This window comes from Triturus cristatus, chromosome 7, assembly GCF_964204655.1.
Source record: "Triturus cristatus chromosome 7, aTriCri1.1, whole genome shotgun sequence".
Taxonomy (NCBI): domain Eukaryota; kingdom Metazoa; phylum Chordata; class Amphibia; order Caudata; family Salamandridae; genus Triturus; species Triturus cristatus.
In genome coordinates, this window is record NC_140590.1 from 270498692 (window position 1) to 270570780 (window position 72089).

Below are 72089 nucleotides of genomic sequence, written 5' to 3' on the forward strand. Positions count from 1 at the left end.
GTCCGCATCACGTGTTGCGCGAACGGCATTGCGAGCCAATAGGATCTTATAACTAACATGGCGGCCATCTTGGAACAGTGTGCCACAAAACAAAACAGTCTCCACAGAAGCCTATTAAGTCGTTGACTAGGACAATCCACTCATGTTACTTTGGTGTGCCTCATCACATCCTCTAGTGTAATCATCAAGCACACCTACACGTCCCCAATAAGAGCTAGAGGCGAACCAGTTCGTAATTTCCTGAGAGGGCCAATTTCACAACTCCCAATGTGATGCGTTTGTTAGCTCATCACCAATAAAGCGTACTTAAGATCAAACTCTGATGCAATTGTGCAAGGCCACACCACTTCATCAACATCACGTGGTGCGCGGCCAGCATTAAAGGCTGACAGAGTACATGACACTTCTGGCGGCCATCTTAAAACATTTAAGCCACACTCCAGAAAGGCTCAAAAAACAAACCTTTATATGATTTGCTGGGTCAAAATGCCATTGTTATGAATGGTCTGACATTCTTAACAATCTCAACAAGGGTGCACGTGAAGCACGATTGAAATTTTGCTTATTCAAGATCTTACATGATTGGCACTGGTCACCAACAAAACTGCATAAAGCTGGCTTGCTTCCCCATTCAAACTGCTGGAGATGTGATAGTACGTCTTGTAACATTTCTCATATCATTTGCGGATGTCCAGTGATCCAACCCTTTTGGAATTATATAGGTAAAACCTTACATTCCACGATGCCTCTACAAACTCCACTTTCGCATGCTACCATTCTTCTGCATGATACACGTCAATCACAATCACTCTCTAAACCACAAGCCCGACTCTTACACACAGCCTTAGCTACAGCCAAAATTTGTATACTACGGCAATGGAAGTCACCTCAACCACCATCACAAGAAATATGGATGGTGGCCATGATTCAAACAGCTTCCTACGAACGTATTATATACAACATACAGGATCAATCTGATCTCTTTCTTCGAGTATGGTCACCTTTTCTAGCTTTAAATACCGATGCTAATATTAATGACCCATCTACACAGTAATTTAATTCTTATCCCTTTTCATTCTCATTCATCATTCATTATTGGTGGTTAATAAATCTTAATACATATTGTGTCTACCTATTTGTTGTTGTTTTTAATAGCTACTCACCAGAACACTTACATATAATTCTGTATCTTTTAATATATATATTTATACATCAAGTGAAATTATTATCCCTTATATTAATCTTTTCTCTATTCTTATTGGTTTTCTAGAGTGTCTTCTTTTCTCAGGAACATATTTATATAGCATTATATAGCATTATGTCTTATATTTGTGTACATTTTCATTTATCATTTTCTTTTGTGTTCCCTTCTTTGCCTTCCCTTTCTCTCTCCTCCCCCCCTTCCCGTAATTCCATCTTTTATGGCCTCAATATAAAGTCAAATATTTGTTTTTGCATGGATCTGTTTATGTGTTTATTAAATTATATAATATGATTAATTATTCAGAAAGTTTTATTATATGCTTATATATAACAATTTTCTTATATATTTATTGTATGATAATGCAAACAGTTATTATACTATGTGTATTCTTTTGTAAATTTCAATAAAAAATTGAACCACAAAATGCCATTGTTATTTTGATTGTGCCAAACACACAACCTGTGTATTCCTCAGTGAAACCTGAATGTACAAAATCAGAGTTAAAGCGGCCCACTTCAAGAATTTATGAAAAAAATCCGATCTTACAACTCTCAATGCAAAGCTCGTGGAGTCCATCACCAATAAAGCACGGGTATTCAATTACTAGTTATTCACTAATCGATCATATGTTCACAGATCACCACATCGTGAGTGGTTTATAGTTTGGAAAGCCTCATTTTTCAAGACATCAGTTAGTGATTTAGGACAAGTCCTAAATGAAGAGTGTGTTAATAGCTACTCACTTTATTCCACTCAATGTGGTCATTCAAGCCTGTTATGTCCACCTTCTCAGTATAAATCCAACGAGCTTCCCTGGTAGCCAGAATTTTATCTATGGTGTCATTGCTAGCTGTCACTCGCTCCAGGACAACCCATCTTAAAGCTTGCAAGTCATGTTTGGATTCAACGAAATGCTGTACCAAGCACGTTGTAAGTTTTCCAGCTTTAATGGTACTCAAGTGCTCCTGAATTCGTATCTTTATTTTGCGAGTGGTGAGGCCTATATACTGTAACCCGCATTCACAGGTCAGTCTATAGATCACGTTGGTCGTGTTGCAATTGGAAAACGAATTCAAATGCCATTTTCTACCACTGGAGAGGTTAACACAGTTTGTTTTTTCTGTTAATTTGCAAACTGAACAACCACCACAAGGGTAATGTCCAGCCGGCAATGAGGTGTGTCTTTGTTTGACTTGTGGTCGCGTGTGTACTAGCTTGTCCTTAAGATTTGTGGCACGCTTGAATGCAAATCTAGGTTGTGGCATTCTGAAATCTGCAGTTGATAGCAGTGACCAGTGTTTTCTCATTAATTGCCTAATTTTTGAGGCCAAAGGATCGTAAGTCATGACCACTGTGAGGCAATCACCAGTCTCCCTTCTGTTTCTTTCTAAGAGCGCCTCCCGAGGTGTATTGCGGGCTCTTTTACACGCCCTCTTAATGACAGTTTTAGGATATGCTCTTTGTGTTAATTTATTAGAGAGCTCATCAGCTTGTTGGACAAAGGTTTCAACAGTGGAACAATTACGCCGATACCTAAAAAACTGGCCAACTGGCAGGTTATCACGTAAGGCTCTCGGATGGTATGAGTTGTAGTGAAGTAGTGAGTTCCTGTCTGACCCCTTTTGATGTACCATAGTGTTAAGGGCCTTCCCATGCACCATGATATCGAGATCCAAATATACCGCACATTCCTTGCTGAACGTCCAGGTAAATTTTAAACACGGATCACGGCTATTAAGCCAGTTCAAGAATTCCAAAAGAGAATCCTGATTCCCTTTCCAAATGCACAGCACATCATCGATATACCTCTTCCAGAGGCAAATGTGCCCCTGGAAGGGGTTCGATGTGTGATACAGGAAATTCTCCTCAAACTGGCCTACATAAATGCAGGCCAGACTCGGCGCAAAGGTCGCGCCCATAGATGTACCTGACACCTGCAGGTAGAGGTCATCCTTGAAACAGAAGTAGTTCCGTGTCAGGGCAAGCTCGATGCATTGGAGCACAAATGATTGGGGCGTGTCATAAAACCAATCTTGGTCCCCCAGGGCCTTCGCTGCTGCCACCAGCGTGGCCTCCTGGGGGATACTGGTGTACAACGACTCGATGTCGATGGTGAGCAAGAACTGCTGTGATGAATCAAATTCCAAATCACCAAGGATATTCAAGATGTCAGTAGTATCCTGGACATATGATTTTTGTCTCAATACGGATTCTCGCAAAAAGAAATCCGCGAATTGCGACAGTGGCTCAAGAATAGAAGCTATTCCCGAGACTATCGGTCGCCCGGGGGGAGGCCGTGTAGCCTTATGCACCTTTGGGAGTATGTAGAAGGCTGGAGTTCTCGGCTTGGTGTTAACTAAAAACTCTGCCTCCTTGCTCGTGATCCAGTTCTTACTCCTAGCTTCTGCCACCATTTTCGTGATTACCTCTTGCAATTCAAGGATAGGATCCCTAGGGAGAGGGTGATAATTCTTCCGATCACCTAGTAATCTTAACACCTCCTGATTGTAGTCTGAGGTGTTCATAACCACAATGGCCCCACCTTTATCGGCACTCTTGATCGTAATTTCTGCATTATTCTGAAGAGTCTTAAGCGCCTCCCAATCTCCACGGCTCATGTTATTAAAGGGACGGGCCTTATGATCAGACTGTTCTAATTTAGAGATTTCCTCCAGCACCTTCTGTTCGAACACCATCACCTCTGGACCCACCGTAGAACCCGGAGGACAGAATTGTGACGGACGTCGGAGATTGGTGGAGAAAAGTGACTGGGGTTCCAGTTCTTTACCGGCAAAAAAATTTTTAAGTTTGATTTTTCTCATGGTTGCGTGAAATTCAGTCCTGCACTTGAAAGCATCATGTCTGGGGGTGGGGACGTATCCCAACCCTTTATTCAGAACACTCAATTCATCCGTGGTCAGTGTATAATCGGATAAATTCATAACTATATTATTCATGTGGGGGTCCTGCCCCTGCTGCGTGTTATCCGTGGGGAGAACATAGGCCATTGCTGTCCCTGGTTGTGGAAGGGTCTTGCCCTGCCTCTGCCCCTTTGTCCGCCCCCTCTGTTGCCCCTGTTGGTGTGTCCTAAAAAAGAACGGAACAAAGCCCCCAAATCCTCGTTGGATTTATACTGAGCGTCAGATCTACCTCCACCCTGATTGGATGTTTGAGCACTCTCTTCCTCCTCACTGGAGGTGTTATCAAAAGTCCAGTTCAAGGGGGTCCTACGCTGTTGTTGTTTGCCTCCCCTCCCTCGATAATTGGACTGTGGTGCCACTTCGTTTGCCTGCTGGTAGTGTTTGTCATCCACATAGGGGAACGCCCATTCATGGGTGAATCTCTCAAGATTTCTTTTTAAACCTTTGATTTTCTGGTTTACCATATAATGCTTATAGTCTGCTAAGTCCTCCTGAATCCGCTGTAATTGCTCCTTAGTATCAGTAATGGTTGTGTCTTTCTTCAAGGTTTCTTCTAACTCTAGAATCTCTACCAATAACTCATCACTAAGTCTTTTTGCAGTATTAATAATTAGAATCAGCCAGTCTCTTGTACATTTATTGGCGATGTAACTCCAGTCAAGCCTGAATTTCTTATCCTCTAGGAAAATCCGAGGTTCTATTCTGACGAGTAAGCTTGCAGGGGCAGCTCCAGCTCGGAGGTACTCTGTCATCAACGCCCCATGAAGGGCTACTCTCACCTGACGTTTTTTCGTGTTACTTAATTTTTCCCACTCCTCCCTTGCTGTGTTCACACCAGTCAATGATGAATCTGGGAAGAGGGAGGGACCTGCTAAAATAGCAGCTATCTGGTCGTCGGAAAACGCCAAACAATTTCTATCCATTACTCTCAATATGAATAACAATTAACACAAATCCACAGGTGAACACTCAAATTACCAAAAACTTTGGTGTGTTACCCGAATGGTCAGTCCAACTAATATCCTGAAAGCAGGGGAAAAGTTAAGAGTTAAAATTAGTTATATAGCTCTCACGGCTGATCCGCCGTTCAATAACTCATTTCAAATTGGAGCTTTAGAGGGAAGAATGCCAAGCTGCCCTCCACTCAAAGTCTAATAACAACAATAAATAGCTTGGCATCAAGAGGGTTCAAATATCAGTCCAAGGGCCAACCACTAATGGTGGGAGCAACTGTGTTCCAACCACTGGCAATATGTCAACAAAATTAGACTGGCCCTAAACCTCTTTAATTGTTAATTAAGAGCATCTGCAAAGCAACCCTTCAAGAACTCACAGAAAGTGTATCACCCCAGCTCACACAAAAAGTGATGTGATTCGTGAAAAGAGTGTGAGAAATGAGAAGGCACCTCACGTACGCAACACCAGGAAGGCTGCCAGCTGGTACTCGCTGGTATGCCCACGTTTTGTCATCATCGGTTGCCAACTCAAAAAAGAAAATAATGTCCAGTAAGAAAAAAGAGAACAGAGATAGTTTTAGCAGAAACACTTTGCTGTCCCCATAAACAAAGAGTGAGAATGAAGAGACCCGGTGAATTGCTAAGAACAGGTTGTTCAAAGCAACGATAAAATTGAGATATAAACTCACTATAAAGGACAAACTCTTTATTCAAAACCAGTGAGTTCACTCAAGGTAAAAGCACTAAATGTCGCTAACCTTTATAAAGAAGGCCAACATGTTTCATTGCCACTAGTATTTCGGCAATTTCATCAGGGCATGGGGTTTTTTTGCACTCGTTTAGCTGGACATCCACTTTACTGTTTTATGGAAGGGCTGTGTAAAAAGCAGAAAAGAAGACAAATAGAATGAATATTTTCTATTCATACTTCAATAAAAGTTGGACCAACCATTCATCAATCACACCAAACTGCTAGTTCCCATATACAAAGACAATCTACATTTTTGGATTCAGAATGATTTCCATGATTCCAAAGGTAGCACAATAAAGCATAAAACGCTTTGGGTTCGAGTGGCAGCACTTAAAGAACTGCTGCCTCTCGTGAATGTAATTCACACTCTTGGTCACCAACGAGTTGGTGTCCATGCTGTTGGTAACAGTTTGGCTGACGAGGCAGCAAAAACAGCAGTGGCAACATATCTAGTAGCAGCAGTTACAAGATCCAAAAGTAAGATCGATGATGACATCTTGGCAGCTATTGCTGCTTCCGAGAAAGGGACGACTTTTCCGAAAGGCTTCCCTTCTCGATACCATTATCGCTTAAGTCCTGATAACGTCCCGTTAGTGAGGATTAACGACGTTTGGTGACAGGGTGATTCCCAACGTGGACCGTAGATGGTCTTTGATATCAACAGCCCACGAGAGTGTTGCGTCTGCACATGCCGGAGTGTCGGCTACTATATCTCTGTTGCAACAACGTTACTGGTGGTACCGTTTGTACAAACAAGCGCGGGCATATGTTCTTACTTGTGAAATTTGCCAGCAGATTAAACCTTCTTCTGCAGCGCGTCCACCCCAAACACAGTTGCATATATCTAATCAACCACTTGCGTGTGTTTATTTAGATCACTGCGGTCCTATTACCTCTGATACTGCGTACAAATACATCTTGGTTGCAGTTGATTCGTGCACATGTTTCCTGTGAGTATGGCCACAAAGGAGTGCTGATGCCAGAACTGTCATCAAGGATTTGCATGTCTTTATAGGGAGTTTTGCATGTGGTATCCTTCATTCTGATCAGGGTCCTGGTTTCGCCTCAAAGGCGTACAAGGAGGCCATGAGAGAACTGGGGGTCCAAGTCAAATTTTCGTCTCCATATCGGCCTGAGGGCAATAGTGTTGTGGAGCGGATGAACCGTGACCTAAAGCAATCTTTGACAGCGAGGGTATTAGGTACAGGCCGGAACTGGCTCTCCCACTTCTATGACGTACAACGTGCACTTAATAATCTCCCTAGAAGGTCTCTGGGTGGGAGGACCCCGTACATGATGCTCTTTGGAGTAAGAATGTTTGTCCCGGACCTTGATGGTCTAGACATGGCGGCAGCAGCCGCCCCTTTTGACCTAGATGACCACTGTGCTGTATTGCAGAATCTACAAGAAGCCAGAGACACTCTAGCGAAAGGACACGTACCCTCTACATCTGAAGCTGAACTCCAGATTCCGGTAGTCGGCTGGCTACCTCGAGTTGGTGACCTGGTCCGTGAGAAGGTGGAGAACAAGAAGGAGTTCGGCCCCTCTTATCGTGCACCGGTCCCGGTGCTTGGCGTCCTGGGTACGCGTACAGTTGTTTTACCTCCACTTCCTGGTCGCAAGGATAACAGGTACATCTCGATTGACAATGTCAAGCTACAGCGGGTGGCCGATTCTCCATAGTAAGACACCTTCAGTTTCTTGCCCTTCAATGCTGAGAAACTCTGTTGTGGTGCCACCCTCTAACATCTTGCCTGAAGTTTCCATTGAGCTTGCAGTTACTGGTCCTTCTGTGCCATCTAATGCTGGTGGTTTACCTGATGATCCTGAGTATGCTTATCCAACAGAAGTACCTTTGTCTCTATTACATTCAACAACAATTGCCCAGTCACATTCTTCCTTTGAAACTGAATCATTGACTTCCACTGCCCCTTCCAAAATTTCTAAATTTTTTGCCTGGTTCAAGAGACATTTTTTGGTTGCATCTTGGACTTACATCTGGCTGGTGCTAATAAGTATTTTTTTGTTCATGTCCATTGGCTTTGTGGTAGTGTTTTTTAAATTGATCAATGGACACTACCTGAATGAACGATCTACAATTCGATTAATTGATGGAACTTTAGCCCCCCATTCTTCATCACACATCATGAAAAGGGACCAGACTTTTGTGAACATCACCGCCTGGCCTGTACGTGATGGAATTGCTTGGGATGCTGAGAACTTTCAAATTCATGGTCCCACCGAAATGTTTAATGTACCAACTGTTTTTCGTGTTTCTATGGGTGATGTAGTTAAACATAACATCCGATCGGATGATTGGGATGTGCACGCGATAGAAACACTGTTTTCTGATTTGAAATATTATGCTGCATTTGATGCTGAGGATTTATATTTGAATAATGCAAATTACGATGAACAATTTTGCTATCAACATTATGGCACACATTTTTAACACAGGGCAAATACCTTTCGGAATTTTGTTAATTTCACTCAGTGGGAACATTGTCCTGTCCCTATGCCTGGCAGTTCTGCCACTTTCACATATTTTTCTGATTTTAGTGTGTCTAAACCTGACTCTTTTTATTTTAAGGTGGTGGTAGAACCAGCTTCTAAAATTAGACTGACACACACCAAATTATTATATTCCAAATCCTTTATGGATAAATTGGCTATGGGAGGTTATGACCTCTGGAAAGCTACTATCGATCTTAAATCTGTTTGGGGAACTAAACCGTGGCAGGTACAGGGAACAGAAGCTTTGCATCGTGCCTGTCTTATCCCAAATCATATGTTATTTTTGAATTCAACTATTTTTCAGACCACCTGTTTTGGATTGGCTATATCTAAAAAATTGAATTCCCCCACAATCCCGGATCTGGGTGCTTATCCTAATTGGACGAATCACACAGATCTGTCCCTTACAATGTTGCAGGCCCTCGTCTCCAACACCACCTTCAATATTTCAGCAATAGATCCTGAAGGATGGTTGGTATGGCAGACGGGTTCCGATTCCTGTCAATGTCGGTTTCTGAATTTGACACCAGGATATACACAATTGAGAGTAGACCCTCGTTTTCAATCAACACACACGGTAACTACCTACTCGGTAGGTAAGTTATGCCAGTCATGGTTGCAACATTCCACACTAGCTTCAGTTAAGCTTCATTTATCACGATTAAATGACAAAATAGATTTGAATGATTTTGTTAAGGGTCCTGCGAGTGGCAGGTCCAAGAGATGGGTTTATGCTATTTACAATGAAGTTTGGAAGTTGTCACAAATTGAAGCGGCTTCCAGACTACGTGCTATTGACCAAGCCAATATGGAGAAAGTATTAGCTGTTATAGATAATAGTATTAACACCTTGTCTTCTAGAATGTATACATTAGATAATATTTTTTCATCTGTCGTAGACATTGTGCAGGATGATGTGTCTGTGTTGTACCATGGTCAAAATCAGTTGCGTTCAATTATGCAGTTTGCATGGACCTTGCAAACGCTAAAAGCTGGGAAAGTCCCTTGGGATTACATGAATACGTATTCGTTATTCCTTCCTTTTAATTTGACCGATAAACAGCAGTTCATGTCCATGAAAGACGCAACTTACGCATTACTGCACATTGAAAAACTAGAACCGTTACCTTTTTCTATTGCTGAGTTGAGTTCGGCTGTGTGGCTTGTACATGGATTGATCACGTTGCCTTTCAGTAGGTTTAAGTTCAGTTCGTGCATGAAGCATTATGCCATAGGCAGATATGAACAGCTTGGTAATGCCTTCCTGCATGAAGTTTGGTCACTTCCTTTCACATATAGATGCGTGAGAGATGGCAAGGAAGTGTACTTGAAAGGTGAAGAATGTACTTCAGCTCTTGATCATTCTGTGGTTTGTAGACATATACAATTACATGGCGCTTGCAATATATACGCTCCTAATTTAGCTTGTGCCCTGAAAGGTATTCCGGTGCCAGTTATAACGTCTTCTTTTAAGCTGCTTGCTTACGGTAGTTATTTGCTTTTAAGTAATGAAGCTTGCTGTGGGATGCTCGTCGGTATTCCTTACATAGTCACCGTTTCACAAAGGGTGGTTTGCTGTAATAACGTCCTTTTCCCACCCCCGCACGGCAGGCTCGATATATCCATCTGGCCGGCGATTCCAACCTTGAACGCAGAGTTCAACAGGATGAGTAGAATAAGAGCTCTTTTGTCTCAAAGAGAAGTTTCTTTGACTTCGTCCCGTGAAACATTTCTTCTTCACATAGCAAACACACGCACTGAAGTACAAGCTCTTTTAAATGCTGACCTCCCCCTACATTTTGGAACGTTGATACAGACTATCTTTAATGCTTCGTCTACGACTGGCCTTGTTCATTTTTTTAAAATTGTCGGCTCAGGCCTTGTGACTTCTTTCCAAACTATTTTTGGTGTGAACCCCGCGTTTTTACATTCTATTTTTTCAAGTGTCTTCGGAGGGTTTCCCTTGCTACTAGCTCTTGGGCCCGGGATCCTCTTGTTGATCTGCGCATTTCGTTATGGCTGCACGCCTGGGGTTACAAGACAGAATGCTCCGCCTGCTACATCTTCGTAGCCAGATGCTTGGTTACTACGGCACTTTACCTCTGGCGACCTTAAGCGTCAAGTATGGATTGTCATTCAGATTTGCTTATTTTACCTGTGTGCAGCCTGTCTTTCATTGCCTAGATTGTCCCTTCCAATGGGCTCTGGACTTGTGTCTGTCAAACTTGGTGTCACCTGACCCGGATTTTGATGAACTGATGTGTCCGTTACTGGATCATGAGTTTGTTTGTTCTGGAATTGGGTTTATGGCTTTGGGTGCTACACAAGGAGTCCTTGGTAACTGGGATATCGGAGAGGCCGCTATTGAATTCCTTGAACGGAGTTATCTCGAGGATACAGACAGTTGTCCTGTTTTGGTGCTGGATGCTCCGATAATTGAAGAACACGTGTGTTCCTTTCCCTTGCTAAATTGGATGGCAGATGCTTTTGCGGAACGCTCCAATGATTTCCTCTTGGAAGCTGTTGCAACGTATGGTGCATATACCTTGATGGATTGACTGTTTTACATAGTCAAGACAGAATGCAGCGATAGATGTGAAATTTTTTAAACATTTTTTTAAAGGTTTTTTCTCTGGGACATCGTTTTTATTTTTTACACGTTTTTTTCTTTATTTCTTCTCGAACTTTACACTTACCTTATATGGACTTATACTTCACGCCCTTGGTTCTGTTCTATATCACTTGAACTCTGCGTTCTTGATAAGTGCGCCCCTAGTGGTTAGTGATTCGATCAAAGGGGGGTGTAGTGTGGGTTAGCCACTCCCTATTTACAACACTAAGTTAGCATAACCGAGCCAACTGTTAGAAAGCCAGCTTGCCGTTTCTGCTGCTTTGCACGCGACACTGTTGTTATATGTTATTCATTTTAGAAATGCTTACTCGACTTTGCCTTACAGGATAACAGTTTATTGTTTAACATTCTTAACAGTGTGCTGCGACCTTCATCTGTACATCATGTAAAGAACAAGGCTAGGACACTAGACGGTGCAGAGTGTTGTGTTCAGATTGATCGTACCACTTTTTAGACATATCATACATGCAGCTGCCAATAACTAAAGGACAAGTGCCTTTAATATTACCTTACAGAATGCTTTAGAATTCATTCGAACAGAAGAGCTGATGCATGAGAGAGCCCAGCTGATCTTGTGATGTGATTCTACTAAGCTGATCTAGACGGTATGGGGTTCCCCATGTTAGCCTAAGAGACCTTCTATTAGTATAATAAAACTATTAGTTACTAGAGAAAGGAGTGTGGCTGTTTACCACTGTCATTATTATTATGATTGCTCCTTTCATTGTGTATGGTATTGTAACAATGCTGATGGTTCTGATCTTAACCATTTGTCTGCTAGTGTTAGCCAAAGTACTGCATCTTAGGACACGAGGTTTATAAAATAAACTCTTTAAACTTTACCGTGTCTGTATCATTCTGTTGTGGACTGCTAAATAAGTACAAACAGGTATTTCAGATTCCCACCACTCCTGAGAAATATCTAAGTCGCATGTTCTGGTTTGTCTATACATTGGGACCGCCTAGCTAGATCTAGGCTAACGAATGGGACACTAAGCTAGTCGGATATGGGGTTCTTGGTTCTGAGGGGAGTTTCTGGTACACCACAATTCTCTGAGGTCCTGGTTTCCTGTGCATAGTTCTGTGCATACGCAGAATCCCTGCAACATAAACAATAATAATAATAAAAAGTGATGGTTCAAAATGAAAGTCACAGGACCTTGCTTAACATAAGTATCACAGTGCATAGTACTACAAATAGTGTTGCTTCAAATAAACTTGTATTTCACAACGTGTCTTCCATTGTGTGTAAAGTGACTGATAGTTTGTCTCTAGGTCCCCATTACCACTGTTAGCTTATCATTCTCATTGTCATTCCTATATGTACACACTTATTGCAATAAAAATAGTATTATACTTCTGTCACTGACAATGTATTAGTCTAATCGCCCCTTAAAGTAATTATGCGCTAAACCAAATACAGGATATCCACATGTCTTTAGCGGGCAAAGTATACCAAAGACCAGCTGCCAAGCCGAGGAATTGCAGACAATGGCATGGTACATCTAAGTTCCTAATTAGTGGCAGCCATATCGCCCACCTTCAAAATGTCCCCTACGTGTAACCGGCTTAGTCAGTATTCTCAAAGGGACAAGTCCTTTCTATTATGTACCTGATTTACTGGAGTCTGTACTCTTCTCAGTGCGGACCGCAGGGTATCTCTCTCTTTGTGAGCCTTCCCGCTTTTGCTTTATAACGTGTGTTACAAGTGTTACACTTGCGTTCTTCAACTGGAAGTGAAACCTTCTGCTTCCCAGTGAAGAGAATCATGGGAACTGTAGTTTAAACAAAGAGACTCCGGGTTGTCATACACGAATTACGTGTGGAATCACGATTTCTACTGTGTCTCTCTGTAATCTGCACAATCATGTAAACTTTACTTCTGAACATCATGTGATTTAGCGGGCATCCCAAAATGCGTAATGCTGGAATTTAAACGTGCCATGCATCTCAAATGTTTATTAACCACTTGTGGTTCGAACTAATGTAATTCAAGACTAGACATCTCTATACTACATTAATTAAGCGAAAAACTACAATCCAATTGTAAGTTTAATACTGTGAATAAATAAATGGTATCCAGTCTTGTAGTCCTATCTGTTATCTTGAATTTGAAATATAAAGGTGAACAGATGAAAACGAGGGCCATTTCATTGTCTATGAATACCACCAATTGTCAAAGTATTTGTGTATCAGAGAAGAATATATGTTATTATAATTAATGGATATAAATTATGTCCTGTCCAGTCCATAATTTTTCACATAAATATGGAAATTACAGATGTGCAGATTAATAACAATCTTATATTATCCACACTCACAAAATGAAGATACAGTGATGATATCATGCACAAGATGTCCAAACAATATTTAACTTGTACATATCAGACCACCAGAGTTTTAAAGGGCGCACCAGGGAATATCCTCATTGAGCCCTATAATATGGATCTTTGTCCGGAAGACCCATCTCTGTTCACGACGGAGAAGGACTCTTTCAAGGAGGCCCATGTTAATATCATATTTCGGTTTGTCAATAATGACCCACATCAGGTCATTTTCTGAATGGGCCATTTCCAAGTAGAGTCTAGTCATACGTGTGTTTGATTTTTTACATCTAAACACACTACGGTGTTCGACTATCCTGTGCTTAACTTACCTATTAGTCATACCGATATAACGGAGTGAGCATGGGCATGTGATCATATATATTACTCCACTCGTGTTACAGTTGGTATGGTTGTTAAGTATCCAAGGTGTCTCCAATGTCATGTCCAACTGTGTCGTGTGTTGAGTAAAAGGACATACAGAGCAGGTACCACACGGGAATGACCAGTGACTGGCAAGCTGCCCCAAAGTGTAGATTGTCTATTAACGGCCTGACTTGTCCTTGGTCTTGTGTGAACCAATAAATCACGTAGATTGCTACTCTGTTTCACCGCAAACAATGGTTTTTCTAAACTTAAATTCCCTGTATTGAGAATGTGCCAATTCTTGTTGATTGCTTTTTTGGTCTTATCAGTCAGATTGCTGAATGTAGTCACACAGACCATTCTGTCACTTTTAGGTTTTTCCTATGATTCTACTAAGGCAGCCCTATTGTTATTACATGCTCTCTTTGCTGCCGCCTGTATCAATCACTGTGGATATTGTCTTTCAGTTAATTCTTTGCTTAGATTAGTTGCATGTTTCTTATATTTGGTCAATTCTGTACACTTCCTGCGTAACCTTAAAAATTGTCCTACTGGAGGATTAGTCAATAAGGAATGTAGGTGAAAGATGTGATAGCTTAACAAGGAGTTCCTTCCCATAGGTTTTTGATAAGTTCCGCTTAAATCTTTCCTTCCTTCGGATACAATAAAAGGTCTAAAATGGACACTTTCTGAGTACTAGCTTCTCAGGTAAATCTCAAATTGCTGTCACATGAATTCAACCAGTTTGAGAAATCATCCAGTGATTTCTGGTCACCTTCCCAGATGACCAGAATATCATCTATGTACCGTCTCCAAATTTTCAATCTATCCTGGAAAGGATTCGTAATATTGTTTATGTCTTTGGATTTAAAACCGTGCATATACAAATTAGCCATACTGGGGGCACAGGTGCTGCCCATTGATGTACCTGTTGTTTGCCAGTAGAGATTACCTTCAAAGCTAAAAAAGTTTTCTTTTAAAGCCAGTCTGGCACACTGCATAACAAAAGCATTCAGTGTTTTATCGCCTCGAGGATGACCATCCAAAAGTATTTGAATCGTCTCCAACGTGTCGTCTTGTGGAATGTTGGTATATAACGATTCTATATCATATGTAACCATGATGCTGCTCTGTGGTTTGAATGGTACATCTTCCAATACTGTGAGGACATGTTTAGTATCTTGCAGGTACGATGGCATTTCTGCCACTGTTGGATGCAAAAAGTAATCAACAAATTGTGACAGTGGCTCTAAAACAGAGCCAATGCCATATACTATTGGACTACCAGGAGGGGGCCTCTGTTCCTTATGTATTTTCGGTAGAATATAGAACGCAGGTGTCCTAGGATGTTTTTGAATCAAGAAGTCCGCTTCTCCTTTAGTAATCCAGCCACGATTACTTCCCTCTTCGACTAGATTTATAGGTGTTTAAGGATGGCTGATCTACATCTGAATCATTTGAATCACTCCACTCATCAGAGTTTGATGTCCACTCATCCGTATCCCTTCTCCAACTACGGGTACCTCTCTTATAAGTCTTTCTACTTCCAGAGGTTTGGTATCCTTCTGTTGTATAGGGATAAACCTTTTCCAAGTTTTTTAAGTTTGGTAATTTTGAACTTGACCAAATCATCCTTTATTTCATTCAGGTTCTTTGAAATTTCTTCTAATTTCTTTTTATAAACTGTTACATATATTCCTGATTTAAGTTGAGTTTCCAACTTCTGAATCTCTATTACCAGTTGTTCTACTGTCTCTTTAGCTGTTGTGATAATCAACACTAACCAGTCCCTGGTACAACGCCAAGCTATTTTCGACCAATTAGTGACTAACAGGCATCAAAGGAAAACCCGGTCGCAAACGGGCAGATTCTCAGAATCTGCCCCTTTGCGACCGGTATTTTTGCATTTGGGATGCATCATCCCAAATGCAAAAATCACAATTTAAGCTATCTCTAAATTGCGATTACTTAAATTGAAATTGCATTTAAGGAATCCCAAATTGAGATTCCTTAAATGCAATGCATTAAAGTAAAACAATTAGCGATTTCGCTAATAGGGGGAGCAAATTACCATGAAGTTGAACTTCATGGTAATTTGCAAAAACTTTGAAAAATGCACTTTTGTGCATTTTCCAAAGTTTCATGTTGCGCACACACATGCCCCTAGGGCATGTGTGTGTGCAACATATGTGCACAGATCAATTCCAGGGGTGCAATAGGGTGTCATTTTGACACCCTTGCACCCTTGAAATTGCATGAGCAATTTGCGAGTACCTACTGGTACTCGCAAATTGCTCATGCAATCTCCAATTCATTCCTATGGGCCTGGAGGCCTGTAGGAATGAATGGGACGGCTTTCCTTAATTGCGACTCGCAATTTGCGAGTCGCAATTAAGGAATGTGTAGGAATCGCTATTTTTATAGCGATTCCTACATGCATAGGCTTTTGCTATTCCTTAATTGCGATTCCTTAATAATCGCAATTAAGGAATCGCAAAAGCCTACGTTGATGCATGTGCCAGAAAGATTTTATTGTCAAGGAAAAGTCTCGGTGCATTTGATACTATCAACCCTGGAGGAGCGATGTTCCCTCTTAGATATTCAGTCAAGATTGCAGCATGTAGAATATTCCTTACATGTTGTTTTTTAATATTACTCAACTTTGTCCAGTCCTCTGTGTGTGTCAGGGTTTGTGAATTATGTGTGTCCAATATACGAGGTGTTAATAGTATAACTTGTACTGTGTCCTCATCAAAAGCTAGTCCTGTGTTCTCTGTCATAATAATCCTATATAGTGATCCTATATAATTTCACTGCTGGGTAAGATCAAGTTCTAAACTAAAATGTATCTCACACCTGGGGAAACCAATCTGAACCCACAACCTAAAGCTGTTCTAACTTCAATCTCACAAAAGGGTTCTATAGCGGAGTAATATACATCCACGATAACACTCCAAATACACTGAACTCACACAAAATATCGGGATGTGTTCTGTTGTTATGGTGTCGGTGCATGGAAGTGACGGGGCATGTGTCTTTTAAAAATGAGAACCCTCACTCACCCAAAGGTGACATGCTTCATCATTGGGTTCCCTCTTGCACACTGTAACCGCAACGTTTACAGTGTGGGCTACAACTCTCCTGTAGGAAGAGGAGTGTGAGGTGTTTTGATCTTAAATCATCCAATGGAAAATACGGAGTGAGGGGCAGAGTGCAAATAAAGTGAAGTGAAAAAGTGTGTTATAACTAGCTCATGGGAGACAAAATATACTTGTATTAGTGTCTCCGATGGTTATGATTAAAAAAGCTTAGTGAATAGGGGTATGGATGTTCCCTATTAGAGTAAGGTCAACATGTTTCTGCCTTACATGACCTGTCGGATCATGGCATTCATCAGGACCCCCTTCCGGTCACTCTGCTATCCAAGTGTAAAAATCATATTCAGCAAGGAAATACCATACTTATTAATGATGGCATCCGTCACTGTCTTACCAGCTGCAGTATGGTCCACAATCTACAAAAAATATATATATATCTGCATTAAACATTTTGCATATACGTGCGGTTATAAGCGTGCACGTACACAGCATTGTGTCCTCCACCTCACAACACGCGTGATGAAACATAATTGATAATGCTTCTAAGTAAACGATCTCCCCACTATGGTACTATTAATGTACCACCTCCTTCTTGAGGTCCTTTTTTTGACAGATCATCAATATCTAAAATGTATAAACAATAATAATAATAAAAAGAGATGGTTCAAAATGAAAGTCACGGGACCTTGCTTAACATAAGTATCACAGTGCATAGTACTACAAACAGTGTTGCTTCAAATAAACTTGTATCTCACAACGTGTTATCCATTGCATGTAAAGTGACTGCTAGTTTGTCTCTAGGTCACCATTACCAATGTTAGCTTATCATTCTCATTGTCATCGTCATTCCTGTATGTACACACTTATTGCAATAAAAATAGTATTATACGTCTGTCACTGACACTGTATTCGTCTAATCGCCCCTTAATGTAATTATGCGCTAGACCAAATACAGGATATCCACATGTCTGTGATACTTATGTTAAGCAAGGTCCTGTGACTTTCATTTTGAACCATCTCTTTTTATTATTATTATAGTTTATACATTTTAGATATTGGTGATCTGTCAGTAAAAGGACCTCAAGAAGGAGGTTGTACATTAATAGTACCATAGTGGTGAGATCGCTTAATTAGAAGCATTATCAATTATGTTTCATCACACGTGTTGTGAAATGGAGGACACAATGGTGTGTATGTGCATGCATATAACAGCATGTGTATATGCAAAATGTTTAATGCAGATGTATATATATTTTTTGCAAATTGTGGACCATACTGCAGCTGGTACCACATTGACGGATGCCATCATTAATTAACCTCTGCATCCGCCCTATATTAACAATGAATTCTAGTACTTAAAAGTAAATTAAAACTCACTTACCTGTACTGCGGCGTCCCCGGGTTGCCCTCATCCTCTTCGTCACCTTTCTTCTAATCCTTGCGAAAAGTGCACATGCGCGTGCATCCGCACATTTCTTGTGAGAAATGCGCATGCGTGGGCGCACGCGCAGTTTTTTCTTGGATTAGAAGAAACGGCGACGAAGAGGAGGGAGGCAGCGTGGGGGACGCCGCAGTACAGGTAAGTGGGTTTTAATTTACATTTTAAGTACTAAAATTCATTTTTAATATAGGGGGTGGATGCGGTTGGCATAGCGGGGCTACACGGAAGGCCACACAAACGACCATGGAGTTTGTTCGTACCTCCGTAGCCCTCCGCGTAGCCCCCCTACACCCACTACGCCCAGGGCTACCAGATAGGCGAAACCTAACACATTTACCAATGCTTGTTATTTAGGTTCCTTTGTGAGCACTATTTTTTTTATCGTTTGCCTCAGCTCGTGTATCAGCACAGCGTTCACTTCATAGATGCCACGCTTCATATTTCAGATATCATTTGCATTTTGTAACCATGAGCTTCCGTTAAGTTTGTAAGAGTCTTCCTCAGAAGCACACGTTTTCACTGGCTCCAAGTGCCATTTGAGGAAACGGGGCTGTTAATCAAGTTCTTATCAGCACACATTTGTTGAGCATTCAAAGACCAAGATCAGCTGTTTTCAGAGAGCGCCTCATTTACTTAAAGTTGCTTGCTTCGGATTAACACTGCGCAGCACCTTATCCTGCAGCAAAGGGGTGCAGATGCACATCGATGGATGCTACCATGCACAGATGAAATGCTCTGCTGTCGTTAGCTGTACTACATACACGCGGCAGGCTGGTAAGTTCACCGCAGCCTTGTTAGACGTATGCTGCAAGCTCACAAGCAGGGCCGTCTTTAGCGCTGACAGCGCCCGGTGCGACAATAATTTTTGGCGCCCCCCACCCCATGACCACCTCCTCGGATTCTCTCCCTACCACCGGGCAAAAGTGCCCCTCATCTCTCCAATCATATGTTATTGCTAGACACAGCTCCCCACCTGAGGTCGGCGCCCCCTCCACAGGTCAGCTCCCAGTGCGGCTGCACCTGACGCACTGCCCTAAAGCCGGCCCTGCTCACATAATGCCAATATCGGCAAACACTCACCATCCCCTCCCAACAGCAATCTCAGAAAAATAACCAGACAAGACATCTTCTTTGTGGAAAGAAATATTGCTACAGGTTTATTAGCATTACAACGATGCCAAGATTGGTGGGTTAGCTTACGGGTGATCCCAAGGCAGGCATCCCCTCGCCGCCTGCCACCTAATGAGCCAAATTACACCGGGGCCTTGCCCAACGGTGTTTGCCATATTTTGGGGGAGGGACGACACCTCCCACCAGTGGGCCAATAGCCCACCCCTTTTGCTCACGCCCCATAGCAGGGCGGAGCCTGCCAGGCAACCCTCGGCTGCTCAGGTCCACAACTGCCTGTGGGACTAACGGGGCGCCGTCGCTCCTCCAGGGTCTAACCGGAGGACCTCCATGTGGATATTTGGCCTTTGCACCCTTGTTGTGCTCCTGCAGAGGGTACCCATATGTACCTTACAGCCTCTGGATCACCCTGTAACTCCGCCACAGCTCTGGGTATGGCAACCGTCATTCCAGAGCCCCCCACCATATAGCCTTACTTACTTACACCCTGCTGCCCCTAAGGCCTCCTCCAAGTCAAGTAAGAACAGGTCCATGCCAACTCTGGACAAGTGTACCCCATCATCCTCCCAACACCCTGTGGCCTTAGTGTGCAGTAACCCATGACGGTGAATCTCCTCATGGCGCTGTTGACCTTCCTGCAAGAGACCTCCACGGCTTCCCTTGATCGTGCCTCCTGCCACACCAGCCGGGGTGTTATCTCAGACCACCATATTTCACAGGTCCCCAGCTGACTGCTCAACTTACACATGGTGACAGTCATTTCATGGATTAGTGCCCTCCCACCCACAGATGCCAGGTCGTTCCCTCCCAGGTGTATCACCAATACATTAGGAGGGGGAATCCCCCCCCCCAGTCTCTGCTGCAGCTTCTCCAGTAAGCAGGTCCAGCGCATGCCTGGGTATCCTAGCCAGATAATGTCTGTGGCCATGAGACCGTGTCTCCATTTTCTGTTCTCGGCCCACCGTGCCAATCGCAAAACGCCCGAATGGCCAATCACCCAGACCATAGTCCCTGGCAATTAAAGAGATGAAAGTTTGCAAGATTTTATTGACTCAATTCACATCTACAAATTAAAATGTACATATTGCACTTCACTGCAAGCCACCGGCATCTGGTGCCGCAAAATTGTTCTTTATGTCCATCAATTGTTCACCAAACATTATATTGCCTCACTGACTTTTTTAATAATTATGTGTACTTATTAAATCACACTGCACACCACCGGCATCAGTTGCCGCAAAATGTTCATGATGTCCCACGCTTGTCAGTATCATCCCCTTCCCTAGTCCACAGCCCCAACATAGTGCCTTCAGGAACGGATGTATTTTTTGTAACACTGGGACTCCCAATGCCCCACTTGCTTGATGCGTTCAGCTGACAGTCCTGCCCTAAACGCTGTGGTAGCTGCTCCTATGCGGAATGAATGGCTGCAGAAACGTTTACCCTGTACCTTTTTTCCTGACAACTCTAAACATGCCTGCATGATGCTCTGTATTTGGAACTTGGTGAGGGGGGTACTGTCTTCATGTATCAATAGGTAACCTTCAGTTGCTGGGTGCAGCGCTAGGTAGGCAGACACCAGGCGCACTGAGCAGTATCTGGCAGTTTCAAGCTGATGCAGCACAATTACCTTCCCCTCCCCTCCCCGGCTTGGTCCATTTTTGACCTCCTTAACCATATTGTGAGGGCGTCTCCCGCCAGGCTGGCATCTTGCCTGCTCAATGCAACACCAGATTTGTCCTGCTTGGACCTCGCTACCAACTCGCCTACTCTTAGGGCCCCAAAGAAGGCCAGGCTGAAAGTGGCCGAGAACAGTGCTGCTTCAAACGGTGAATTTGTAGCCCTGTGCACCCAGTCTAGCATCCCCTGCAGTGTTTCAAAATCAATAGGGGACCTAGTGTCTGGCAGTCTTGGTTCGCACCTGGCCCAGCCCTTAAGCGCTGCCCTGATTAAGAAAGATTTTGTTGGATCCTCCTGCCCCAGTAGTCTTGCATGGTGGCTTATTGCTGACAAATGGCTCGCTATCCAAGGGTGGCTCTTCCCCTCGTCCCTGGCCCAAATAACAAACTTCTGCACCCTGCACTGTAGTGAAGCTTTCCCTTCGTCCCAGGCTCCTGTCACTGTACAAAACTTTGCCACACAAGCTCTGTAACGCTTACTGGTCCTTGGCGCCAGGGACAGCTCGCCCAGCCCCCTCAGTCGCCTTTCCACTTCAGCAGGAACCAGAGGTGAGGCGGGAAAGGTGTCATGTCCTCTCTCGCTCTCGGCCATGCCTCCCGGAACCGGCACCACTGAAAACGAGAGAGAGCGTCAGCTGCTATGTTCTGCACCCCTTGGATGTGTCGCGCCCTGCATTCTGCATTGTTGACTAGGCAAGCTCGCACCAGTTCCCTCAACAAACACAAAACTAGGGGACAGGTCGCCGACTGTGAATTGATGGCCTGAACCACAGCCATGTTGTCCGACCAGAACACCACCCTTCTCGCTGATAGTACTGCCGGCCAAAGGTGCAGAGCTAACACTATCGGGAACAATTCCAGGACTGTAATGCGGGCAGTGATTTTCTTCTTGTGCCAAGCATTGGGCCATTTCTGCACGCACCACTCCCTGTCCAGGATCACCCCAAAACCTTCTCTACCTGACGAGTCAGTATAAAGTGCAAGTTCAGTACTCTCCGCCCAGGGTGCCCTCCATATAACTGACCCATTGAAACTCTCCAGAAAAGTAGCCCACATGGAAAGGTCCTCCTTCATACCTTTGTTTAGCTTCACCATGTGGTGTTTTCTTCTATATCTTTGCCGTTGCCCTGGCTAGCCTACGTGCAAACACCCTCTCGGCTGGTATTACCCTAGCTGCAAAGTTGAGTTTCCCCAGCAGGCTTTGAATGCAACCCAGGGATGCCTTGTCCTGACCTGATAATGACTGAATCTGGTTTGCTAAATCCTGCACAGGAAACTGCGCAACCCATGGGCATGCATCTGTCGTAAAAGTACCTGTCATCCAGCCTGAAACCCAGCAGGTGTTGGCTGCTCGGGTGGACTGGCAGCAAGCGAAACACCGATTCGATGTCCGCTTTTGCCAACCAAGCCCCCTTGCCCGCCCTCCTGACTAGGTCCACTGCTACATCCAGCGTACAATACGTGACAGAGCAAGATCCCTCCTCAAGCCAGTGGTTGACAGATTCTCCCTCAGAGTAGGACAAATGATGGATTAGTCTGAAAGACCCTGGCTCCTTCTTGGGCACCACCCCCAGAGGCGAGAGAACAACATTGTCCAACGGGGGCCGCTGAAAAGGTCCCGCCACCCTGCCCATAGCCCTCTCTTTTTCCACCTTAGCTCTGACTACTGCTGGTTGTTCCCTTGCTGACCTAAGATTGTCTGCCTCCCGACTCCCCAACGTGCCCACATAGGGAATCCTGAAACCTTCGCTGGAACCTTGCAGCAGTAGAAAGCCATCCTGCTTATTTGGGTACCGTCTAAGGAGAGCCATGAGGTTGGCCAGGCTGACTGGTGAGGGGACCTTGACTGCCTGCCTGGTAACTGGGGTGACATCCAGAGGGAGTGGGGGTACTGCTGGAGTTGACAGATGAGACAACAGGGTGCTGTTACAGGGAGGGGGGAGGATAGTGACATGGTGTTTGGTTGTGCATATGTCCTCAACTATCCTGCTTGTCTTTGCCGGCGGGCAGATTCTCCTGTTGAGCGTGACACTGGACCGCAGGGTGTGATCCATCACAAGAGTCACATGAATGCTGGAATTTGCACGGTTTGCCCAATGAGCATGACCCTTTGTTGAACAATCGGCATGTCCCTGGGGAAAACCTCTGAAAGCCTCCTCTCTGTCCACCCCTTCTGAACCCACGTTGAAATGTCTGTTTAAAACCATGCGATTCCCACCGAAAAGAGCCTTTGCCGGTCCCCCGCCCTGCCTTGCCTTGAGTCTCAGTGGTTTGCTGTGCTCGGGAACCCATGTGGCCAACCATAGCTGGACCTCCTTCTGGTCCCACGCCATCTCAGGACACATAGACATCTTTTTCCTGAACTCTCTGTCATAGTTCAACCATCCACTTCCACCCCACTTCATCGCCTCCTTTTGGATTAACCTGCCATATTGCAAGAGCCCCTGCGCTACCTCAGGTTGTTTTTCTATGATGACGGCAGACAAAATGGAGAAAGCTTCAAGCCAATTTTCTATGCTCTTCTCAGGCCAGGTCTGAAACTTTACCTTTTTGTCTTCTTCTTTTACACCCGCTTTCCAGGCATCTATGCCATCCTGGCCAAGTAATAGCAGGGAGAAAATGTCTATCAGTTTGTGCGTCTAAATGGCTTCCTTGGCCGCCTGGGGCACCTGCCATGCCAGTGAGCAACGGCCAGATAGCAGTGGCGCTGCTGTAACTAACTGTGCAGGCGCAGGAGGCTTGCACAACTGTTGGGGAGATACCATTGTGGGCACCGGACTAGGTAGTGGCCCTGCTGCGAGGTCTCTAGTTCCAGAAAGGGGAATGACACTAGCAGAGCTGGTGGACGGTAGCGGCCCCACCCCTGCGGCCGGAGTGTCCGTGCCTGTGCTTGCTGTCTTCGGGAGTGGCAGGCTGACTGTCGTGGGTGCACTTACTTCTCCCACCACTGCCCTAGCCGAATTAGAAGCAACTTGATTGGTCACCCCTGTTAAAACCAGAGATGCAATTGCAGGGACCGCTTGTTGTGCTTGATGACCGCAACCCTGATTCCCCAGGCCGCTGCAGCCACACGCGCCCCTCCTTCATCCAAGCCTGTCTTGCCCCCCACCTGCGATGAGCTGGGCCCAGGATGTCCTGCTCTGACCTCTGCCATAAAGTCCCTCATCGTGTCCAAGATCTTACCCAGGTCTTCCTGGGTGGCGAATTTCGCTGCAGCCGCCACGCTGTCCGGGGGGATAGCCGAACCCATGGGCGGGGAAACGATCGGCTGGGAACCAGTGTCTCTAGGTACAGGCAGTGCCTTGGTCTTGGGGGTGGCGGATCCGCCGGAAAGTCCTTAGTCGTAGGCTTGCGTACCCGCTTGGGCCTAGTTGAACCCGACTCCAAACTGTGCTCCTGCTCTGGGATAGGGGCGTCGACGACAATCCCCAAATCTTCCAGGTCCCCTGCATTCAAGAGAGCCGTGGCCCTTGCCATACCTTTGGTCTTGGCCCTCATGATAAATGCTGCCCACTGAGCCTCCTGGGACATTTCGGGCAGGGAGTATTCGACCTGAGACGTCTGCGAAAATAGGGGGGGAGCAACCTGGCCTTCCATGCCGCCTCGCTGGCCCGACCGCCAAAACAATCTGAGGAGACAAAAGTAGAAGCAGCACAAACCCCCACTGCATTCCCCTTGTTCTCCGTTGGAGTTACAAGGCCTAATCCACCAGCTGTTCCTGTCCCTTCCCCTCCTAATACTCACATGTTCTGAATTGTCCGGTAGACCTTATTCCGTGTGCCCCTATTTCGGATTCCGTGTGTGCTCTGCGTGCGGAGATGAAGAAAAACAAGTTAAAATTCGCCCCAGGGTTCGGACCGGAGTCATGCCCCCCCAGGTGACCTGTCCCCTTTCAGTAGTCAAACACAAACTTCAATCACAGGTCTGCCTGCCTGTCCCCCCCCTTCGGTGTGCGCCCTATCCATACCTGCTCCTGTTCCCTGTCAACGCTTCCTTGCATGGTGATTGTCTTTCGCTCCGGCGAGACCTGAAATTATAAATAAAACATTAAAAACACTCTATGCATTCTTGTATCCAGCTCCTTGCGACCCTGTCCGGTTTGCACTAAGACCCTATTGACACAGTTCCTAATCCTTGGCTGTCGTGGCCGTTTGGCGTCGTGCTTGTCGTTCTCGTGAAAGCGCTGAAATGAAAACCAACAGGAGTTAACATCTCCCCCCCTGCCTGTTAGTTAACCCGTTCCATGGCAGTGTCCCTTGAAGCCAACTAAAATGCTGTACACACTTGCCTAGTCTAGGCATACAAAAGTTTTTTTATTTTTATTTATTTCTATATATATCCCAAGGTGGCCCTCTACTCTGACCCCCTGCTGCCCCTTGCCGGATGTCCTCCGTGGCGCTGCGTGTGCCTCGCCTTGCTGCCCCAATCCTCTGCCCTGGTTGAGAGCCGCTACCGCTGCGCTGCCGATGCCGAAACCACCGTGCCTGAAAAAGTACATGCGCGCGCATGCCGCCACGTGCACACGGACCCGCAGGGCTGCGTAAGTCTGCGTAGTCAGGCCACAGGGGAGGCGCCGAAGCACAAGCAGTCTTGTATCCATGTCAACAATGATACACCCCGTCACAGGATCCCAAAAATTACTTTATTAATTTAACGCAAGTGCAAAGCCATGAAGCACGACTCCCGTCGCAACTGGGAGACGGACGGGGTGCTGTAAAACTGAGACCTCCCCGGTGATGGGAAAAGAGGGGGTAGCGCTCTCCTGCTCCTCGCGCTTGCAGGAGGGGGGGGGGGGTGAGCTGTAGCGGCCTCCCCGCGCCTGAGACCCACTCCCCAATCCTTACTCAAATAGAGGGCCTGTACGACTCGGCCCAAGGACGCGGCAGACCCGATCGGGCACATGCCTACGGCACCGGGGACCTACGATGCATGGCGCGGGCACAAGGACACAGCAGACCCGATCGGGCACATGCCTACGGCACAGGGAACCTACGATGCATGTCGCGGGTACAAGTACACAGCAGACCCGATCGGGCATATGCCTACGGCACCGGGGACCTACGATGCATGGTGCGGGCACAAGGACACAGCAGACCCGATCGGGCACAGCCTACGGCACAGGGGACCTACGATGCATGGCGCGGGCACAAGGACACAGCAGACCCGATCGGGCACAGCCTACGGCACAGGGGACCTACGATGCATGTCGCGGGCACAATGACACAGCAGACCCGATCGGGCACATGCCTACGTCACAGGGGACCTACGATGCATGTCGCGGGTACAAGTACACAGCAGACCCGATCGGGCATATGCCTATGGCACCGGGGACCTACGATGCATGGCGCGGGCACAATGACACAGCAGACCCGATCGGGCACATGCCTACGGCACAGGGGACCTACGATGCATGTTGCGTTCCCCTATGCCCTTCCCCCACATGTGCCCGGCATCGCGTGGTAGCTGGGGCAAAACCGACATCCCCGCAGGACCTCCCCTTGAGACGCTAGTCGCCACAGGCACCGTCAGGCCCCGAAGCAAGGCCCCGGTGGCCCAGCCTGAACCTGTGCCCCCGCGGCAGCAGGAAACCCCATCGGGGTAGAGGGGGGAGCACGCGGGCAGGGGCCTGTAGCCCTGCTCCTCATACAATACACTGGGTCCGGGCCTACCCCGCACTCCCCTACATATTGTTGCCCCATCGCGCTGGCCTCCCCCGGTCCGGCAGGCCCAGCAGAGTCCCGCGGACCGACCCTGTAGTACCTGTACGACGACCCTTCCACAACACACACAACCTTCCTTAAGGTTTCCCCCTACCCGGAACCATGCCAAGCGGTCATGGAGAAGGGTGGGGGGGGGCGGGGAATGCTGCGCAAGACAGCAGACTAACCTCGTGTCCAGCAGCGGTCCAGCAGCGGTCGTCTAAACGGCGTCAGGGGTAGTGGGCAAAGAGGGTGCCCAGTGGGCAGAGGAAGGTATAAATACCTCACCCCCGCCCCCTCTCCCCAGAAGTGACGTGACCTACCAGACCCCTGAGGGTCCCAAACACTGGGAGGCTGCCTCCTGTACCTTCTTGTGGCAATAAGGCGGCCACCCTCTTAGCGGGTCTCCTGTGTGGACCCCGGCAGCCGGCAAGAAGCCATTCTCTCTCTGACACAGCTTTTCCATTACTCACCATTCCTTTGAAGCACAAGTGAGCTGTAAACATTACTGAACTAACCCGGATTTCCATTCTATTCTGTTTTTGAGTCGCTACATTTGGTATGCAAAGCAAAGAACGCCAAGTCAAAGATCTGTTTGTTAAACTTATTAATATGTCTGTAAAGCCTCAGATCATGCGGTGGCCAAAGTTTAAGATATATGGCTCTTCACGCCCTCTGTCTCATCTAGCCTCTTTTACCCCTCCCTCCCACCCGCCCTATCCCAATCGAGCCAGATGGCTCTCACATCTGAACGCCCCGTTGCTCCAATTAAACTACTTTATGCTACTGCTAATACTGTTTATGTTCACAGTTCTGGCATGTCTCCTTCTGCAGTTGAAGTACAATTCTTCAATGTAGTTCTGAATCTGATATTGCCTTCCAAGCCAATTGTTTCACTAACGCCGCTGATGAGCTTCGAGGCTTCTAAAGTATAGCGTATGTTGACCCATCTCCTCCTCTTACCGAACACGCAGACCTGTACACCCCGGCATTAGCCCTGCCCACTCTCACAGTTACACTACGTACTTGTTCTACTCCCACCCACTCCACTGAGCGGTGTTCTATACCTCATTAACATGAAGCCCAGGCCCTATGAAGTGAGGCCGCCCACTCTTGTGTGATTGAGAGTTAGGCTGTGCAGTGTTCTTTGGATGTCTCCCTGGACGGAGGCCTGAGGTGTGCAACAATTCACTTCTGGTCGCAACCAACCTGAGCCAGTCTGAGGCTGTAGATATCAAGATACAGCAAAACATTCTATGCTGTGGTTTGTCAGGCATTTTATCTCTGTGTCATGCTTAAGTATGATTGAAATCACATGAAAAAGTGAGTTCTGCATAAAAGATACTGTTCAGAAGGTTTCATTATAATCGATTGTTCTTCTGCAGCCCCTCCAGTGCTTAATTTGAGCCTGTAGATTCCGGTGCTCAGCAACAGCACTTAATCATCAGCAACAGCACTTTTCATCAGCACCAGTTAAGGACACATTCATTTATGGGGAGATTAAGTGATTTGCCCAGAGTCACAGAATGTTGAGCCAACACCGAGACTCAAACCTGGTTCCCCAGCTCCGAAGCCGGCAGCTCTGACCATTACACTACATCCGCTCCCCTCTTTCGTAGTTAATATTTAGTTCATTTTAGATGGTGCTAAGAGGAGAAATGGGCTGGTGCAAGCTGCCTCCTGAAAAGAGCCCCGGCACTTATCTTTTTTACAAATTAACCACTTAGCACCACCAAGTCTGGGGGTGCGGAAGCAACTGCTACACCCCAACTTCCAGCACTACTGGGGCTACTGAGCTCATGTGTAATTAGTTTGGGTTTGGAAATGGTAACTCAGTAAGTTAAGGGCTCGCCTCTGACATCTTTGTGTTATAATATTTGCCCAATTGATCCATGTCAACAGGACACAATCTTTCCACTCCTGAGCCTTTCCATTAGAAATCATCACTATCTGGTGCTTTTGACCAGGTCCATAGTGGAAGTAGACGTGCTCGACACCCGGCAATGCACTGGTTTGTTAAATGATAGTCCAGGTTTGGAAACCTGAGAGCCATCCAACATGGTACAACCAAACAACTTAAAAGTCAGAAATCTTGGCAGAGGCAACTCACAGTTAATCTGTACTGAATGAATGCAATGTTAATGTTAAGCTAGTTTTAGCGACACTGTTTTTTGCAGCTCTACGAAACTGTATAATTTTGTGGTAAGGAAGCGCTGTGATGTTACTACCTCTAGTTTATTGTAGTAGTTTAATAACTTTAGGAGCTTAAAAGGGTTTAAACATGCAGCATATTGTCCTCCACAACACTAATACCATTTAACATAATTACACTCATTTACACACAATCCCGCTCCACATAATTCCAATACACTCAAAAACACATAATTACTATCCACATTATAAAACCGCACACTATGCCACATAATTCCACTACACAAAACCACTCCACAACACATAATTCCATGTCACACCATGCCACAACTAACAATCCCAATCCAACACACATAAATCCACTACACACCACATACATCCACTCCAATCCATAACATATATGTGAGAGACATTTACAACGCCAATAGCTCTAACTCTTGTACTTTTTTTTAAACAACCAAACACACAGATCTTGAGCATAGCTCCAACTTATTTGTTTTTTTTTCATCACCAAAAAGGCAAAGATATCCACACAGTTCAATACTACACAATTCAACTCAACACATTTCCAATTCCCAACACATAATTCAACACCAAACAACATAATACAAATCAACAACACAATTACACAACCCACCACATACATCAAATTCACGCCACAAAATTCAACTGCTCACCATATAATTAAACTCCACTACATACCACTACAAAACACAAAATACCATTCCACATAATTACACTCTATAACACACAATCCCACTCCACATAATTCCAGTGCACTCAATACCACAAAATTACTATCCACATATTTCCACAGCACACCATGCCACATAATTCCACTACACAAATCCACACCACTCCACACAATTCCACGCCACACAATTACACAACTAATCCAATCCAGCCCACATAATTCCACAACACACCACATAAATACACTCCTTAACACATAGGTAAAAGACATTGCTATCAGGGGAGAGGGTGTGGCTTAATTTGAAGCTGGGGATGGTTCCAGTCTGGCTAGAGGCTCAAACATCCTGTGATTCTGGGCAAATCACTTAATCTCCCCATGCCTGAAAATGAATGTGTCTGAAATGCAACTGGTGCTCATGTAAAGCGCTCTGATACCTTCAGGTCGCGTTTGTGCTATATAAAACAGCAAAAAATGCAAATAGCTCTAAACTCAAACAAATGCCAGACTGAATGCATTTCCTATGCTTGTTTTAGGACGTATGCCCTGTATGGAGAAACTGCGATATCCGAAATGATGAAAGACTTGCAGAAGACATATGATGGAGGTTAAAGCACACGTGCATGTGAGCTGGAGTCGGCTGTTCTCTGAGACAGGAAGCGTGCAGAGTTGCACGTGAGCTAGCGGCACTCTTCGGCTCTCGGCGCTACCTGTCAGCGTGCCCTGGGGGTTTTCCAGCCGGTAGGGTCTTCGGGTGTCCTGCAGCCGGGGTCAGGCGGTGTACACAAGCAGATGCCTGCTCCTTCGGGTGAGTCTGCCCTTTCTCTGTGTGTGAGTGTTAGCCACGAGATCCTCTGGCTGACGTCATCACACGCCCCTGCTCGCCCCTCCCCGCCGGAGACCCATAAAAGGAGCAGGGCAACAACAGATGCACCGGGCACCCACAGATCCCAGTGCACGGGGCAGACCGCATCACCTGAGAGTGGCACCGGACCGAGAGAGGGCAGAGGAGCTAAAAGTGGCAACGACCCCTGAGAGTCGCATAATACCCTGAGAGTGGCACAGGTCTCCTAACAGTAACAGAGAGACCCCAGCAGACCGGCGGAGGAGAGTTGTAAGAGGCGACGACCGGTGCTTGGCACACACAGGTGGGTGAGGCACTGTCTGCATGCCTGCCCACCGCTCTGTGCCAGCTCTGCCCTCACGGGCATACTTCAACCATGTTTTGGGGGATGGAGTGTCAATGCAGGGAAGGGCACAGACAGAGCCTTTGGGAGGGCATAGTACACTTGTTCGCGGAAAGGGAGAGTGCTGTAACGACACAACTCGAAATGGGCTTATAGAGACTTTAGAAAGGCACAGATGGAAAATTTGCATTCCAACGCTCACTTGCTGTGTGATCTTGGGCAGTTCATTGTCTCTACCATGGTCTCAGTTTGCTGCCGGGGGGCTTAAATACCTGTATGTGAAAGATCGTCGTGCAGCCACATCTTTGACTGTGCTCCCCTTCACACACCACCCTTCAAGGCCATCTCTAGGCGGCCCTGCTTTTCCTTCACTGTGGGGCAGAGCTTTAAATGGGAAAAAATAAGTGCAGGTGCTAATTAAAATGAACAAGAGGTGCAGTGAGGGATCGGGGTAGGGATGGGGCTAAGGGCACCAGGCGATGATACTTAACGACTTCTATATCATTTGCAGCACACACCGAAACACATGAGAAATGTGTTTATATAAACAAAGCAGGTTAACTTATTACAAAAATGAAAGAGAAATGTGATAGTATGTTAACATTTCCTTTTTTTGCAATGGTTGCACCTTATTAATGCCATACTGTTAATTGCTGTTGTTTAGCACAATACTATATATTTTTGAGCACGCGAGTAGGAAGAAATTGAAAATATCCCCACTTCGATCCAAAGTTCTTATAGTACGAAGCAAATCATCCTAACCCTCCCCAGAAGATATCTCTTGTCTCTTCCATCGATCTATCCATTCATCCTTTCATCCTACCATTTACCTGCTGACGTCCACCATTTAAGCTTTACATTCTGTCGTCTATTCAGTCTTTCATCCATCATTCAGTTTTTCACCATTCCGTCCGTCTGCCCTTCATATCCAAACCTATCCATCCATCCATCTCCAAAACTATTCACTCATCCATCTCTTTAACCACTCTCTCGCTCATCCATCAATCCTTTCGCTCATCTATCCATCAACCCTTTCACTCCTTCATTCCATCCACCCTTTCATTTCATCCACCCTTTCACTCAACCTCTCCTATCACTCATCCATCTTCCACCCTTTAATCAATTCTCCCTCCCTTTCATTCATTCATCCAATCTTTCACTTATCCACCCATCATCCGCCATTTTATCCAATCATCCACGTTCTTTCACCCATCCATCCATGCTTTCACTCATCAAGCCATCTAAACATCCACCCTTGCTCACTCATCTATCCACTCACTCACTCACCCACCCATCCTTCCTACTACGTTATTTATGAATCTTTGTCGCCAAGTAGATATGTACATACAAAGTGCCACCCATTTTCTTTAAAATACCCCCTGAGAGTGTTTTGATTCTCTCTCTCTTTCTCTCACTTTTTCCTTACAAAAAACAGGCATACAAATGCAGACAAACACACAAACATAAGCAGACACACAAAAGACTCAGGTATTGATAAAAGCCATGTTATACTCTTAACCGACCATGGCTTTTTTAATTGCCACCAGGGCCGGTCTGGCTGTAGCCTGATTGCCACTGCCAGGGGACTGCCATGAATCCTGTGTTTGCACAAATGCACAGGATAGTGTGAATGTGATTGACAGCACAGGGCCTGCACGGACCCTGCTCTGTCAAACGCAGCGTGATGGTGAGCACCCGGACATTATTCAAATGAGCCCTGCTAAATAGCACAGTTGGGGCTCAGATCGGGGCTACAGAAGCGGTGCCTTGGCTGCCAGAGACACGTTCCACTCCTGCTCACCAGCAGTCACAGCCAATAAGCCTACCTTTTCATGAGTACCAGTACTCTCCTCGGCAGTAGAGAAGTGCCGGTACTCAGAGTGATAAATCTAAGATGGGATGTATGACATTACAACGCGTGTCATTACAACGCGTGCAGTTACATCGCATGCGTTACAACGCATGCGATGTTACAACGCTATGCCATTACAGCGCAAGTCTTTACATCGACTTGCGCTAGATGGCGTCCTAACATTAGAAAAGTGTAATTTACTATTCCAACTCCAGTCCACTTAACAGTAGGGAAGGTGTTGGGATAGTAAACTACACTATTTGTAATGTTAGCACGCCATCTAGCACAAGTCGATGTAAAGACTTGCGTTGTAATGGCATTGCGTTGTAACATCGCATGCGTTGTAACGCATGCGATGTAAAGGCTGCGCGTGGTAAAAACCGCGTTGTAATGGCTGTTCCCCCCCCGGAATCCGCATCAGCGGATCCACCAGAAAGCTTTACATGGTGCCATGCTCTGCCCTGCCCCTCCCTGCCGTAACTAGTGACCCTGCAGATATCCACCCCTCACCCCGTCAGGAGAGGCATCAGCGCCGAAGACTACCCTTAAAGTAGTGACATACAGAAATGTTACTCACTCCTGCATCGCGTACTGCCTACGCCTGTCTGCACCACAGTTGCGTGTACCGGTGCACACCTGCAGGTTGCACAACAAAGTAATCACACACCACACAGATCTGCCTGTTTCATGCGGGAAGCCTGCACTGCATCTTTCAATCAATCAACCAAGATTTGTAAAGCCTGACAAATCACCCATGAGGGTCTCGAGGCACTGGGGATTCTAGTTGCTTCACCACACGTGTCTGCACTCATCATATGTATTCCTGATTCACAATTGCTGCCTGCTGGTACCTGCCTGCACCATAAATGTAAATAGGGCACTTATTTGCAAAATCCTGAGCCATGACTGATTGCACAGAGCAATTAGGATATTTGCCACCATCCATGACTTTCTGGACCATTACCGCTTGTTTCACATCTGCCCACACCCGCCACATGGGTAGGCCGCAGACTCTTGCATAATTACTGCCTGTTGAAAACCAAGACTGACTGCCGCCACGCATCAGGCGTTAGACTAACGCATTTATTGCAGGTGGGCGCTTCACCACACTGAAATGCATTAGTCATGCAATTATAGACCACCTGCCTAGGGGCACAGCGTCAAGCGTCAAGCATCGCGCTGATGTCCGCTACTCTGCTTGTAGAGTGTTAATGTACTTGATAAGATATACTTACAGATCAAAGGAACTCTCTGCTCCGGTGCCCGATTGGGGAATATCATCACCCAAAGATAAGGAACTGTTGAATAAAGTCGTCCACAAGGTAGTTATAATCCAAATGTTTATTGGAACAAAGGCACCGTCAGAGCACACCACCTTCAGTCATTCTCCCTGGCTAACCGTAGATCAGAATACCGGTTGCCAGGATGAACGACTGAAGAATGGAATATAACTTTTAAAGATAAACGTGGTGAACATTCCTCGCGCAAAGGCACGAGGAACAAAATTACATAAACAATCAACTTAAAGGAACACAACACATCTTCCCCTTAACAAAAACAAAAGGATAAGTTACAATGCGAGTAATGATAAATAAAATTTTACAAAAAAAACCACATTAGATAAATTGCTCAACGTCAATTAGATTGATCATCGCATATAAAATCATCTAACCATTTTGGTTTATTACGTGTGCGAGCAGAACGTTCACCAACATCATCAGTACAATCTTCAGTGGTAACTGCATCTGAACGTTCACCAACATTATCAATACAATTCTCAGTGGTGATTGCTGCTGCACTGTTACTTTCATCAGCAATTATAGTTAAGTCATCCATAACAGCTGTAGCCTTGTTAACATTATCATATACATTAGTAGTGTCTGCTGAAACACCATCATTAAGTATCGTGCCAGGAGCCTCCGGACTAACACTAGTATCAACCATGCTACCCTCCGCAAAAGAAGATTTACCAGCCGGGAAGTCACCAGCGCCAGCAACAGGAGACTCTACAGCAACACGACAATCAACACTGGTATCCTCCAGAACACTGGGATAAGAAGTATTGGTACTGCTAGATCCATTGCAAATAAGGTCATCATCAATAAAAAAGTACTGAGACGCCTTTCTTGACAAGGCTGGATCCTCAGTACTTTTGTATAAATGAATTTCACCTTTAAGAACTGCAATACGCTTCAAATCCATACTTTCCCATCATGCAATTGCACAGCATTGCGAAAGATTTTAACGACTTTCATAGGTTCAGAATATTGACTCTCTCCTTTCTTTACTTTCCAAGGTTTCTTGACCTTAACCCAGGTACCTACACTAATGTCACAAGTTTTTACATTATGTTTGAGATCATAAACTTCTTTGCTTTTTAAACGCTGGTTCTCAATTCTAGACCTTAGGACATCCATGGATACACAAGGTTTGTGAGCATCAAACATCCATTCTGGATTACATTTGGTTAGAACAGTTCTTCCTCTCATGACCTCAAAAGGTGATACCCCTAAAACGTCATGAGGAGAAGTACGATACATCCAAATGGTTTTGAATAAATGCAATTCCGAATCATTATTGTTGCTAATTGCGGATTGTATGGCATTTTTTAATACTCTGTTGAAGCGTTCGATCATTCCGCTTCCACTTGGATTGTACAAAGATGTAGTGCAATGTCTTATTCCTACTTTATCAAAGTAGCTTTTAGCTATTTTTGAAGTAAATTGGACGCTATTGTCACTAACAAGCAGTGCAGGAAGTCCTTCACCAACAAAAACACAGTCCAGGAATTTTATAACTTACTCAGAGTTAACCTTATCAACAATTTTCAAAACCGGCCATCTTGAAAAAAGATCAATTGCAGCCAATACATATTTGTTTTGAGAACCAATGGGTCCCATTATATCCACAGCGACTGTATGCCATGGTGCTTTAGGAATTATGGGATCGGCCGTAGGCGGTCTAAGAGTGACAAGTGTTTTATCAGAATTGCCACTCCATACACAATTTCTGATGGCCCTCTCAGTTGCCAAATCCATGCCTGGCCACCAATACCACTGCTTAATCCTCTGTTTGGTTTTAACTATACTGCCATGTACTTCATGACACATTTTAATAATGTCATCTCTGATTTGTGAAGGAAGAATGACTCTGTCTCCTCTCCTAATGTTCTCATGTGATATCGATAGTTCATCACGAACCTCCCAAAACTGTTTAAATTCATCTGACAATCTATTCTTGGATGGCCATCCATTAGTAATAAACTAAAATAATTTTTTCAATACATTGTCCTTCTCATAAAGCCTTTTCCATTCACACTTATCAATGTTAGGTAAACCTTGATCATGGACTAATGCAACTTGAATATTTTCCCATTCATGATCAGAACTGTCCAACATGCTTGTGGGCATTCGTGACAAAAAATCTGCCAATACATTCTCCTTACCAGGGACATAAACGATTTTGTAAATGTAATCTTGCAATCTTAATGACATCCTAGCAATCCTAGGAGAAGCATTGAATAATCCTTCAGTGGTCAAAAGTTTTACCAAGGGTTTATGGTCTGTGCGAAGAATGCATGGTCTACCCCACACAAATGCTCTAAAATGTTCAAGAGACCAGATGCAAGCTAAAGTCTCTTTTTCTATTACTGAGAACTTTTCCTCAGTTGGTGAGAGAGCACGGGAAGCATAAGCAATAATTAATTCCTTTCCTTCTGAATTAACTTGGGAAAGAACACCCCCCCCCAAACCTTTATTGCTTGCGTCTACAGTAATAACGTTTTTAAGTTCTTGATCAAAAGCACTTAAGGCTGGTGCATCAGAAAATGATCTCTTGATTCCTTCAAATTCTTTATCACAATCAATAGACCAATTAAACTTGTTCTTATTTTTGAGTAATTGGCGTATGTTAAAAATTTTACTCGAAAAATTGTGGACAAATTTGGAGTAAAACTCCACTAATCCAATAAATGAACGTACTTCATCTTTGTTCTTAGGGTGAGGGGCGTTCATTATAGAATCCACCAAGGAAGGTTTTGTGGATACTCCCTCACCACTAATTACATGTCCTAGGTAAGTAATGGACTTTACAGCAAATTTGCACTTAGTATGTTCAACAGTTAAGCCTTTTTGTTCCAGCGTATTTAACACCTCCTTGAGCATAGAATCATGTTCCTGTCTGTCTTTTCCAAAAACTAGAATATCATCTTGAAAACACCGTACCTTGTTAAATTTACTAAAAATATAGTGCATCGATCTTTAAAAAATTGCCGCAGCTGAGGCAAGCCCAAAAGACAAACGTTTGTACTGGAAACTTCCTGAAGGGGTAATGAAAGCAGTTAATGGTTTACTGTCATTAGTGAGTGGAATCCGATGATATGCAGAAGATAAATCTATGGTAGAAAACCAGTTTGCATCCTTAATTAAAGTAAGCATCTCAGAAATTTTTGAGAGTGGAAACTTGTCTACCACAATATTATTGTTCAGGTGTCTAAAATCAATACAAAGTCTCAACTTTCCATTACTGCGTCGTGCAACAACAATCGGAGAAATCCATTGCGAGGATTGAATAGGTTCTATTATGTCTGCTTGAACAAGTTTCTCAAGTTCCAAACCCACCTCTTTTCTTAATAAAATGGGTATGTTCCTAACTTTATGAATTTTTGGACAAGCAATCAGGTTTTAAAATTATCTTGTGCTCAAAATCACTCATTTTACCAATTTCTTTGCTGAACACTTTTGGAAATGAATTCAAAATGTCTTTACACAAATCTGTATTGTCATCTAATAACATGACAGGATCATCGCTATTAGGGTTGAGTATAATGCCTAAACTTCCTTGATCTTTCCAGCCAAGCACTGAAGGACCCTTTCTCGAAACATATAGTTTCCCAAATGCTTCTCTTCCTTTGAATCTAAACAAAAGGGAACGATAACCAACCATATCAATCTTTTCTCCAGAGAAACCTTCAGGCTGGATATCAGGTGGAAGTAATTCCTTTTCTAATTTGTCTACAAATTTGCTTACCCAGACCTCCAAATTCACAATAGTGTATGGCGATCCCGAATCAGCATATACTTGCACATTCACACCACCAAACGAAATTAAGCACAACGGTTTCTTTTTGTTGTCCAATTTCTTATCAATAATATTTAGTAAAAATAACTCTCTGCCTTCATAATCACCATTGCCAGAATTCTCAGTGCTTGTGATTATATGGGAAGAGAGCCTTTTGACCAACTGTTCATCATCATCAGAATTATTTTTATTTCCATCAACATATTTCACTTTTTGAATTTTTTTTTGTGGCAAACTTTGGCAAAATGTCCCGCAATATTACAATTAGAGCATCTTTGTTTCAATGCGGGACAAAATTTACTAGAAGCCAAATGTGAACTACTATCACAGCGATAACATTTAAAATTGTCATTCTTATTGGAGGACTCATACTTTGACGATTTAGAATTCCATTTTCTATTTTTATCAGAAGTATTCTCTCTAATTTTACTGACAGTAACTTCAGTTTTTTCATCCACTTTAGATTCTTTTTTAAGGGCTTTCGCACTCCTGCTGGCTAACTCTGCCTTTCTTACAAGGGCTAAAATGTCCTTTAATTCTGCATCACCATTGATCCATAAACGCTCTTGAATTGAAGGGTCCCTGGTGTGTATGACCACTTGGTCTCTTATGAATTGATCCTGTAAGTGATCAAATTTGCAGTCATCTGCAATAATTCTAAGGGCAGATACATAGTCCTTGATAGACTCATTAGGTTCTTGTTTTCTATGAAAAAATGTGTATCTAGTAATGCCAATACAGACCTTGGGAGCAAAATAATTGTCAAAATCTATAAGAATGGTTAAAAATTCATTAGTGTCACCACTTACTACTCCCTTCTGCATGCGGTCATATGCTTTTATTCCACCAGGACCAACAGAATGTAAGAAAATAGATTTCTTCCTGTCAGCTGACATCTTGTTATCTTCATCAATAGTTTTGATGAAATTAAAAAAATATGCCTTCCAGTCTAACCATTTCATACAATGTTCGATTCCAGCAGGCCGGAAAGGTTGAGGAGGCTGAATAGTATAACTTTGTGAAGCCATGTTGAAACAGAATTACTATGTTGTTGTAAGATAAAATTAATAAATAATAATAACAAAAATAAGAAAGAAAGAAAAAAAAATTGATTAGCACTCAGAAACACTCAATTATGAGTAAAATACCCAGTACCAGTAGCGTTGTATTGAATAAGGATGTTGAATTCACTCTGTATCGTGTAGAAAGAAGATTTCCATTCCCTGTTTATGGCTTCAAGTAAACACAAAATGGTGTCACGTTTCCCTGCGTGACATCAATGACGAGGGAACGCTGAAACGTGCTGCCGTTCTGCATCAAAAGTAAACAATTGGATTAGGCAATCGCCCAGAGCTTGCGCAGCACAACGTGCACGAGGATCGCCGCGACTCGCACAGCACAACGTGCGCGAGGATCGCCGCGAGGCATATTCGCCTCACCAACTTTAATATGATGCACCTTCAACCAGCAAAATGAATATTTTCTGGACCCCAACGAAATCCGAGTAGGCACTCCGAATAAACACGGAGACTCCGCCCACCTAGCGCGCCGTGTGTGCCAGGAACAAGAAAGCCGAGAAGGACTGCGCTGCAATGAAGCACTCCACGAAGTAAAGATCCGCAAGACACAGTTCCAGAAGCAGGAGAAAACAGGTCCGTAAACGAACTTGGAACTGAAGATTTGCGAAAGAATTAAAACAATGTAGAAATTGTGGGTTCTGAAAGTCGACGCCTTTGAAGATCGTCGCCAAATTTGTTGAATAAAGTCGTCCACAAGGTAGTTATAATCCAAATGTTTATTGGAACAAAGGCACTGACAGCGCACACCACCTTCAGTCCTTCTCCCTGGCTAAACGTAGACCAGAATGCCGGTTGCCAGGATGAACAACTGAAGAATGGAATATAGCTTTTAAAGATAAACGTGGTGAACATTCCTCGCGCAAAGGCACGAGGTACAAAATTACATAAACAATCAACTTAAAGGAACACAACAGGAACCTACCACGTGACATGCGTCATAGTATTCTGTCAAACAAATGAATCCGATCCAGCAGACTGCGTGCCCGCAGCCCCTCGTGGTTCCGGGAGGCAGCGCCTAGCCTCTTGCCTGTTGTTCCGGAAAGGCGTCTGACCCACTGTGACACAGCAGTGCGGTGCTCTGATTGGCCAGAGGCAGACTGACGGGCAGGAGCAGGCAGCTGTCATGTTCCTTGCCGAGTCATCCGCCCGCCGCCTGCCAGAGTGGCACGCTTTAGTCCACTGTCCCGGCCTCTGCATGCAGCCCAGTGTTCAGGAGATCACGGAGGCCAGTCACATTCAAGACAGTGTAGCAGGAACAGGGAGTCTGGCTGTTGTAAACAACAAATCGAAGGGTTTAAAAGGTAGTTAAATCAGGTGGTGGTTGGTGCACGGGTGCTGGGGATATGTGTGCGTCATCCCGCCTCACTTCACGTCTAGATAGTAATTAGCTGCGGATGTTGGAAACTCTCAAATTTCCCATTTCCAACCATTTTTTCTTTGCATTTAAGACTTGTAGTTCTGTTTGCAATCCATTAGAAAAAAGAAAAGAAAAGAACTAGTCAGCAAAGTAAACTCTATGAACTAGGTGATAACCTCATGCATGGCATGGCAGGCCCTGGTAGAGGTGCAACACATAATTTTTGTCTGTTTTCCATACTGGCTCTTTTAAAGGGGATATTTGAAAGTACACATTAATGAAGACAATAGTAAGTCGTCTTTTACACTTACAAGAGGCGTCAGATATCAATCACCTTTATGAGATCGTTGGGTTCCAATATAAACTGGCTTGGAAGAAAAACACAAAAATGAATGTTTCCTTGTGTAATGTAACTGGTGCTCATGTAAAGCGCCCCAATATCTTAGTATCGAGTCCACGTTATATAAAAAGAACTGTAAAAAACAAAAAAAAGTGCCTCAAGCTAATTTTCGCTTGCCCCTGGTGCATCAACACACTTTGCGTAGCTATTTAAAGTAAGAATTGAACTGTACGTGGGTTAGGTACTAGAAAGTCCAAGTTCAAGTTTGATTTTATTAGATTTAGACTTCTACTGAGGTCAACAAAAGAATAAAAATACATTTTACATTTCCTCTATAAAATAAATTACAAGGTATCTTCTTTAAAATATTTTTTTAAAACACTTTAAAATGTAAAAAAATTATGGCAGACATATTCGGCCGTGTACAGTAGATATATTATATCTGAGACAAATAGGTTTTAAATTGCGACATATGGCCTCAACCAAGGTTATTTTGGGCAAGCAAACAATACATAAGGTATATCTTGCACACCTCCATTATAGAGAGAAACCTGTAGCATTGTTGTCATTCTTCCAGTTCTTTTTAAAGAACTTTTAGTGGTAAAATCCCTAACCGCATTAGAATGATACAGTGTCGTACCCTGTGTACTAATGTAAATTGTAAGTATCCTAGCTGACTCTTATATTCTATAGTATCTGTAAAATGTGTGTACTGTGATAACTGGGAACAATATTTGATGTCGAGATCATGGCTTATTCGAGGGGTCAAGGTTTTTAATAATAACCTCATGAGTGCGGCGGTCCAAGACTTTGCAAGTGCTATCGTGCAGAACGTCCAGCTCTCTCTTGCCTCACCAGTAAGTGCTTTCTATCATCATGTCAGGTTATCCTGTCTTAGCTTCTATCTGAATCTGCCTGGTCCTGTAGTAGGACAAAATTAAAAGGATTTCCTTGCCTTATGTTTTCAACTCCTCACCCGGAAACTTTACACAATACCACTGATTTCACCGAGATTTATATGGGACGTGTTTCAGGTTAAGATAAAATACAGATGTGGACTAAGAGAAATGTAAATCAGCAACGGCCAATGCCAATTGGTGAAATGTAATTAATACAAGTAGAATACTTTACACACAGAAGAGCCTTACCAAGCTAAACCAGTATTTGACATTGGCTGAAATGCACAGATTTCCCACCCAATGAGCCATGACGTTGAGCTGCCTCATGGTAGTTGGTCTCAGTGCCATAGGCTGTGCAGACGGTTTCAGATAGTAGAGCTTTAATGGTGCAAGCCATCTTGGAATACTTTTTGGTAAAGGAGTAGGTGTCAATTGGCACTACACCTTGTGGGGTTTCAGAGAATCGGAAGCGTCCGTCCTTAATAATAAATTAGGTTAGTGACCATTTCATTCCAGAAGTTTTTCAGCAAATATGCATGTTTAAGATGTTTTTCTCTTTACATGAAAGTAATTGCGTGGTTTTTCTTCTTGTTTAAGTGTCGCACAGTCTGTCTTCAGTTAGTGCCCTTCCATTTCTGGTGCTATGCAGCAGTTTTTAACTATTCTTAGAGTTTCTCATTGCTCAAGTGGGTGTAATTTCTGATATTTATATGTTTTGCTCCTGTTCATTGCTTGATTTTGCTCACAAGAAAGTGTCACTCATAGTCGTTGAAATTCACTCATAATGACACTGAAATTATGAAAATGTCACACATAGAAATCTGAAACCTTGGCAGCTACATTGCTACACCAAAGCTGCCTGCACCATTAGCCGCTTGCGCTCATCTTCTCATAGATCTACTCAACACCCACTTGTATGCACATATCAATTGCAAATAGACCATGCCTGCACCAGAATGCCTCTGCCTGTTCTGTCCTGCTCACCCCTGCAGCATGCACCACGCCTGCCTGCTCGCGAAGCGCCCTCTGACGGCGCCTTAATATGCCTGCATGCCTTCCTGCCCCTGCAGTGTCTGCCCGCCGCTGCAATGCGCAGCGGGTGCGCAGGTGAGCTGTTGCAATGTTTAATCACCCAGGCCCTGACCTCCTGCCAGTAGAGATGGCGGGCATCCTACCTGCCCCAGCACCTTCACACACGCACTGTGCCTTTATCACAGTAATGCGAGCTGTGTCACATCTGACATGTCTGGTCTCCGAGAGGGGGGGTTCCCCTCACCGAGCCAGGAGCACTAAAAACTGCAAACATATCAAACTACCTTACCCTGGTGGGGGGCACCTGGTGTATAAATGCCCTACAGGCAGTGCTTTAAATGGAAAAAGAAAAGTGCTGGTACTCACCAAATTTATTGGGATGGGTCTTGAGGGTCTAGTAGGGGCGTGACTGGGGGCGTGGCTTCGAGGCAGGTATTTAACAACAGTGGCATTTTCTTATTCAATGCAAAAGCGCTCTAGAGCCCATGGGCAAGTTTCTTCATATGTGCACACCGTAATTGGTGTTTTTTACAGTTTTATATTGTGCAAACTTGGCCAGAGGGCATTAAAGCTTTTTACTAGAGAAGCAGAAGTTTTACATGAAAACATCTTTCTTTTTGTTTTTATGGTGCGAGAAGATCACCCAGACTAGCAGGATGTTGAGCAGAAGCTGGGATTTCAGCTCTCTGTGCCCTAAAAAATAAAGTATGCTTTTGTGTAGAACTTGCACTACTCATTTAAAGTGCTTAAATACCCTCCTGTCAAGTGTGCGCTGTGTACAACTGCAAAAAAGTACTAATTGCGTACTGTACACATGAGCTGAACTTGACCACAGGCGTTGTGCACTCTGACAGTGTATTCCATCGTTGTAGCCTCACACTCTAACTGACAGCACAAAAGTTCCAATGTGGGAAGCTCTGTCCGACAGGCCACATCTCCTTACTCCTGTCATGCTGTCAGAGTGTGAGGCAGCAGCAGCAACCTAGCGCTGGAATACACTCACTGTAGACTGTCAGAGCGCCTCACAGACACGCTCCCCCTGAAGGTATTCAGCAGCACCTGCGCTGCATGAAATCCCATACCCCACAGCCTGACCCCAGCTTGCCTCTAGGAGTACCGGTACTCTCTTGACACAAGGAGAAGTTCCGGTACTCTAGGGGAGAAAACTGAGAAGTGCCGGTACTCAGTACCGCTGAGTACCGGCCCATTTAAAGAACTGCCTACAAGAGACAGCGATCCACAGACTGTCCCTGTCTGCTCCAACCCAGATTTATAGCCTCGACTCTAAATACACAAGTCACCCCCGCCTCCCCGGCCCAACCCACCTAGAACGCTTAGTCTGAGCGGGGACTCCTCCCTGTGAGAGCGCAAACCGATACGTGAAGTTTTTCGTGGGGTGCTATTCTTGATCTTGGGTTAGCCCCCTCTACCTCCTACTTCCCATGTTGGTGCCGCTATTCACAGTTCTAGAAGTGCCCCCTCTCTAATTCAATTCTCCCCCAAACAACACTACAACTAACTGTGCACCATGTGAGCATAGAGGCCATGTCCTGTATGTGTATGGATTCTGAGCTCACACTTCTGAGCTAAACTGCCACTACTCTGGGGATCCTCAACACTGTTATGCCCTCAACATGACATGACTGACCAACCCCATATAAAACTCCCTGGGCTTAGCTATGCGGCACGCGCCAACCTCACTAGCCACTCAGAGACGAGCCTGTCAAGTGACTGACTGTGACCTTGTCCTATTTACCATTCAAAGGGGAGCCTCACGTGCCCGACTCTGCCTCAACGCTGCCGATGTTTTGGAGATGAGACGTCTTTGTATAGTTTGAGGCCTGTGACTGTCGATCCTGTAGTGTCCGGCTGGGCACGTACTAGTGTTTGGCTTTGTGCAACACTTACACTAATACCCACACATCACAGGCGTCACCAGTCAGGTGATCCTGTTAATAACAGGGACCTGGCGCACGTGCTCGGAGCCAGTTCTGTACAGTAACCGTCTGTGTCTGCGTGGTCATTGTTCTACCATGACATTACATTGGCAACGAGGGGGCTGTGCCCCTGCGTGCAGCAGCCCGAGAGATTGGCAAAAGGGGTAGAGTGCTGCCCTCGTCGAGGACAGCCCCCCTGGGAGGCGGCGCAGGACTCGCCTGGTGGCCTGTGGGATATGAGAAGAGCCCCGAAGCGAAGGCGGTGATTGGGAGCCCACCCAGCAATGATGAGCCTGCTGAGGACCAACCAACCCCGCATCGACGTGACTACCCGTGGATCAAGCGGTGAGCCCGAGCGGGTGCATTGAAGTGGTCGGGCGGTGTAAATAGCTGTCGTGGGGAGAGGAGAATACCCCCAGAAACCCGAGGTGAGGCGGCCTGTCACCCGGCCCTGGTAAAGGGGTAAAGCCACTGTGAAGAAGAAGCGGGTGCGTGGGACCATAGAGGCAGATGGGCTCACGTCAGCTCGATGAACCAGAGGCCGCATGGACAGTGACGTGGCCCAAAGAAGGCACCGCATGCAAATTAGTGCGGTGCGGCCAGCGGAGCCTCGTGACAGTGGCGAAGAGGTTCCTCACCCGAAGCAGGATTGAATGCTCAGTGAGAGGCGGCACCAGCAACATGTACCTAGCTGCCGAGAACAGGCTCAAAAGTTTGCGGTGACAGCTCCAGCCCCCGAGCAGCTCGTGAGGTGAGAGGCTGCTGCGGAGGGCAGGAGCACGAGACAGGACTCAGAGCAGCGGTCGGCCACAGAGCAATACAGCCAAGAAAGTTGTGTGGAGAAAAGAAAACACTGTACCTGCGGCAGGTCGGGTGGGGCGAGGAAGCGGCACTGTTAGCCCGCCCCCTGTGCAAGATAAACCCAAGTAATGCCTCACAGGGTAGACTCAGCAGGTAGCTACCCAGCACGGCGACTCACCGTCCTGCGATAAAGAGGTGAGTCGTGCGAACAAAGGGAACGGACTCGGCAGCATGGTGTGTGGCACTCCGCCATAAGTAAGACTCAGCCTGCGCCAGCCCTGTATGTCCCAAGGCCGCGCACATGCAGAGTGCTGCAGCGCCAGGAAAGTTGCAGCAGTTTGAGAAACGAATGCGGAGTAGCTGTCCCTGTCCCCTCGGGACCAAGCGTGTGCCCTTGCACATCGGCTGGAAAAACAAAATAATTTAAAAGGAAAATCTTACTGGGCCAAGGTTATATGGCCGCTGCCCTGGGTGGAGGTCTCAGGCAGAGTGCACCGGTACTCGATCGGTGATGGTAGGCAAAAGGGCAGAACAAACTGCAGCACCACGGAACCCAGCGAGGTTCCAGACAGAAGACAAAAAACGACGTGGATTGCTATAGTTAGCCCTGCAGGCCGTTTTGCGCTACCGCGGCTAGAGGAAAAGAATTGTACTATATGGACAAGCATGCAAGAAAAGGGAACCAATTGCTGCAGCCTGCAATGGGTGCGCAGGAAAGCTGCCATGCCAGAGTGGTGCCAAGCCACTACACAGCTTTGAGGATGAAGAGACAATGCACAGGAACGCGCCAGGAGTCCTGGGACAGAGCACAGGGGCAACAGTGGCTACCTAAAGCAGATAATGAGGACTGCGAACAGGGTGTGACTGAACGGACAGGCAGACCCCCAAGACATTGTCATTTCATTGTGAGAAGGAAGTAAGCAACTACCCATCAGCAAGTGAGCCAGAGTGAGAGAGACTTATACTCCCAAGCAGCAAGTATCCGAAGGGACAAGGAACCGGACAGAAAAAGGAAGAGTGCAAGGGGAAAAGCTGCACAGAAAAGGTACCACGGACTAGAGCCCAAGAACCGGTGCCCTGTGAGGAAGAGGGCCCAGGTGGTCACACGGTGCGACTCATCCTATCAAGCCGACCTGCCAGCTGGTCGCAAGTTAGAAGCCGACCTGCCAGACAGTCGCAAGGAAGAAGCCAACCTGACAGAAGGTCTCAACAAAGACGATCTGCCAGAGGTCAGAGAGAGAGAGAGACCTCTCCACAGAAAAGAAGCAAGGCTGAAGACAACAGGGAGAGCCTCCACATCACCACTGCACCAGCAAAGCCCAGTCATGGGCAAAAGACAGCACAGAGTGTCCGCCCTCACACTGCCTCAAGAGGGTGTCGCCAGAAGCCCAAGACAGGCAAGAGGAGAGTTTCACACTCCACATGGCAAGCCGCCACCACAACATGTGCTACGACGACAGACAGCACGTGGTCGGATGCTACATCGCACCACAAACAGGGAGTGTGTCACCCGAAGTGATGCCCAAAGGGAGGCAGGATCAAGTGCTACGACGGCGCACCCTCGAGGCACAAACACGGCGCCCTCAAGTGAAGCGAAGAGGAGTACCACAAAATCCCTGAGGAGGGGATGGTGCCTGTGAAGGTCCCCAAGAGGAAGAAGCAAGTCCTATTGACAGGACAGGCCTGCGACAGGTCTGCAGAAAAGTGAAGATCGTACCAAGAACTGGATGCGACCAGCGAGATGTCCACGTGGCGCAAACATGAGACATATGGCAGGACGCCACATCCAAGTAAGGACCTGGTCGGAAGGAGGAAAACAGAGTGGCAGGGCGCCACTCCATGAAGGAAGAAATAACAGTGGCACAACGCCACAGCGCAGAAAACAACCACCACAGGCGCACAGGAGAAAGTGGAGCAGAGCGACAGGACAGAGGACTCGTACCACCACTAGATGAGCGCACCCAGAGACACCAGACAGCCATCAAGCTGCACCGAGGTCCCTGGAGACAGCCCAATGTGAGAACCAAATGTAAGCAGCAGCTAGCGCGAACCACGTCTCTCTCCAACGCTTCCCAGTGCGACCGTCCAGTCCCAAAGCCAGACCGACGTTCCTGGAGACAGCCAAATGGGAGAACCAAATGTAAGCCGTAGCCAGCGAGAACCACGTCTCTCTCCAACGCTTCCCAGCGTGACTGTCTACTCCCAAGCATCGGCGGTCCAAGTCAGACGGCATCCCTGCTTCTCACCGCAGATGCCACGGGTGAAGAACAGCCTCAGCAAGACGAAGACATGGGCTGCGAAGTCCCTCCAGTCCTTCTCACTCCCTGAGGTAACCTAAAGCGATCGCCGCCTGTTGTCCCAACTGATAGGGACTAACCATGTTCATCATCCAGGTGCATCATCACCAAGGAGCATCGCACCACCAGAGTGGATCCCCGCACTCCAGACAACCGGAGTTCAATGAGGCGAGCCACCCAGGAACCTTCTGTGTGCCCCCGTCAACCTGAAGCCTGCCGAAGTAGAGCATACCCGACCACTGGAATATCCACCCTTGGGATTACACAAGACTTGGCCGTGGCCCTGTTGGGGGTTCCGCAGCGACCCCTCAGCACGGCCTACGAAAAGACCCGCACAGCCCACGCGGTCACGTGGCAATCCAGGGGCAAGGGCCTCGACTGAGTTCCTGTGAGAGGGGAATCCGAATAGGAGAGCTGTGTCGGCAGCAGCTCCACGACGGGCACGGGAAGCATGGAGGTCACAGTCGAAGACTGGTCAACCACAGACCACTGGAGGAAGGCACAGAACCTAAGTCCTGATGGTGAGAACATCCAGACCGAGACACCACCTTCTGCGGCTACATGAGCGACTTGGCTGTGAGTCCTGTTGGCAGTTCCTCAGCGACGCCTTTGCGCGGCTTACACGAAGCCCGCACAGTCCACACGGTCCCATGGCAGCCCGGCAGGAAGGCCCTCCAGGAGGTTCCAGTGAGAGAGGAGTCCAGGCAAGAGAGGCAAGTCTAAAGTTGCTTGGCTGTCAGGAGCTAGAAGGACCATCAACACGTTGCCTCCAAGGGAAGGCCTCATACACCGATATCATACCCAACAGCTGTAAGTTTGTCGTCCACCGGAACCTCAGCGCCGGCGAGATCTCCAGACTGGACTCCACCACCGCTTCAGATGCACCAATACTTGAACTTTGTAAATAGACTCCAACACCGCGAGACCAGGCCGGTCTGAAGTACATCGCCAAGGCGGACTAAAGCATCCTGACTATGCGGTCCGAAGCTCCAGCGCTGCCTGGCTGACGGCCTGAGGAGATTCATTAGGTGCTATGTGTTGTTTATTTGTTTTCTTCCAGGTTGGACTTTTATTTGTTTCTTTTCATTAAAGTTTGGGAGGGATGTAGTGTCCGGCTGGACACGTTCTAGTGTTTGGCTTTGTGCAACACTTACACTAACACCCACCCATCACCAGTCAGGTGATCCTGTAAATAAAAGGGGCCGGGCGCTCATGCCCAGGGCAAGTTCTGTACAGTAACCATCTGTGTCTGCGTGGTCATTGTTCTACCATGAGGGCCTGGGGGCCGCCAACATGGAAGAGAGATCATGTCTCATCGATTAATATATATGTCCAATGCTTCACCGACACCGAGCTTCGATACATCGATGCCAAGCGCTACCTGACATGACTAGATACAGCAGTGGCCACATACCCAGCTCAGGCGCCTGGCGGGGTTGATAGGCAGAGCAGGGAGGAATGTCTTCACTAAGCCAGTTCTGCTGCCTGTTTGTCTATGACCTCTTGGGTGCGAGTGAGTTTCATGTAAACGTGTGACAGTGATAAGGACAGGGAGAATAATGGCACTTCTTTTCCTTCATAGGTCAGTGAGAGAGAAAATGGCTCTGCACTGCCTGCTCTTAGTCCTTATATGGGCAACGGTGGCATCCTTAATCAGCGACACCGAGTTGGACGGAGGCAATGACCGGTAAGTTTGGAACAGCTGAGATTCGGTGGCTGATGGGATGTGGGAGTTTTGGGGTTTGAAGGGTGTCAGCTGTCATAGTGTAGTAGTGGCATCTAGTGGCTATTTACATTATTGCATAGTCTGAGCCTTGGCAGATGCAGCTAAACGTTGGAGCTGCAGTCACAGTATAGGTTTATCTGTGGGGCTGAAGGGTGGGAGTCAGAGACTGGTGCAGCAGCAACATCCAGTGGTCTATCAGAGTACAGCAATTGCTCGGGTAGGGTAGGGGTTATTCGCATCATATTGACTGTGAACTAGTGATTTGCAAGTCAGAATGAAGCTTCGATTGTGGTCCAGGGATCCAGTGTGGGTCCACGAGGGCAACAACCGATGCCGCATTGCCAGGATGTATATACGAGGTCAATTGATATACAATCACTCTAAAATTCATTTAAAATGGATACATTTGCATAGTCATTGGCCAATGGTCATTCAGAGCATGGCATTGGCTGCGATCTGTGAGGTGACATATGCCGGGGCAGTAGCGAAGTGGAGCAGCTGGTCAGAGTGTGATATTAACTGAGGACTTTGGGACGGTTTGCGGGTCTGCCTCGACCACATGGGTAGCTGCTGCATTACCGCACTGTTGGGTTCTGTGTGGGCACTGTTGGCGCATGAGCCAGCTTGGCAACCAATGCTGAGGTGGAATAGGGATGCTGGAAAGAGGGTTGGCAGTTACTGGTTGTTGTTTGCTTTGCTGGTCACATTACTTAACAAGCATTTGCAATGCAATAGGTCTCGCATTTGCGAGAGTTTAAGCTATTGGCATTGTAAATGACAAAACCTTTTTACCTTTTATTTATTTGTTTTAAAAACCAATACATAAATAAAAGGCATTGTCATTTACAATGCCAATAGCTCAAACTCTCGCAAATGCCAGACCTATTGCTTTGCAAATGCTTGTTTGACTTTTCCCATGCTGCAACGCATCTTGCTGATTCTGCAAAGCATCGCAAAAAAACATTGGCAAAACCAACATGTTTCAAAGGCAAGTCCTACTGGTTCAGATAAAGTTGTTTCCGCTCCTACCTTATTCATTCTACCCTGCGCAGGAGCACATTTAACAGCAGGTATCTGGATTTGCAGGAGTACTCCTGCCACCACTTGCATGCATTAGGCTAGACCCTCAGCTAAAGAATTGTATTCATACACCCAGGAGTTCATCGGGAGCTGGTGCCATAGGCAAAGTGAAATTCTGTTGCCCCCATCACCAATAGCATTCGGATAAAATGTGATGCTTTGAGGACATTCAAAGGCCCTTTTGCAGGCGGCCCCTGAGCAGCAGGTGCACACACTTGGATATGGATTTTATTTGTCACCCCAATCTGGTGCAAAAGAACAATGGTGATAGAGAATGTATGTTCTTCCCATGAAATGAAAGTCCCTGTGTCAGAGAAAGGAAACGAAAGTGGCCCATAAACAAGTTAAAAATGAAAGTGCCGTCAGCTGGACGCGTTCTCACATGAGGGAGCACGGTATCTTATGTCGCGTTGGGAGGCAAGTTAGTAAAAAAATGCGAGCCATGCAGAAAGAAAGGCACGTGCCGCCTTTGTGGAAGTGCGCTGAAAATAAACACAAGAAATGGGCTCCATTGCTCAAGCAGTGGCGCCACTGCTGAAGCGCAAGTGCGGAGCTGGATAAAAAAATATGAATAATTCAAATTAAAGGGAGTCTGCTGTGAGGAAAAAAAGCCCCATCCGCCATTGTTTGTAGTGCGCCCGTGTTAGGAGTGGCATGCGGGGTGCTTTACAAAAGAGGGCGTCTGCTGTGAAAAAAATAAGCAGCGGCTGCTATTGTATTTATGCAACAATGCTTTGCTAGAAACATTAAGCAAGGCGCCCAGGCAATGAGGAGCAGACAGCAGATAGTTGAGAGGTGGTCCCTATGCAGGAAAGCACCCACTGTGCACAATAGGAGAAAGTCTTTTAAAAACAAGCGCGGTGCGTGCGTGCGCGCTGAAAGGAATGTGACGTATGCAGCTGGCACCCGGCTGCGCTGCTGCTCGCTCCCAAGCTTGCTAGGCAAGGGGAGAGAGAAGGCGGGACATGCACCCACCTTTGTCCAATTGCGTGCTGTGTTTCTTAGAAAGACGCACGCAAAGGCCAATAGCGTGTAAGCTAAAAAAAAAAAGCAAACGCATGAGTTTAAAGTCCTTACTAAAAGCCTCGCAGTGCAGCACATGTGTGCTGGCTCAGGCGAGACCTAAAAAGGGAAATGCAGTGAAGGGTATGAGAAGTCCAAAAATGCCCCTGAAGACTTACAGAATCAGGATGGTATGACCTCAGTAAAGTCCGTGGGAATGAGGAAGGTACCTTCTCGTTAAAAGTATTATGTGGGGTTTCCATTTTGAGCCATTTAACAAGTTATTACATGTTTTTACTCTTCACTAAAATGTTATTTTTTTGTTTTTCAACTTTATCCCTGTAGGTTACAGTATGTAGGATATGCATGATTTTATTATCGTTTTGTATATTATTGGTTTGTATTTTTGTTGTTTTAGTTTTATTATAAAGGGAAAGATTTGTTGATTTGTGTGTTTAGAACTGTTGGCACATGATCCACCTGTGCAACCATTGGTGAGGTGGAATAGGAATGCTGGGAAGAGGGTTGACAGCTGCTGGATGTCATTTGTTTAGCCTGTTGCCTTACTTAATGATCTACAATAAACTTGAATAATCTACTTACGAATCCATTCTTGCTGAGATGCTTCATGCGTCTGTTTATATCACAGCAGAAAACATACTTAGCCTCTAGCAAAAAAGCAATAGAAGTATTTGGCCCTCACGTCTTATACAATTCAGCTATTCTGTAAACAAATTAGAGCAGTCTTCTGGTACTGCTGTTTATTTCCCTCACTGTGTCCTCTGCAGACCTTTCAGGCGCCATCCACCCCCAGTGGCGTCCTTCCTAGAGAGCCTGAATGCTCTACAGACACGGAGGTCAGAGGGAGAGCCTGCACGCCTGGCTGCCAAGGAGGCAGGCGGTGCCTTGAGCTCTCACCATGTGCAAGGATCTATCTCTCACTCGCTGTTTGTCCCCCTTCTCTCTCGTCTGCTTTCACCCCATTCATCCCATATGTGTTTATCCCCCTCCTTTTCTTTTGTTCCTTCTCTCTCTCGCTCTTTGTCTCTCTCGGGCGAGCATGAGCACACTGGCCCTGCTGAGGTGTACAAACATGGCGCTGCTGCATGACCTCTCCATAATCATCAGGGCGTGTTCTGAATCTTGTGAATGTTTTCCTCTTGCAGGGCAATGCCTCACCGGAGAGAAAACCGCCTTGTCCCGCAGGTCATTGCCAAGCGAGCCTGCCACATGGGCACCTGCCAGACGCATAAACTTGCCGGTATGCTTCACCGCCTAGGCCAGATGCCCGGCAAGGAAGACTCCAATACAAACCCGATGGACCCGTACGGCTTTGGTCGGCGCCGGCGCTTCCTGCTCGCCCGCCAGGCGGCCCTTAGTCTGGACCCAGCCAGTGGCAACCAGCACAGATCGGGGGTGGTGAGGCAGAGGGCATGAGGGAGGAATGGGATCCAAAAAAAAAAGAAAAGCTTACCATACCGCCTCGTCTCTCCTCCTCGTCCCTCTGCACTGCCGGAACAGGAAGCACATCCAGACTCCCCTAAGCCAATCACAACCCTGCAATGCAGCATTGTGGTTGGTCTAAGTGCTGTGGTTCGGCACTCAGACATGTAGTGGGAGCCTAGGCATGTTCTCCACCCAGGCAGTAATGCAGCCTGGATTGAGAACATGCAAAGGGCTCATGGTGGTTTGGCCTGCTGGAGACGACCAGCCAAACAGTCATGCGCATTTACAGTGTGCCGACCACTCCTCCCCTGTCCTGCTCTCTGAGCAGAGAAGTCTGTAGTAATCCTCTCGAACACCACCATTTATACGTGGAAGGTATTTTATTGAACAATCTCATACAGCTTCATGACCCTGTCCCAGCAAAGGGCGAACGCAGCATCATCTGAATACAAAACATTCTAATCCCCCTCTTCAGTACATGGAAGGGAAACAACATTCTAATTCTAACCCCACATTCTACTAATACAAACTAAGATAAAAACAATTACTACACATCCCTTCTCTTTGCACAATACAAAAATAATAATAAACACATACAACTATATACACCTAAAGGATACATTTACAAATTCGTACAACCAGATAGGACATATTTTTTTTTTTTACAATAAGCTAACAATAACATTTTATACACTACAGACAAAATCTTTTAACTTCTTAGGTTTCTTTATACTTCTGCCAAAAGCACTGGTCTTTCCACCTACTGAACAATCCCTCTGATCAGCACCACCCACAACTTCACCACCATTCATGACTTCGCTATTCACCTCTGTTCCATCCCCACAGTCTCTTGTTCCATCCCCACAGTCTCTTGATAATTTCAGCCTCCTCTTATTCCTGATCACAACCACATCCCCTTCTTCTTGCAATTCTTGATTCGAAACAGTCTCTTCAACATCAGCAAATCTATCAACCCACCAGTACATATTGCAACAAAATTATTTTACATCTAGGTTCAATTCAGGCACACCATGCTCACTTTCTCTAACCCTAGCCAACCTGCTCATGTGACAAATACTGCCATTCTCCAACTACTCTGTGTTTTTCATTACTTCCACAACCCTAACAGGTTTGTTAAACTTGCTTTGCCTTTTAGGCACCTTCCTTGCAGATTTCACTTGTACCGATTGACCGACCTTCGGGGTCCACATTACGCACTTTCTAACTTTCTCAGTACTCCATGGCACTTTGTTACCTCTTCTCATCCACCCCGGATTAGCCTAAGAATGGGGCTTACGTCCTCTCAATGCCAAACATCCTTTCTCCAACTGACTCATGAACAGTGACTCTGTGTGTCCATACCATTTTCTTCAATTTATTCTCCCAATTTTTTCTTACCTGATGAGATAACTGCAATATACCTTTTATGTTTCTGTTAGCCCTTTCCACAATAGAATTACCCCCTGGATGATATAGTGCAGAGAAGTTATGTGCAATACCAACAATTTCCATGAACATCTTCATTTCCTCCAATTTAAACTGTACACTATTGTCCGTAAGTACGATAAGGAAAACTTTCATTCAAGAATGTAATAACAGATCTAGCATCCACCTTTTCAACCACTTCTAATTTAAGCGATTTAGAGAATCCATCCACTAATATCAAAAAATATTTGCTAGATCCATCACTCCATACTACTGGACCAATGATTTCCAGAGCAACTTCCTCCCATGGCAAATTGGGACACCTCAACGAACTCAAAAGAGGGTTGAATGTCTTAAGTGACTTGTCAGCTCTTTCACAATCTATGCATGGCCGTACAAATCTCTCTATTTCAGCATCAAGTTTAGGCCACCAATAAAAATCTTTAATGTTACATTTGGTCTGTGTAATACCCGCATGTCCCTCATGACACAATGATATAATCCTGTTTCAAATATTGCATGGAGTTACAATTTTGCCACCCCTTACCACAAATATGCTTTCCAATGTTAATTCATCTCACACCTCCCAAAAAGCTTTCATTTCACCAGAAGCTCTGTCTTCTCACAATCTCCCCAACCATTGACAATTTTACTACTGACCAAATTCAATACATCATCCTCCTTGAAAACCGATATCCATTCATCTTCTTTCAAACTTTTGGATTCTCCAGTATTGTAAACCCACGACACACACACACATCATTCCAAGGGCTGTTATCCACTTCCCTAAGAGGTAAGGATAACTTGCTCAAAAAAATCTGCAGTCACATTTTTGCTTCCCGGAACATATTGTACTTCATAAAAAGTCATGTAACCTCATGGAAATCCTAGCAATACGTGCTGAAGCTCTGGATAAGTCACCCGTGGTTAACAATTTTGTCAAAGGTTTATGATCAGAACGGACAATGAATTTTCTGCCCCACAATAATTTACGAAAATGTTCCAATACCCACACTCAAGCTAACGTCTCTCTTTCTATCACAGAGTACTATTCTTCCGAGGGTGTCAATGATCAGGACGAAAAAGCAATAACTACTTCACACCCAATCCTAATTTTTGGAGTAAGTACACTCCCTAAACCTTTACCACTTGTGTCTGTAGTGACAAAAGTGTCTGCATTAGGATCGAATCCTTGCAATGTCGGAGCACTGCCAATGGTTTGTTCTATTTCCATAAAATACTTCTGGCATTGAGAAGACCACTCAAACTTGATTTTATTCTTCAGCAACATACGCATCTCATGTGTTTTTTCTGAGAACTTGTTCACATATTTTGAGTAGAACTCTACTAAATCCTAAAATTAACAAACTTCATCTTTGTTTTTTGGCAAAGGTGCTTTACAAATAGCTACTACAAATGTTTCTTTAGATTTAATATCTTTATCGCTAATTACACAACCGCAAAGCTGCAGCACCAGGAGCAAATAACACGATAATAACCAAGTTAGCATCATTTAAAGCAGTGGGGCGATGCTCCTCTGCCTTAGCAGAGGAGCCGCCACTGGGCCCAGCACCTGCTTGACTTCTGGCTCCTGGGATCTTACCTAGCACTGCAACTCTGACATTTATCAAGCACCAGGCCTCAGGCAGCACTGCTAGGGATGGCCAAACCATTCAAAGGGCGGACTCTTAAAGCCCGGGACACTACCTCAGATGTGGCCTTTGGTGGAGAGGCCTGCCCAATGAACTCAGGGGCCACACGCTAATGGGCGCTGAGCCCAGATCATTGTGGGACGTCTTGAGCTTGGACGTAAAACTGTTGGTAGTAAAAACACTCTGCTGAAAACAGAAAGTGAAACTAAATAGTATAGCTATGACCTTACAGAGAGCGCAACCAACCATTGGTGGTGTCTTGAAGAGAAAGTCGCCAGTGTTGTCGAAGAGATAACTCCAGCATTTATCTTCTCTCAAGAGGTGGTGATGATCAGGCAGTAATAAATCTCACACTGATTAGAGGGTAGCAAGCACAAGCTAGAACTATTCTAATGTAAAAGGCCGCTGCTGCTGTAGAAGGGCACAACACAGTTGTGGACGAAAACCCTCACTCACCCGAGGGTGACATGCTTCATCATCGGGTTCCTCCAAACACACTAGGTCCGCAAGGTACCTTGTGTGGGCTACAACTTAACCCAAGAGGGAAGGAGCAGGAGTGCAAAGCACGTGTTGGAAATACCAACTTTTGAGGGTAAGGAGGGGCAGAGTGCTGAAAAAAGTGAGAATAGTGTATTAAAAACCACCTACTTAGGGGTCACAATTTTATTCTTCCTGCCTAAGTGGTAGTGATTAAAATGCAAGTGAATGAAGGGTTATGGATGTATACACTCATAAATGATCAACATGTTTCTGCCATGGTGACGAAAAGGTTCAAGGCATTCATCAGGATCAAAAAAAGTCACTCTGCTATCTATAGTGCAAAAGTAAAAATAAAGTGATACTTAGGCCTCTGATCCTTAACCGTCATGCACTTATCTTGGTCATTATGATCGGTCAGGAGGCTCTGGAAAATAATAATAAACAGCCCAATATAACAACAACTTTTATTACAATCCACAGGAGCAGCTATTCTCAAATATAAATCTCAGTAAAATGCTTACCTAAGTGTAGGATATGTGTATCAACTCAACCTACTACCGGGTATCTTGACATGTCGGTTAATCTGATAGAGGGTAAAAAACATTATGTAAAACATACCTACAATGAAAACATAGTGCAGACACCACTATTGTGAAGTACTAACCCTAATTAAAACAAAAGTAAATATAAAAAAGGAATTATGCCTGTTCTGTTCATGTAATACCATTTTGCATAATGAATGGAATGCCCTTACAACTTTAAAAACTTTCCACTCATATGTAGATTGTCCAAATAAGTGATCTAGCCGAAAAGGCAAACACCACTATGCTGCGCACCACTCTATAGTTGTGGAGTAGCACAACAATCCATTTTTTGATAACCTCGACCAGTCACAAAGGTTACAAAGTAAAAGTACATAGATCAGTCGCTAAAAACCAAGTGGGAGAGGCCACTGCGTACCTCTACGTGAAGATAGACCATATTCACTAACATACTACGATACCCAAAAAAATATATAAATAAAAATCGATCAAATCACTGGGGACTATCTAGAAATGGCCCATGTGCCAATTACTAATACGATATAATGAACGCAGTCCCCCGTTTCATACAGAAGTGCTCACCTTTTGAAAACCGCACTGTCTCTTCTAAGATACACAGGAGGGAATCGCTGGGCATCTCTAGTGAGTTGGTAAAATACGGAAGTGAATTCCGAGTGTATACGACGTAACGAATACGTAACGCGTATACGCTCACCCGCGTAGTCATAGAGACGAGATGCCGCTTCCGTCAAAAACACTCTCGGAAACCAGCATTATCAAATAAATGACCCCCTCACGATCTACTACTGGTTCAATAATAACCGAACAGCTATGCTCCCATATGTAATCTAAAAGATTAAAGAACTAAACAATCTCAAGTCAAAAATATTACCAGCAATTGAAAAGGCAACACATTATACAAAACTACTGGAACCAGGTATCGATGTCAACTACCTTGTCCCATGCCACACCCCATGCAGGCATCATTCTTCGTTAAGCCCCGCTGTAAAATCGAGATGCTTTCATAGGGAATGAGATGCTCCCGACAAAAAATATATAAATATATATATAGTGTGTATATAGTGTGTCGGGGAATTTGCAAGTCCATGATCTTGCTACTCGGGTTACACAGTTTAATCTGCTCATGCACGCCATAGTCCGCATGTATAGTTTTAGTCCACACGTATAATAATGATGTATAACTATTCATGACTCGATCTCTAATGTAGACTAATTGTACAGAACTCCGCATGTACCACAAACATGCTAATACGCTGAGTACCACTCTGCATACCCGACAATACCCGTAAAGATTGATACAAATGGCTAAGAAGAGAGCCCTAAATAACAACCGAGAAGCTCTGTTGGAGACTTATGAGAAATCTCCCTCGAACCGGTTGGTGTGTGTCAGCACTTTCAGCCATCTTAGCACTACAATCAAGAAAGCCATTAACTCTAATTAGCATATCTTGAATAAAGGCAATAAAACTAATGAGAGACCTCTCTTTGCCTTCAAACGAAGTAGAAATTTGGGCAATATACTCATTCATTCTCGGCCAAGATCACAACAAACGACCCATTTAGTACGTACTATTGACACTGGTACTCCAGTTCAAGGTCATTTCCCGTGTGGTCAGTGTGTGGTTTGCCATCTGACTAAACGTACTTCTGAACTAGATTTGGGTCTAAAAACTCCTTGGATATTACGGAACCACACCAATTGTAACTCGGAAGCATTGATATATCTTATACAATGCCCCTGCAAATTATTTTATGTAGGGATGACAACCCGTAAAGTAAAAACTAGGATGATTGAACATAAGAGCTCAATCAAACGGAAGAGGTCCAATACTAAACTCACTAGACACTTTCTAGATAAAGGACATACAGAGAGTGATTTTTGTTGGGTTGTATTGGACAAACCCCACTACCATAGGGATATGGGCCCCTGGAGACTTAATGACGATATACCCTGGTGTGCTGTAGGTTCGCTTTAAGACACTCGACAACTGTCACACCTTGCTCTGGCATGTTGGTCAATATTTACTGGAGGAACATTTAGTAACTATATTACCATTACGTTGCTAGTTACTACTGCCTGATTTCATGTGTTGACAGTTTACTGTCGGTGTCTACACAGGTTACATTCTGCCATGGTGAGATTAGGCCTCATTAACACAATAGTACCAAAATTTAAAGAGAGCAGAAAGACACTATATTTAAATTGTCATTTAGAAATTATTGATGAGTATTCATGTATATATATGGTAGTGGCCATTAGTCTACATTAGAGATCGAGTCATGAATAGTTATACATCATTATAATACGTGTGGACTAAAACTATACGTGCGGACTATGGCCTGCATGAGCAGATTAAACTGTGTTCCCCGAGTAGCAAGATCATGGACTTGCAAATTCCCCGACACACTATATACACACTATATATATATTTATATATTTTTTGTCGGGAGCATCTCATTCCCTATGAAAGCATCTCGATTTTACAGCGGGGCTTAACGAAGAATGATGCCTGCATGGGGTGTGGCATGGGACAAGGTAGTTGACATCGATACCTGGTTCCAGTAGTTTTGTATAATGTGTTGCCTTTTCAATTGCTGGTAATATTTTTGACTTGAGATTGTTTAGTTCTTTAATCTTTTAGATTACATATGGGAGCATAGCTGTTCGGTTATTATTGAACCAGTAGTAGATCGTGAGGGGGTCATTTATTTGATAATGCTGGTTTCCGAGAGTGTTTTTGACGGAAGCAGCATCTCGTCTCTATGACTACGCGGGTGAGCGTATACGCGTTATGTATTCGTTACGTCGTATACGCTCGGAATTCACTTCTGTTTTTTACCAACTCACTAGAGACGCCCAGCGATTCCCTCCTGTCTATCTTAGAAGAGACAGTGCGGTTTTCAAAAGGTGAGCACTTCTGTATGAAACGGGAGACTGCGTTCATTATATCGTATTAGTAATTGGCACATGGGCCATTTCTAGATAGTCCCCAGTGATTTGATCGATTTTTATTTATATTTTTGGGGGGTATCGTAGTATGTTAGTGAATATGGTCTATCTTCACGTAGAGGTACGCGGTGGCATCTCCCACTTGGTTTTTAGCGACTGATCTGTGTTCTATTACTTTGTAACCTTTGTGACTGGTCGAGGTTATCCAAAAATGGATTGTTGTGCTACTCCGCAAATATAGAGTGGTGCGCAGCATAGTGGTTTTTGTCTTTTCAGCTAGATCACTTATTTTGACAATCTACATATGAGTGGAAAGTTTTTAAAGTTGGAAGGGTATTCCATTCATTATCCAAATGGTATTACATGAACAGAACAGGCATAATTCCTTTTTTATATTTACTTTTGTTTTAATTAGGGTTAGTACTTCACAATAGTAGTGTCTGCACTATGTTTTCATTGTAGGTATGTCTTACATAATGTTTTTTACCCTCTATCAGATTAACCGACATGTCAAGATACCCGGTAGTAGGTTGAGTTGATACACATATCCTACACTTAGGTAAGCATTTTACTGAGATTTATATTTGAGAATAGCTGCTCCTGTGGATTATAATAAAAGTTGTTGTTATATTGGGCTGTTTTTTATTATTTTCCAGAGCCTCCTGACCGATCATAATGACCAAGATAAGTGCATGACGGTTAAGGATCAGAGGCCCATGTATCACTTTATTTTTACTTTTGCACTATAGATAGCAGAGTGACTTTTTTTGATCCTGATGAATGCCTTGAACCTTTTCGTCACCATGGCAGAAACATGTTGATCATTTATGAGGGTATACATCCATAACCCTTCATTCACTTGCATTTTAATCACTACCACTTAGGCAGGAAGAATAAAATTGTGACCCCTAAGTAGGTGGTTTTTAATACACTATTCTCACTTTTTTCAGCACTCTGCCCCTCCTTACCCTCAAGAGTTGGTATTTCCAACACTTGCTTTGCACTCCTGCTCCTTCCCTCTTGGGTTAAGTTGTAGCCCACACAAGGTACCTTGCGGATCTAGTGTGTTTGGAGGAACCCGATGATGAAGCATGTCACCCTCGGGTGAGTGAGGGTTTTCGTCCACAAATGCGTTGTGCCCTTCTACAGCAGCAGCGGTCTTTTACATTAGAATAGTTCTAGCTTGTGCTTGCTACCCTATAATCAGTGTGAGATTTATGATATGGGAACTTTATGGGATAGAATTGGTTTCCTTTCTTTACAGTAGCATTGTTCTCCCTTTCGGCCCCCTTTTGTGAGTTACACAATGAACAGGCAGTGCCATTGCTTCTGGGAGCTCAGACATCAACAGAGGTAGCTGCCGTTTTCAAGTCTTTAGAAGAAGTAATGTTGTTAACATGTTTTATTGTACTGTTTTATATCTGCTGTTACCTGGGGAGTAGTAAACTGGGAGCAAGGACTCAGTGTTCAGCCAGCGAAATCAAATCTCTGTCCCTCATTCAGCCTTCAATAATGAAAGAGGATGGAGCGAAAACATGAATGCTGAGCAGCACCAGCACACTGAGCAGCACAGGCTGCTGAGCAGCAGACAGAACAGAAAGACCGAATTGTTTTGCACTTGGTTTGTCAGAAGCACTTCCTGGAAGGATTGAAGGGACATGTGTTCCATTACTAAAGAGCCTGATGACCTTGAAGCTTGTGGCCCCTAAAATGCTCATCCTCTCCCCTCTAAGCACACTTTTGCATTGGAAGACCCAGTGACTCGCTTTATAGAATTTGCTTCCTTTGCTAACCTTCTGCCAAACTTTTTAAGAGAGTTAAACCAGGACATCGACTGGGCTGCTGTGGTTGTTCCTGGACCAGTCATATGCCTCATTCTATAGCAGTGGTTGGATAGTCACAGACCTTCTTCCTTTCCCCAAAAAACAATATGGACGCCTAATCCTGGAAACCACGAAGCCCCAGAGAGTCTTTTGGACAAGCTGAACTGAATCTATCCCTGGCCTTTGTCCATCCTGAGAACTTTGAAAGTGGAAACAGTGGCTGCTCTGTGACATTCCTATACCCCACTGAACCCTGAAATAACCCTAGCAATGAACACTGCAACCGCTTCAGTGCACTCGGCTTAACAACCCATCATCTATCCATTCCAAAGGTCGGTGAATACAGAACCCCTAAGATCCACCACATTAAAGTTATCTTTCTATCATCCCCTCTCTTGTCTAGCCCTTGAGACTGTAAGCCCCAAATACCACAGTTCTCCTATAACATTTTAATATTACCTACTCTCTCCACACTTTAGTCAATTTTCAAAACTGGCCACCCTTCAAAAACAGGCCAAGGATGTTCTTCCTATAAAATGACTCCTTCCAACTTCAACACCCAGCCAAAATTGAAGGCCAGTGTAAGCCCCAAACTTTTTAGGTGAGTCTCCAAAACCCAAGGGTCCATCTATTCCCCTCCTACCAGAATCCCGGAACCTTTGAAGTACTGAGTGAGTTCCCCCTTACCAATTACCCGTAGGCCCACGCCATGGTAAGATAAAGTTTGTACATATAGGGTATATGAAGACTATTAATCTATAGATATAGAATGTACTATTAAAATCTATATAAATGCTTATTTATGTAATGTGCCTATCTATTTATCATTATTATTGTTCTTTTGTGTAAGGTTTAAGTTGTCAGTCTGACAACGTTGAATGGTTCATGTGGATCAGAGATTATTTAAGATGTATCGTGTGGAATATGCCGGAGACCGAGAGCGGTATGGAATAACCACACTATCTTTTCATGAAAGCAATTAAACAATTTTTCAACTCTGTAGGAATCTGTTGGTTTTCTTGTCTTAGAATGTTGCGTCATCAAAAAGACATTCTTCATACAAACTTGCATGCACAAGAATCAGAGCAAATCATTCTGAACCTTTGAATCTTTTGACTTTCAATGTAAATTGGTGGCAGTGGCGATGCATGGAGTGGAGAAACGGAGGGTGTACAGACATTTTAAATATTTATTAGATTTTACATTTTAAATATTAGATTAGGTTGTGTAGTTTGCCACTCATTGTGAGCAAGGAAACCATAACTCCCTCAATGTACTGGACTTGACCTCAACCTGAGTGTGGAAGGGTGCTGAGGTCAGACCTCACATTAATGGTAACTCGCATGGAGCGGGGCCCTCCCTTGGGCTGAACACCACCACCCGGAAAGATGAATGACCTTCAGTTGCTAAAGGCCATGCCCAGTGTAGTGGAGGAGCATGGCTGGCCCATGTCACCCACACTGAGCGCTTCAGCCCCCTTTGGGTTCAGTGTCTGTCAGGTTCCTGCTGAAATCCATACTGTAGCTGATACCCCTACGCGAATAAGGAACGTGAACACGATGTAGCAACCACGGGATGGGTGGAGAGGAGAGTGAGAGAAATACTGGCCTTGAGTACATGCTTGCACTAGTTCTGGGTAGGCGGGGAGCGGCGCAGGAGGCTTCACTGGTGGGAATATAGTAAGACCAGTTGGATGAAGTGGGAAGCCACAAGTAAGAATTGGCTACGACCAGTGGGAGTATGGATCATGTTTTCCAGAGTTTCCAACCTCACCTCACCCTATCCCAGGTCTATGTTGAGGCAGAATCCTGACCGATCCTGATATGGGCTGGCTGTAGCACTGGTGGCACCCAGTGCGACAATGTTTGTTTGTGCCCCACTAACCATGGTGGAGGGGGTGACCAGCTCCACCATGGATTTCCTCAACACCACCCTATGACAGTGCCCCTCAAGGCTCCATAACCACTCTCTTTCAAATGCATTTAATTACTTATATAGCGCCACTCATACCAGTGTAGGGTGTCAGAGCACTTTGCATCACACACATATTACACGAAGACAATCAATCATATGTGTCTAAATCAGTGTATAACAAATGTTACATAAACCAGAGGACTACAAGATGTAGGAGCGACATGTCATCCATACTGGTAGGCAGTATAGTTTTAAGAGTGCTTGGTCTAGAGAAGCACAAACTCAAAATTGAAATCGGAACACCATAGTTGAGGGTTCTCTTTCATAATAAGAATCGATTTCTACCCAAATGAACCCTATTTGCAACAATAATCTGTGCTCTAATCTATACTTAGCAGTGTGCATTCACTGTTCTAAATTAGGATTTTAATTTATAAACTGCAAGCAGCCGAAGGTTGACTCAAAAAAACAGTAACCAACAAACCCATCTAAATTATTTGCACTTAGTGATCTGCATGGTACACGTTCTTTGCATCAGGCATATTAATCCTCTGTGCTAATTTATGATCACCGGGGACATGCTAGGTGTCACTGGGTGGGCCCGATGATGAAGCATGCCACCAACTAGGTTGGTGGGTGAGGGCTTCATGAATACACCTACAAGGTGTCTGTGACAGAACTACTTTGAGTACTGCATCACTTTGGTCAACTTAAGCTAGTCTTCTTTGTTTAATCACATATAAATCCCTCAGGGACATGGACTAGCTTTCTAGTCCTCTCTCTCCCTCTTGTTACACGCGCTAATTTATGAACAGTCAAAACCTCAAATAGACAAAACTCGGATCTCTCTCCAGGAGGAGCATTAATCACCGGAGTTATCTTGACATTTTATTGTAGCCTGGAAATTGCAGGAGGCAAGGAACATCGGTAAAGGAAACAGTGGTCCTAGACAATCCTAACCATACTCAGTATTACTCAGAGGTATGTCTATGAAATGAATTCATACAACCGAAAACGATTAACACAAAGGCGCATTCAACAAGCGAGAACTCACAGTTTTAAAGAGGCCACCCAGAATATAATTTAAACATCGATTTATTCAATCATGATTTCAATTCATAGAATGAACAGTATATATAAAGCATGAAATGCAACATACACTATTATTCTAATGGGCATTTTCTGGGCAAGAGAAAGAGGTGAAAGTAAGTGCTCATGTGTAAGATACGGAAAAGAAAGCAAAGATCATCATAAATTCAACGAAGAAAAATTCAAAACATTAGGACAGATGGGATCCGGCGTGATATCCCCACTAGGCCGGTACCCCTGCAGTATTCGGCCTACCCCTGATCTCAGTTACAATTTTTTTTTATTTCATTGGAGGCACAGTGAAGCTTCATCTGTGGTCAAGACGGGAGGGGGATGTAGGGTGTAGGCCCACGGGGGGATTTGTCGACATTTCGACCCTAGTTTAAAAGGGCAAGTGGACTCCTCTGCTGCGGGTCTTCTTCAGGACAGGAGAAGGGGGCCTGGAAAACAACCATATAATCATTGGGGGCCTCAGTCAAAAGGGGAGACACTAAGTAGTCAAAGCTATTGGAGAACATAGAATGCTCCAGCATGAATGCCAATAGGTCATGATCATGCTTCAAAAATGATAAACAGTGCTTACCCGAAAATGTGTGTGGTAAGAACCAGTTCCAGAGTGTACTCGGTTTAACTCCTGTGACAAGTCACACAGCGTAACTAAAAGGTAAGTGAATAGAACAAAAACTGACATTTAGACAGAATACAAGTGTGTGCACAAAAAGGAATTAAAAAAGGGGGGGCTGCAGTCTACTCACCCGCTGTAGTGGCGTGGGCACTATGATCGATGGTGCTTAGATCGATGGCTCTAATTAAGTGCTGCCATCATGGAGTTCCAATAATCTGTAACAATACAGGAGGAGTCAGTTGGATGCATGGTTATCCGCTATTAGCGCAGTGCTCCGATGCCGGGGTGTCAATTTACCTTGGGAATCGTTTTGAGAGTTGTGCCGCGTCCGTCGTCATCTCGTCAAAGTGCGAGGCTGACGCGTGATCAGTCGTGGTTAAGTAGACGAGCCTGCACGTTTCCGACGTGCTTAGGCGGAGGCGTCCCAGTTAGAATGGTTTTATAAAAATGAAAACAGACTGGGCACGGGATCCGTAGTGAAAGACAGACCGGCAGTGTTTAATTGTCAAAAACCTACGGGGGTCTCGGAAGTTTGTCCTATTCCCGGAAGGCATTTATTAAAAGCAACATGTATATATAAAATAAACACAAATACATGAAAGTGATACAATGGCATATAGTGAAAACATTGCATTACATGATGTGAAATCCATTAAAAGACACAGTGTGGAAGTTCACAGTATAAACAGATACAGTATAGCAAACTAGACAGCTTCTAGCCATTGTTCAAGGTAGAGATTTGCCTAATTGTCTCTTCATATTCATTTAAACCCTTTTGTACTGTGTCGAAGATGTGCATCCATTTGCACTCCCGAGTACTCAAAATGTTGGCAAAGTTGCCACCACGTGGATTGGTCTGGACCTTTTCAATCACCCGCCACCTCAGTCTCTCAGCCGAGTGTCCGAAGGTATTAAAGTGTTCCACAAGGGGTGCGCCTGGTACATTACACCTTATGCTGCTGCAGTGCTGCAGAATACGTGATTTGACTTTCTGTACAGTCTGGCCAATGTATAAAAATTCACAAGGACAGGCTATGGCATAGATAACGCCAGCAGAGTTGCAGTTGGTATGCTGTCGCAGGGTATGGGTATAATTATTATATGTACATTGTTTGACTTCCCTTGTAAGGGGGCAGGCTTTGCATACACCACATTTATAGTGCGCCTGAACAGGTGGGATGTTCCATAGTGTAGTTTGAGTGTCTCTGGATTTGGGCGGCAGAAGTGATTTTACCACATAGTCCCTCACATTTCTTCCTTTTTTTAAAGCGTGCATGGGTGGTTCTGCAGTACCTATTTCATCAGGTATTGCAGAGGGAAGTCAAGCAATGTACATATAATAATTACACCCATACCCTGCGACAGCATACCAACTGCAACTCTGCTGGCGTTATCTATGCCATAGCCTGTCCTTGTGAATTTTTATACATTGGCCAGACTGTACAGAATGTCAAATCACGTATTCTGCAGCACTGCAGCAGCATAAGGTGTAATGTACCAGGCGCACCCCTTGTGGAACACTTTAATACCTTCGGACACTCGGCTGAGAGACTGAGGTGGCGGGTGATTGAAAAGGTCCAGACCAATCCACGTGGTGGCAACTTTGCCAACATTTTGAGTACTCGGGAGTGCAAATGGATGCACATCTTCGACACAGTACAAAAGGGGTTGAATGAATATGAAGAGACAATTAGGCAAATCTCTACCTTGAACAATGGCTAGAAGCTGTCTAGTTTGCTATACTGTATCTGTTTATACTGTGAACTTCCACACTGTGTGTCTTTTAATGGATTTCACATCATGTAATGCAATGTATTCACTATATGCCATTGTATCACTTTCATGTATTTGTGTTTATTTTATATATACATATTGCTTTTAATAAATGCCTTCCGGGAATAGGACAAACTTCCGAGACCCCCGTAGGTTTTTGACAATTAAACACTGCCGGTCTGTCTTTCACTACGGATCCCGTGCCCAGTCTGTTTTCATTTTTATAAAACCATTCTAACTGGGCCGCATCCGCCTAAGCATGTCGGACACGTGCAGGCTCGTCTACTTATCCACGACTGATCACGCGTCAGCCTCGCACTTTGACGAGATGACGACGGACGCGGCGCAACTCTCAAAAGATTCCCAAGGTAAATTGACACCCCGGCCTCGGAGCACAACGCTAATAGCGGATAACCATGCATCCAACTGACTCCTCCTGTATTGTTACAGATTATTGGAACTCCATAATGGCAGCACTTAATTAGAGCCATCGATCTAAGCACCATCGATCATAGTGCCCACGCCACTACAGCGGGTGAGTAGACTGCAGCCCCCCCTTTTTTAATTCCTTTTTGTGCACACACTTGTATTCTGTCTAAATGTCAGTTTTTGTTCTATTCACTTACCTTTTAGTTACGCTGTGTGACTTGTCACAGGAGTTAAACTGAGTACACTCTGGAACTGATTCTTAGCACACACATTTTCGGGTAAGCACTGTTTATCATTTTTGAAGCATGATCATGACCTATTGGCATTCATGCTGGAGCATTCTATGTTCTCCAATAGCTTTGACTACTTAGTGTCTCCCCTTTTGACTGAGGCCCCCAATGATTATATGGTTGTTTTCCAGGCCCCCTTCTCCTGTCCTGATGAAGACCCGCAGCAGAGGAGTCCACTCCCCCGTGGGCCTAGACCCTACATCCCCCTCCCGTCTTGACCACAGATGAAGCTACACTGTGTCTCCAATGAAATCAAAAAATGTTGTTACTGAGATCAGGGGTAGGCCCAATACTGTAGGGGTACCGGCCTAGTGGTGATATCACGCCGGATCCCAGTGCTTCACACTAGCACCCCCCTACAACATTATCCCCCTGTAACAAAAGCAGCAGCAGCGCTTCACACTAGCACCCCCCTACAATATTATCCCCCTGTAACAAAAGCAGCAGCAGCGCTTCACACTAGCACCCCCCTACAATATTATCCCCCTGTAACAAAAGCAGCAGCAGCGCTTCACACTAGCACCCCCCTACAATATTATCCCCCTGTAACAAAAGCAGCAGCAGCGCTTCACACTAGCACCCCCCTACAACATTATCCCCCTGTAACAAAAGCAGCAGCAGTGCTTCACACTAGCACCCCTACAATATTATCCCCCTGTAACAAAAGCAGCAGCAGCGCTTCACACTAGCACCCCCTACAACATTATACCCCTGTAACAAAAGCAGCAGCAGTGCTTCACACTAACACCCCCATACAACATTATCCCCCTGTAACAAAAGCAGCAGCAGCGCTTCACACTAGCAGCCCCCCTACAATATTATCCCCCTGTAACAAAAGCAGAAGCAGTGCTTCACACTAGCACCCCCCTACAATATTATCCCCCTGTAACAAAAGCAGCAGCAGTGCTTCACACTAGCACCCCCCTACAATATTATCCCCCTGCAACAAAAGCAGAAGCAGTGCTTCACACTAGCACCCCCCTACAATATTATCCCCCTGTAACAAAAGCAGCAGCAGCGCTTCACACTAGCACCCCCTACAATATTATACCCCTGTAACAAAAGCAGCAGCAGTGCTTCACACTAGCACCCCCCTACAATATTATCCCCTGTAACAAAAGCAGCAGCAGTGCTTCACACTAGCACCCCCTACAATATTATCCCCCTGTAACAAAAACAGCAGCAGCGCTTCACACTAGCAGCCCCCTAAAATATTATCCCCTGTAACAAAAGCAGCAGCAGTGCTTCACACTAGCACCCCTACAATATTATCCCCCTGTAACAAAAGCAGCAGCAGTGCTTCACACAAGCACCCCCTACAATATTATCCCCCTGCAACAAAAGCGGCAGCACTGCTTCACACTAGCACCCCCCTACAATATTATCCCCCTGTAACAAAAGCGGCAGCAGAGCTTCACAGTAGCACCCCTACAATATTATCCCCCTGTAACAAAAGCAGCAGCAGTGCTTCACACTAGCACCCCCCTACAATATTATCCCTCTGTAACAAAAGCAGCAGCAGTGCTTCACACTAGCAGCCCCCTACAATATTATCCCCCTGTAACAAAAGCAGCAGCAGTGCTTCACACTAGCACCCCCCTACAATATTATCCCCCTGTAACAAAAGCAGCAGCAGTGCTTCACACTAAGCACCGCCCTACAATATTATCCCCCTGCAACAAAAGCAGCAGCAGTGCTTCACACTAGCACCCCTCTACAACATTATCCCCCTGTAACAAAAGCAGCAGCAGTGCTTCACACTAGCACCCCCCTACAATATTATCCCCCTGTAACAAAAGCAGAAGCAGTGCTTCACACTAGCACCCCCTACAACAAAAGCGGCAGCAGTGCTTCACACTAGCACCCCCCCCTACAATATTATCCCCCTGCAACAAAAGCGGCAGCAGTGCTTCACACTAGCAGCCCCCCTACAATATTATCCCCCTGTAACAAAAGCGGCAGCAGCGCTTCACACTAGCAGCCCCCTACAATATTATCCCCCTGCAACAAAAGCGGCAGCAGTGCTTCACACTAGCAGCCCCCCTACAATATTATCCCCCTGTAACAAAAGCGGCAGCAGCGCTTCACACTAGCAGCCCGCTACAATATTATCCCCTGTAACAAAAGCAGCAGCAGCGCTTCACACTAGCACCCCCCCCCTACAATATTATCCCCCTGCAACAAAAGCGGCAGCAGTGCTTCACACTAGCAGCCCCCCTACAATATTATCCCCCTGTAACAAAAGCGGCAGCAGCGCTTCACACTAGCAGCCCCCTACAATATTATACCCCTGTAACAAAAGCAGCAGCAGTGCTTCACACAAGCACCCCCTACAATATTATCCCCCTGCAACAAAAGCGGCAGCACTGCTTCACACTAGCACCCCCCTACAATATTATCCCCCTGTAACAAAAGCGGCAGCAGAGCTTCACAGTAGCACCCCCTACAATATTATCCCCTGTAACAAAAGCAGCAGCAGTGCTTCACACTAGCACCCCCTACAACATTATCCCCCTGTAACAAAAGCAGCAGCAGTGCTTCACACTAGCACCCCCCTACAATATTATCCCCCTGTAACAAAAGCAGCAGCAGTGCTTCACACTAAGCACCGCCCTACAATATTATCCCCCTGCAACAAAAGCAGCAGCAGTGCTTCACACTAGCACCCCTCTACAACATTATCCCCCTGTAACAAAAGCAGCAGCAGTGCTTCACACTAGCACCCCCCTACAATATTATCCCCCTGTAACAAAAGCAGAAGCAGTGCTTCACACTAGCACCCCCTACAACAAAAGCGGCAGCAGTGCTTCACACTAGCACCCCCCCCTACAATATTATCCCCCTGCAACAAAAGCGGCAGCAGTGCTTCACACTAGCAGCCCCCCTACAATATTATCCCCCTGTAACAAAAGCGGCAGCAGCGCTTCACACTAGCAGCCCCCTACAATATTATCCCCCTGCAACAAAAGCGGCAGCAGTGCTTCACACTAGCAGCCCCCCTACAATATTATCCCCCTGTAACAAAAGCGGCAGCAGCGCTTCACACTAGCAGCCCGCTACAATATTATCCCCTGTAACAAAAGCAGCAGCAGCGCTTCACACTAGCACCCCCCCCTACAATATTATCCCCCTGCAACAAAAGCGGCAGCAGTGCTTCACACTAGCAGCCCCCCTACAATATTATCCCCCTGTAACAAAAGCGGCAGCAGCGCTTCACACTAGCAGCCCCCTACAATATTATACCCCTGTAACAAAAGCAGCAGCAGTGCTTCACACAAGCACCCCCTACAATATTATCCCCCTGCAACAAAAGCGGCAGCACTGCTTCACACTAGCACCCCCCTACAATATTATCCCCCTGTAACAAAAGCGGCAGCAGAGCTTCACAGTAGCACCCCCTACAATATTATCCCCTGTAACAAAAGCAGCAGCAGTGCTTCACACTAGCACCCCCTACAACATTATCCCCCTGTAACAAAAGCAGCAGCAGTGCTTCACACTAGCACCCCCCTCCAATATTATTCCCCTTTAACAAAAGCAGCAGCAGTGCTTCACACTAGCACCCCCTCCAATATTATCCCCCCGCAACAAAAGCAGCAGCAGTGCTTCACACTAGCAGCCCCCCTACAATAGTATCCCCCTGTAACAAAAGCAGCAGCAGTGCTTCACACTAGCACCCCCCTACAATATTATCCCCCTGCAACAAAAGCAGCAGCAGTGCTTCACAATAGCACCCCCTACAACATTATACCCCTGTAACAAAAGCAGCAGCAGTGCTTCACACTAGCACCCCTCTACAACATTATCCCCCTGTAACAAAAGCAGCAGCAGTGCTTCACACTAGCACCCCCCTACAATATTATCCCCCTGTAACAAAAGCAGCAACAGTGCTTCACACTAGCACCCCCATACAACATTATCCCCCTGTAACAAAAGCAGCAGCAGTGCTTCACATTAGCACCCCCTACAATATTATCCCCCTGTAACAAAAGCAGCAGCAGTGCTTCACACTAGCCCCCCCTACAATATTATCCCCCTGTAACAAAAGCAGCAGCATTCCTTCACACTAGCACCCCCCCTACAAAATTATCCCCCTGTAACAAAAGCAGCAGCAGTGCTTCACACTAGCACCCCCTACAATATTATCCCCCTGTAACAAAAGCAGCAGCAGTGCTTCACACTAGCACCCCCCTACAATATTATCCCCCTGTAACAAAAGCAGCAGGCGTGCTTCACACTCGCAGCCCCTCCTCCCTCCCCTGCAGGGCCGGCCCAAGTGAATAGCCAGGGCTGGTTTGTGTTCCCAGTTTGCCCTGGTCATGATGTGCACCCAGAATCTACAGCCCCTCTCTGTACCCAGGTGCACCCACTTGCCAGACCCTAACCATCCCTTTTCTTACATGTATG

General features: G+C 45.3%; 1 protein-coding gene and 1 long non-coding RNA gene across 2 annotated transcripts; both read right to left on the bottom strand.

Moving 5' to 3' along the window:
- Positions 1-19340: 19340 nt before the first annotated feature.
- Positions 19341-39806, bottom strand: LOC146809386 (uncharacterized). Its single transcript, XM_085614339.1, has 6 exons — positions 39675-39806; positions 33830-33892; positions 24982-25041; positions 24759-24820; positions 21495-21626; positions 19341-20346 (listed from the first exon to the last, which is right to left on the bottom strand). The coding sequence occupies exons 1-6, from the start codon at positions 39689-39691 to the stop codon at positions 19832-19834; spliced, it is 849 nt and encodes a 282-aa protein (XP_085470465.1). The 5' UTR covers positions 39692-39806; the 3' UTR covers positions 19341-19831.
- A 24825-nt stretch (positions 39807-64631) lies between these two features.
- On the bottom strand, positions 64632-65591 carry LOC146809387 (uncharacterized). Its single transcript, XR_014965546.1, has 4 exons — positions 65488-65591; positions 65321-65405; positions 65149-65222; positions 64632-65005 (listed from the first exon to the last, which is right to left on the bottom strand). It is a non-coding gene; the product is annotated as an uncharacterized LOC146809387 (long non-coding RNA).
- Positions 65592-72089: the final 6498 nt, after the last annotated feature.

What these genes read in the sequence shown, in the direction of transcription:
- LOC146809386 (XM_085614339.1), bottom strand. An exon ending in GCAGAGAGTTCCTTTGATCT is followed by an intron (nt 25,042 to 33,829) that starts GTAAGTATATCT and finishes TTATAATTTCAG; the next exon opens with GTCTCGCCGGAGCGAAAGAC. An exon ending in GTCCCTGGCGCCAAGGACCA is followed by an intron (nt 20,347 to 21,494) that starts GTAAGCGTTACA and finishes TTTAATTGCCAG; the next exon opens with GGACTATGGTCTGGGTGATT.